Source organism: Staurois parvus, unplaced genomic scaffold (assembly GCF_062004578.1).
Source record: "Staurois parvus isolate SC_StPar_1 unplaced genomic scaffold, SC_StPar_1.0 ptg000487l, whole genome shotgun sequence".
NCBI lineage: Eukaryota > Metazoa > Chordata > Amphibia > Anura > Ranidae > Staurois > Staurois parvus.
Genome location: NW_028318283.1, coordinates 1,377,398 through 1,438,345, shown reverse-complemented (window position 1 = coordinate 1,438,345; position 60,948 = coordinate 1,377,398). Strand labels below are relative to the sequence as shown.

Here is a 60,948-nt window from a genome sequence, read left to right as displayed (position 1 = left end):
ATACATTATATTATACATTGTATCTCTTTCCTTTCAGAGAGAAAAAAAAAGTGTGTGTAAAAAATAAATAAATAAAACTCATAATAAAAACAAACAAAAATACCTAGATTAAGGTTTGATCTAGGTCTGTGCCAGGGTTAGTGTTTGGGTTAAGGGTCAGGGTCAGGTTTTTTTTTCTTTTTGGTCAGGATTTTTTTTTTTAATTTTTAAATTAGTATCAGTGTCAGGATAAAAAAAAAAGCAAATTACGCACTATTGTTTCTGGGCTGTACTACGGGTACAAACAACAACTAACATAAACACATGTGGTATCGCTGCGATCATCAGGAGCAGGAGAAATTATTTTGGGTTGATCTTTAGTGGTAGATTATGGTAGTAGCACGAAATATACAGCTACATTTAAAAAACTGTTTTGTTTTGTTTTTTACTATTGTGGGCCAGATTTCCTTTGTGAAAAAAAAAAAAAAACACAGGAGATATCCATTATCTTTTACCACCAAATGAAAGTCCAATTTGTCCTGAAAAAAAACAAGGTATAATCTTCCTGGATGCACAAAGCAGTTGTGATGATACGGACGGTTTTGCTAACACATGTCAAAGCTGCAAAATTGTGCTTAGGCATTAAGAATTGTTTCACCATTAGGCACGAAGGGGTTAATATTGGCTAATGTGGTGAAGGTTATAACTACAGTTGAGCTTTAAATATTATCTCTCTCTCCTTTAGCCCTGGTTCATTTCTGTGCGGTCGTGCGGGCCATGATTTGCGCAGGCACGAGAGCCCATTAATTTAAATGGCCTCCCATGCCCCAGGACATGCAGGGAAGAAGTCCATGAACTATTTTGGAAATCGTAGCCCGCACAGGAATTGTCCAGTGGGGGCGGCATACCTTTAGAATTAATGTCACCCGCTCACGAATCCCACATTCCTCTGTGTGGGTGGTGAGGCTGCAGGCATTTGTGCGGGTCCTGCAGTGCACCACCCGCACAGATGTGAACCGATGGTTAAGGAGATTTTCCCTCGCTTTCTATTCTGTCTGACAACTGTCACTCGGACAGGTCATGATGTCAAATCCCCCCAATTGGCTGCAGTAAAAGCTTCACAGAGTTTCTAACCTTTCTGCACTTTATCACTACTATCTGTGACCCCCATGGTGGACATTCCCCCTCACTTCCTGTTCTGTCTGACACCCTTTAAAAATGAAGGATGAGAGAAGAATTCCCCAGGGGAGAGAGACGGTAATAAAAAGCCAACAGAGGTTCCAGTCCGTCCGCACTGCAATTTAAAAATGAAAAAAAAAAAGTAGAAACCAAAAAGAATGAGGTTTAATTCAAGGAGGGGCTGCTGTCCTCTGCAGAATAGGGAGATTATAGTAAGATTCCCACATCCTAGAAATTCTAGGTGGGAGCTGGAAACCTTCCCACAGTCTACATGAAGTGGCACAAGCATGGTTAAAGTGATTGTAAATCCTCCCTTTGTGCTCCTTTGTTAGCAAAGACATGGAGCAGAATACATTTTGGCCTAAATTTATGACGAAATTTGATTTTTAACATTTTATTATTGGATATGTTTTATACCAAAAAGTAAAAAATGTTTTTTTTCTTCAAACTTTTTGGTCTTTTCTTGTTTATAGCAAAAAACAATAAAAACCACAGAATTCATCAAATACCACCAAAAAAAGCTCTATTTGTTGGAAAAAAGGACTTAAATTTAATTTATGTACTGCGTTGCATGGCCGCGCAATTGTCAGTTAAAGTAACGCAGCGCTGTATTGCAAAAAAAAATGGCCTGCTCAGGAAGGGGGGGAAATCTGGAGGGCGAGTGGTTAATAAACGCCTATGAACCATACTATAGAAGTTGCATTTCTCTGGACATCCGACGCTCCTTCCTTCCTATCCAAGTTTGATCATTTATAGAATTGTTTAGGGCATTAATTGATCTCACAATGTCTCCATGGTGACATCTTTTGTTAATGAAAGCGAGACCTTCAAACACAGAGGCATAAAGATCACTGTATTATGAGGAAATAAAGACACTGAATCATGGTTACTGCAACAAAATCACATACACTATGACATCGAAGAAGTGATTAACGTCAACGACCGTGAAGATCAATCATGTGTTGACAAAATTAGACATGTTTTAAAAGGTTCAATTGAAATAAACAAAAAAAATTCCTGAAAATACGAAAAAAATGGATTGGAATCATCCTGTGCTTAAAGCAGTATTAAACTAAAAAGCAAAAATGTTATATATTGCAGCTTAATAATCATTAGATGTGAAGTCTGCATTAGTGTTCTTTTTTTTAGGCTTTTTTTTAGTGGTGCACCTAAATGAGAATTCTGGTGCTGATACCGAAAATTCAGAATGCACGTGGTCGAAACGTCTACGTATGTGGGGAGGGTTCGTTTTTTTTTGTATTTTTTTCTACTTTTATATCTCTATCTATCTATCCATTCAGTCATATCCAACCCTTGGCGATTGCATGGACCGTCACTTGTAAGCAACTTTTTCCAACCCCTACCATGCAGGAGATCCTGCATGGCCAGGGATGAAACTAGGACAATTTAGACAGGAGCCAATTAACCTACCAGCATGTCTTTGGAGTGTGGAAGGAAACCGGAGTACCAGGAGGAATCCCAAGTGAACATGCAAACTCCATGCAGGAGGCACCATGGTTGGGAATCAAACCCATGACCCATTTACTGCAAGCCAAAAGTGCTAACCACTGTGCCGCCCACTTTTATATATATATATATATATATATTTTTTAAACTTATAATTTTATTGCTATCACATAGGGGCCCAATAGTCCCCTATGTGATAGTATATGAGTGACAGGTCATCTTTGTAGGGGGGGGGGGGCAGTGTGTGCAAGGAGGGGGCAGGAGAGGAGCAGTGTATACAGTGAGGGAGCAGTGTATACAGTGAGGGAGCAGTGTATACAGAGAGGGAGCAGTGTATACAGGGAGGGAGCAGTGTATACAGAGAGGGAGCAGTGTATACAGTGAGGGAGCAGTGTATACAGTGAGGGGGCAGTGTATACAGGGAGGGGGCAGTGTATACAGGGAGGGAGCAGTGTATACAGAGAGGGGGCAGTGTATACAGGGAGGGAGCAGTGTATACAGAGAGGGGGCAGTGTATACAGAGAGGGGGCAGTGTATACAGGGAGGGAGCAGTGTATACAGAGAGGAGCAGTGTATACAGAGAGGAGCAGTGTATACAGAGAGGGAGCAGTGTATACAGGGAGGGAGCAGTGTATACAGGGAGGGAGCAGTGTATACAGAGAGGAGCAGTGTATACAGAGAGGAGCAGTGTATACAGAGAGGGAGCAGTGTATACAGGGAGGGAGCAGTGTATACAGAGAGGCTCCCTCACTGGCTGTCACTATGGGGTTGATTTCCTAAAGCTGGAGAGTGGGTGGCCTATCCCACTGATTACATTTCAGAACTCCACCTGACTTCCTTCAACCAAAAAATCTAGAGCTCTCCTAGTCTTGTAGTGTATTTTTAACTCCATATTCTGAGCCACCCGTTGTCCTCCACCCAGAATGCAGGATGAAGGGGCTCAGTGAAGGTAGCAGTGAAGGTGTGGAGGTGTCTGATGGGGTCACTCAGTTCATAGAAGGACAACTGCCCAACCTCATAATCCAGATAGATTCCTAACCGGTTGCAGGACAGATTAGAAAGTGTATTGAAATCTTTACTATCATGTCTAATTGAATATTCGTTGTGCCACCTGCAGATGCACCATGATTTGTTATTATTTCCAATCCAAGACTCCGTGCTCTTGGGGTTCATACTTGGATAGGTCACCCCCATCATCCAGTATTCCAGTTCACTAGCTTCCACTTCCCAGTAATGCTGTCCAGCTGAAAATCCTCTTGTGTTCAACACTTGATACTGCTCAAATCTCTCCACTGTTTCTTTACGACGTTGGCCTAAGACTGACCAAGAAACGGACTTGAGATCACTGGAAACCAATACATTATTAGCAGCTGTATTCAGATCCAGCAGGATATCTTTAGCTTCAGGGATACAAAATACTTTCCTTGTCTCAGTCACAATATTATTCAAACCATTGTGTAAAGTCAGAGCGATCAGAAACTCATCCAGGTCCTCTGCAACATGCAACTTCTTATCTGCTTCCTTCAGGTCATCTTTCTTTTGATCTTCTGAATTATCATAAAAGTCGTCCTCACCATTTTGTAAGACAGTCAGAGGGTTGGTCTCATTGCACAGCTCCTCAATGTGACAAATCTTGCTGGACAGTTGGGTCATTTTCATTTGCAGCTGTGCCACCAGAATATTACATGATGCGATAATCACCGTTTCCTGTATGGAGATCTCATGTAGGACTCTCTTTTCTAGATCCTCCAGCCTTCTCCTGGTGTCTTGAAATAAAGCAGCAACTTTTTCTTTTAGGTTGGTTCCTTTCTTTGGAATTCTCATCATATTTTTAATAATATTCTGGCAGTTTTTCTCCATATCCTCTCTTTCTGAGACCAAGGTCTCCAGGAGGTCTTTTAATTTTTTCTTTCTCTTTGTGGTGGCTTCATCCAGGGGTTCCAGTTGATGGAGCCTGTGCTTCTCAGCTAGGCAGTAAACACATATACAGACTGCGTCTTCATAGCAGTAATACTGCAGGATCTTCTTGTGGTAGGAGCATTTCCTGTTCCCCGGGGATGTGTTGGGCTCTGTTAGGACATGGTCTGGTGACTTGTTGTGAGCCTTCAGGTGGTCATCACACAGAGAAGCTTCACAGTGCAGACATGATTTAATAGCAGGTACAGAGGAGTGAATACAATACGTACAGAAGGTCTTGGCTGCCTCCTGTTCCGCCTCTTCTCGAGCTGCGTCCTTTATTAAGGTTGGCCGTACCTGTAACTGCTCTCTGCACTCAGGACATACATACGGTCCAGATATTGTCCCTTGTTTATCCAGTTCTGGATCTGTACAGGTTTTCAAACATCTAGTGCAGTATTGTCCATCCTGTGAATCTGAAGACGCCATAACTGAAAGACAAGTCAAAGATAGTTCAGCAAGAGAAGCTCCACCGAATAATTGCTTGAAAACTCCTGGTATCAAAGTTTGTGAATTTGAGCAGAAAGATGATACCGTGTGTATGAACAGGTTGTCCGGACTCTAAGCTCAGTGTAACCAATCACGTAGCTTTTTTTTTTTTTAACCGACTGGGTCACTGTTGCGTAAGTATAAAAGGAAGAAACGAAACTTAAATCCTTTTCTTTCAAACAACGTGATCACCAAAGCGTGCTGCAAGTTTCCCCGCTAGAGGCGTGTGCAAAGGTCAGAGTGAATATTTTACATTCCATTCTCTTAGGCCCCATTCACACCTGAGTGTTTTGTAATGTGATGCTTGAAGTTTCAAAATGCTCAGGGAAAAAAAAAAATCAATATTACTCTGTGGAGATGATTCCCATCTTCACTCCAAGTCGCCTGAAGCAGAACGCCTGAAGCTCAAAAAACTTTTAGAGCTACTTTTTTAGCTCCATTGAGGCAGATTGATGTGTTTTTGGTGCGTTTTCATTCCCATAGAAATACATGAAATGCACAATTCATGCATCTTGTTGTGTGACCAAAAGCGTTTTTCTAGCATAGCTAAATATGGCAACAAATGATGTCACAGATTAAATTTTCCTCTATTGACTAATACAAAAATGCCAGAACTCAAAAAGCCCTAAAATGCCTGAACAAATCGAGTGCAAATGTTCGGAAAGCGTATAAAAAGGCATGAAAAAATGCACAAAAACACTACGCTCAGGTGAGAATGGGGCCTTAAAGTCATATCAAAGGCATGAAATAACAAACATATTATACTTACCTGCTGTGTGCAGAGGTTTTGCACACAGCAGTCCTGATCCTCCTCTTCTCTGGTCCCCCACCGACACTCCTGACCAGGGGCGGACTGACAACTCATGGGCCCCTGGGCAATAGGGGATCATGGGGCCCCTGTGTCCTTGCCCAAACTCAAAAAAGCCTATGAAAAAGGTACCAGGGGCATCTCATGGGGCCCCCTACCGACCCCAGGCCCTCGGGCAGTGCCCGAGTTTCCAAATGGTCAGTCCGCGCCTGCTCCTGACCCCTCTGGTTTGGTTCACACTGCTGAGACTTGGGATTCAACTTGTGAGACCCCATGACTCTCATTGACTGCCATGTGAAATCCCATGTTAGTCAATGAGAGTCATCTTAGCACTACTGAAGTCCTTCTGACTTTAGAAAAGGTTCCTCTACTACTTCAAGGCGACTTCTATCCGACTTGTGCCCATAGACTTCAATAGAAGTCGCCTCCAAGTCGGATCCTCATCGATATTGATGTGATTTGGATCCGACATTACAGGAAGATTACGCAGGCATTCCCTGAAAGTCACTTCAGAGTTGCTTCAAAGTAGTACTCAAGTTGCCTGGCAAAGTCACACTGCAAGTCGCACGACTTTCAGGTAGCAGTAGCGTGAACTGAAACTCCCTCCTGTTGAGTGCCCCTAGAGCTAGCAGCTTGCTATGGGGGGCACCCAAGCAGACTCGCTCCCGAGCCGCTGCTCCTGGTGTTCATTCAGACACAGAGTGTGGCTTGGCACCACTTCCTCTCTCTCCTCATTGGCTCACTAGCTGTGATTGACAGCCAATGTCTCAGCCAATGAGGAGGGAGAGTCCCTGGAGAGCCTAGGCTCTTTTGCACATCGCTGGATTGCGATGGGGCTCAGGTAAGTATTGAAGGCACTGCTCACAGAAGGTTTTTTACCTTCATCCACAGAATACATAAAAGGTAAAAACCTTTAGCCTTTACAACCACTTTGAAGTATGAAAGAAGGTAAAACGTTTTATGTTTTAGGGGGCACAGTTCCAGGGGCACAGAAACTAAATGGGGACATTGTTCCTAAAGTTAGTAGTGACCACTGCTGTTGCCCCTTTCCAAATCAAGGCTCCCAAGACTGCTGGCATCCAAGGGCCACACACAGTACTGGGACAAGTTCACCTAGTGCCCCCCACACTGTTAATGCTAGTTGTAGGATGGTTTTAATGCCCTGTGTCCATTCTCTGCCCTTTTGCTTTGCAGGGCCAAGGGCAGCTGCGCCTCGTGCCCACCCTTTGTCTTGACCCTGGCCACCCACCAAGTAGCAAAGGATTGCATGTGGTACTCAGGTTGGGCAGCAGGGTTATAGAGTCTTATAGATACTATGCTATGAAGTCGTATAGCTGCAGAGACATTGCTGTGAAGAGTCCATGTCAGTGCAGCCTTCATAATTGGTTTGGTATAATTCTGCAGTGTATGCATTCTCTTTGCTATTTTGACCCTGTTTTACATCATTGACTTAAAGTGGTTGTAAACCCTCCATATACCCAGTGAAGCGACTGGCCTCAGGTGATACAAAGAGATAAAACAATCCATCTACATAAGTTGTACTTATTTATCTGTAGTTTTCTCTTCTCTGCAATCCGTTCAAAGTGCTAAATCTATAAAACTAGTCTGAGAGTTCTGGGAAAATGGGGCGGAGAGCTAAAGTGAGCAGAGCTCTGAGAGCCGAATGGAAGGAAGAGACACACCCAGGGGCAGACTGACAACTCATGGGGCCCCCGGGCAATAGGGGATCATGGGGTCCCTGTGTCCTTGCTCACACTCAAACCACACCCAAAAAAGCCTATGAAAGGTAACAGGGGCATCTCATGGGGCCCCCTACTGACTCCAGGCCCACGGGCAGTGCCCAAGTGCCAGAATGGTCAGTCTGCCCTTGGACACACCCCCATCCACACAGCACACAGGAACAGAGCTGAGGCTGTCAATCTGCTGGAGGTCCCTCCCCTGTCACCATTTTTCTCTTGGTGTCAGGAAAACTTGCCAAAAGTGACTCATGCTGATAAGCAGAGGTTAAGTAGCAAAGAGAAATGACACGTAGTGCTCTGGATTCAGACAAGGTCACACTATAGAGGGATATGCTTTGTTCATATTTCATGTCTGAGGGTTACAACCACTTTAACTTTGCCTCTGATTATTAAACAGGAAGTTGCAGCTACTCTGACCATTCCGCCGATTACCATCGTGTGACACTGACAGTCATGTAGCTCCCCCTTCTCCAACCCCCCCCCGCATTCCTATTACCTTATGTGGCCTTATCATAGTACGAAACTAATGGGAACCATTCCGCCGATTACCATCGTGGGACACTGACAGTCATGTAGCTCCCCCTTCTCCAACCCCCCCCCGCATTCCTATTACCTTATGTGGCCTTATCATAGTACGAAACTAATGGGAACCCAGTGAGATCATCTACAGATTGAGGCATCCACTTCCTTGTCCTGCTCACCCCCCCCCTCTCGCTGGCTCCAGTCTGCGGTGTATTCAAGTAAGTTCCTGTTCTATACAATACTTGGACTTTAGCCACGAGTTCCATGACAGCAGGGAGGTGTTGTTTATCCTCGCTAGAGAGACAGCCATGTCGAAAAACTACGCCGTTTTCCTCACTCTAATTTTCAGTCTTCTCTTCCCTGAAGTTGCGTCATCTGAGCTTAACCCCTTAAGCTGGCCACACAATATACAATGTTCCTTTAGATCGGGGGGGTCAGCAACCAGTAGATCAGATCTACCAGTAGATGTTGGCCAGGTGACTGGTAGACCTCGGTCAGGCCTTGCTGACCCGCCATCCCGGAGTATCAGAGTGCAATGCAGAGGGACTACTTGTAAAGTTGGAGATGTAGTAGGGAGCAAGAGCCACATAAGTTGATGTCTCCTCCGTAGAGCCGGGTCCTACGCCCTGTCATGGTGGGTGTAGCACCAGCCAAGAATGACCCATTAAAGTGAATGAGGCCGCTCTGCAATTGCCCTGGAACCTTGTGCAGTACAGCAAACAAGGGGTTAAACAGGCAGCGGTGTGTTGCATTTCCCCAACCACTTTAAGCCCTTGGACCCCGCAGAAGCGTGCAGTTGCGGGGCGCTTGCGGAATGGCCCCATTTACTCGGTTGACAGGCAGTAGCACACACCACAAGCAACAAGCGGTGTAAATCCTGCTGCGGCATGTGTACACCTTTGGCTGCTGTCTCACCAGCTAAAGGGAGAGAGATCGGGGGGATGGTAAAACTGATTCAACCACAAGGTTTTACCACCGCCCCCCCAACTTTACATGTGAACAAGCCCTCAGGGTTCCAAGTAAGGGCTCATTCACAGGCACAGTAGGCACTGCTCCTCTGCAAAGTGATCCCAGTGCATTTGACAGGTGGTGAGGAGGCGATATGTTGCGTTCTCATCACCTGATTTAAAACCATGATTGCCGTGCAATGCACACGATTGTGACACGGTAATACAGGAATTAGATGGTTTAAATCAGGTGTGAGGAGGTGACACTGAGCCCGGTGATCTTTGACTTCTCCATGTTGTTCAGGTAGATCTCCACCTCTTTAACCACTTGGTAACCGCGTTATAGCCGAATGACATCTACAGTGCGATTACCCAGTTCTGGGAGGGCGTCATATGACGTCCTCCCAGAACGCGCCCTCCTGCGAACCCCCACACCAGGGGCGGAATGACAACTCATGGGGCCCCTGGGCAATAGGGGATCATGGGACCCCTGTGTCCTTGCCCAAACTCAAAATAGCCTATGAAAAAGGTACCAGGGGCATCTCATGGGGCCCCCTACTGACCCCGGGCTCTCGGGCAGTGCCAGAGTTTCCAAATGGTCAGTCCGCCCTACCCTACAGGCACACACCTGGCGATCTCCGTGATCTCTGTGTCCTCCTGATGATCAGCACCCTGCAGTGCCACCCAGCAGTGCCCAGCAGTGCCACCCAGCAGTGCCTCAACCTCAGTGCCCAGCGGTGCCACCCACCTGTGCCCATCAGTGCCACCCAGCAGCGCCTCCAGTCAGCGCCTCCAGTCAGTGCCACCAGTCAGAGCTGTCAGTCAGTGCCTCCCATCAGTGCCACCTATCAGTGCCCATCAGTGCCACCCATCAGTGCAGCATCATCAGTGCCTCCTCACCAATGCCCACCAGTGCCGCCTCATCAATGCAGCCTTTCAGTGCCCATCAGTGCTGCCTATCCATGCCACCTCATCAGTGCTGCCTCATCAACCCACATCAGTGAAGGAGAAAAATTACCTGTCTGCAAAATGTTATATTAGAAACAAAGAAAAACTTTTTTTTTTTCAAATTTTTTTGCTCTTTTTTTGTTTATAGCGCAAAAAAATAAAACACCCAGTGGCAATTAAATACCACCAAAAGAAAGCTCTATTTGTGTGAAAAAAATGATAAAAATTTAATATGAGTACAGTGTTGCATGACTGCACAATTGTTATTCAAAGTTCGACAGCACTGAAAGCTGAAAATTGGCCTGGATTGGAAGGGGTGAAAGTGTCCGGTAGGCAAGGGGTTAAGGTTTTCTACCCCTGCTTTAGATTTACCATCAGCTATGTGCAAGGTCCTGCGAGATTGCATACACATAGAAAATGTTTAGGTTTGACCTCATATTATATGGTTTTGGTAAATCTATAGTAAGAAAATTGTATACTGTATAATCCATGGACATCGTCCCAGAGCTGGACAACCGCGCTGTAGCCGTCTTTCGGCTATAGCGCGGTAGGGAAGTGGTTAAAGAGTAACTCCACTTTTGTTGAGATAAAACCCCTCCCCTCTGGGTGATCTATGCACATTGCAGGGATTTTAACAAACTTTGTTGCAGATTCCTACCTTGTTATTCTGAATAAAAAGCTGTTTGTCTGTGTCCATGTGCAGAGTGAATCTGTATGGGAGTGGTTTTATAATTGTCAATCAGCTGCTGCACCTGCAGGGCTCTGAGGAAAGTGGCAGGGTCTGCATCCCTTTAGAACTCACATTTTTGCTGCAGGGGATGCCTAACATCTGATTTGTATCTTAGGGCAGAAAATCAGTGGGCCAATCACACAAGCAGGCAATGACATTACATGTGTACAGAACGCCCCCTGTCTGCCATATTGCATTTTATAGAAAATTGCAGCGCTTCTGATTAAAAAAAGGAAAGGTCATTTTTTATAACATCCAATTACAATATGACTTGTCGACTATGTCGCAATTGTATATGCTATATTATTTTTTTGAATTTGCTACCTTTGCATGAAAGTGGAGTTACCCTTAAGTGACACTAGATAGGATAGGTCAGGACGGGTTTAGGATGATGAGACAAAATACAGATAATAAATGGAAATCAAAGTGTATCTCTAGGAAAATGTTTTTTGGACATTTTGGATTTATTGAGGAAGCATTAGACCCTCTGTCATGTTTTTATTACTGTCTGTGACCCAATTCATAAGATTCAATCCTCTAAATTGTACTGGTGACCACCGAGAAAGCTGATGATGGGGATCCAAAATGTCAAATTCTTGCAGTCATTTGCCTGTATTGCGCTACATATAACCTGTTACTAGGAGAGCAGACCTGTTCTACTTTCAGCTATAGGAGGTGTAAACTGAACGTGCTACTTATTGGTTTCATTTCATGTCATTTCCTCTTTCATCAGCTGAGGTTATAAAGAACAGGTATAGCAGGAAGTCCAGGTACAAGAAGAGCACAAAAAGGGACGGAGCTGAGAATCCCTGTAACCCACCAGCAGCAGAACGGGTATGTGGTAGCTTTTCCTTAATCTGTACCAACAGATTCATTACATCTCCAGGCTGAACATTGTAGACACATTTATGCCAACTACACATACTTCATACCCTCTCGATGTTAACACATTTAGTAATGCATGTACACTGCTCAAAAAAATTAAAGGAACAGTTTGAAAACCCATCAGATCTCAATGGGGAGAAATCTGCTGCTGGATCTCTATACTGACATGGACGGGGTGATGTGTTAGGAAGGTAAGGATGCCCCATCGTTTGATGGAAATGATCGACCTACAGAGGACTGAATTCAAAGACACCCCGAAAATCAAAGTGAAAAAATGATGCAGCAGGCGAGTCCATGTTGGTGAAATGTTATTGCAGCAACTCAGAATGGTCCTCAGTAGTTTGTGTGGCCCCCACGCGCTTGTATGCATGCCTGACAACGTCGGGGGAGGCTCCTAATGAGACGACAAATGGTGTCCTGGGGTATTTCCTCCCAGATCTGGACCAGGGCATCATTGAGCTCCTGGACAGTCTGAGGTGCAACCTGGCGGCGTCAGATGGACCGAAACATGACATCCCAGAGGTGTTCTATTGGAGTTAGGTCAGGCGAGTGTGGGGGCCACTCAGTGGTATCAATTCCTTCATCCTCCAGAAACTGCCTGCATACTCTCCCCACATGAGGCCGGGCATTGTTGTGCACCAGGAGGAACCCAGGACCCCCTGCACCAGGAGGAACCCAGGACCCACTGCACCAGGAGGAACCCAGGACCCACTGCACCAGGAGGAACCCAGGACCCACTGCACCAGGAGGAACCCTGAACCCACTGCACCAGCGTAGGGTCTGACAACAGGTCCAAGGATTTCATCCCGATACCTAATGGCAGTCAGGGTGCCATTGTCTAGCCTGTAGAGGTCTGTGCCTCCCTCCATGCATATGCTTCCCCAGACCATCACTGACCCACCACCAAAATGGTCATGTTGAATGATGTTACAGGCAGCAGAACGTTCTCCACGGCTTCTCCAGACCCTTTCACGTCTGTCACATGTGCTCAGGGTGAACCTGCTCTCATCTGTGAAAAGCACAGGGCGCCAGTGATGGACCTGACAATTCTGGGGTTCAATGGAAATTGCCAATCGAGCTCTATGGTGCTGGGCAGTGAGCACAGGGCCCACTAGAGGACGTCCCTCAGGCCACCCTCATGAGGTCTGTTTCCGATTATTTGGGCAGAGACATTCACACCAGTGGCCTGCTGGAGGTCATTTTGTAGGGCTCTGGCAGTGCTCAGTCTGTTCCTCCTTGTACAAAGGAGCAGATATCGGTCCTGCTGATGGGTTAAGGACCGTCTATGGCCCTGTCCAGCTCTCCTAGAATAACTGCTGTCTCCTTGAATCTCCTCCATGCTCTTGAGACTGTGCTGGGAGTTAGAAAACCTTCTGGCAATGGCACGTATTGATGTGCCATCCTGGAGGAGTTGGACTGCCTGTGCAACCACTGTAGGGTCCAGGTATGGCCTCATGCTACCAGTAGTGACACTGACCCTAGCCAAATGCAAAACTAGTGAAAAACAGTCAGAAAAAATGAGTAGGGAAAAAAATGTCAGTGGCTTCCACCTGTAAAACCATTCCTGTTTTGGGGGTCATCTCATTGTTGCCCATCTAGTGCACCTGTTGTTAATTTCATGAACACCAAAGCAACTGAAACTGATTGACAACCCCCTCTGCTACTTAACTGGCCAGATCAATATCCCAGGAGTTTCATTGACTCGATGCTATATTCTGATTAAAAAGTGTTCATTTAATTTTTTTGAGCAGTGTACTTTAAGTCCCTCCCACTAGCCCTACGCATTACGTAGCAGCAGGGCAGTGGTCCCTGTACTATGCTGCCAGATTAACACATACAACCGGTGCCGCTGTGTTGTGCTGGGAGCACGCTCAATCCACACCCCCATCATTGTGACTGCGCTGTCACTCACAGCTCTCATCTAGCATTGATCATCGATCACATTATCAGGAGCCCATCCTACTGGCCTCAGACGTTAAGATCCCCTTAAAGGCCCAGCTCCTGGTGAGAAAAATTGGGTGAAAATGTGAATTATGCAAGAAACCTGCAGCCTTGCTACAGGTCTTGTCTGAAAATGTGCACTAATACTGATGTGGTTTCCATGATTTGTTGCCAGAAACAGGTGTCTACTAGGACCTCCTCACCCAATCCCAACTAAGGTGGAGTCAGGCCCCCTCCCACAGTGTCCTAGGTGCTCCCCATGATTGTGGTACAGCTCCTATGGAGGGACAGGACAGTGCTCATACCTGTCTGTATCAATTGTTGAGAATTACAATTCTAGGATAACAGTAACTACAAAAGTCAGTGATTTTGGCTGGAGAGGGGTGCACTTTTTTGCAAGAGTAAAAACAACCAAATTTTAGCTGAGCAGAAATCTGTGGAAGTGGAATGTAACAAACAATGACTTCAAAACTGTGAGCTCCACAAAAAATGAACACACAAACTCAACCCAACATCTCATGTACAAGTTAACGGCTGAGCAACACGACTGAGCGTCTTCATTTGTAACATGCCGGAAAAGAGTCAGTGTTTGGTTATGCTCCAACGTAACGTTCTCGGCGCCAGTAGTCGCTTTCATTCACCCTTATGGGCCCATTTATGTCTCATTAACGTTGATCCCAGTGGACGCAAAAACATTAAGATCTGTAATTGATACAGGTGAGTTTAATTACAAATAACAAGAGCAACACAAAAACTTAAAATTCAATTATTTCTGACAATTTTCTGACAAGGTGACAATGTTTTGTCCAGTATATAGATAAATATCGTGCTGCGCTCCTCTATTATTATCATCAAAAACACATTGATTACGTGTAAAAAATAAACTAACATAAAATCTAATATAAATAAAGTGTGAAAAAAACAAAATGTGAAAAAAACAAATGTCCACTGTGCTTTTACAATCCCTTTATACTATGGAAATAAATGTATCATTGTATATCCAGAGACTGATACATAAGAGTCCTCTTTCTTTTTGAGAAATCTGTGCTAATTAGATGAATACACTCCAGATTCCAAAAACGTTTGCAGCATAAATACAGCTCTATCATGCGCTCACCTCCGTCTCCAGCCTCAACAGGCTAAATCACGCAGTTTATCCTATAAAAGGATGAAGCATGCTTGGCTGCTTATCACCTTCAAACAATCTCTCCAAACCGCAGTTTTCCTGGTTAACCTGGTGTCACTCCTCTCCTCATTATCTTGTATGGATCTATGGGTGTGTGGATGGATGGATGAATCTTCCCTCCTTCTCCCCTCCAGGGGAACAATCCTCCAGAATTACTCCAGCAAACTCCACATATATAATTGCAAAGAAAAACAGAAGATAGTGCTTTATTCTTATAAAACTCCTTTTATTGCCAAACTCTGTCTGTCACACTCACATTTTCATTAAAATAAACAAGCCTTTAACCTCCCTGGCGGTATTCCCGAGTGTAGCTCGGGGTAAAATGTCTGTACCAAAAGCGGTAACCCCGAGCTACACTCGGGCTTACCATGCAGCGCTGCATAGGGAGTCCCTCCAGCACTTACCTTGTCCTTCGCTCCCGCGATGTGTCCCCTGCAGTGTCCCCGGCCATCTCCTCCGGCTGATGCTGGCATCCGGCTCCTGTGTTCCGGTCCCTGTGACGTTGGGATGTACGCCGGCGGCGGGAAATTTGAAAATTTAAAAAAATTCTTTTTTTTTCAAAACAATTTTACATAGTAAAACATTGCTGTTTCAACCCATTTCACATACATTTTGTCCCGAGTGCTCTGTCCTGTCCCCTGCCTGCATTTTTACTGTTCTTTCTGCCTGGAAACTTAGAAAAGTCCATGGCGTCCAAAAAGTGTCCCTTTAGATCAAAAACGGGTTTAGACCAGCTAGAGAACAGCGATAGTAAATCAGAACCACTTGCAGAATTGAGTGATAATGATTCGTGGGGAAATTCGTCATCAAATACTGAAAACGATTCTGCGACTTTGCTCAGCGATGTGCGAACTTGGCGCTATATTTCAAATTTCAGTGTTTTTGGTTTGATTATATTATTGAATTAAATGTATTATTATTATATTATTATTTTTTATGATTATTTATTAAATTATAATTTATGATTTCGTGTTTCAAATTTTATCATACCCGGGATGTTTACTAGACTCTTGTTCGGACAGATTTCAGTGAGTTATTCCTAAATATTACAGCCTACAATAAAAAAACTACATATTTCCATGCAGAATAATGGTACCGCTTTCAGCACCAAAAATCTGAAATAATCATACCGCTAGGGAGGTTAAGAAGAAAAGGTAGCAGTGTGTTAACACACACTGTGTCTGTACTCGCCAGAAAAGCCGACTGCACGCGGTAACATCAGAGTCCCTCCCCTACGCGTTACGCCACCGGTCATGTGGCTTCATCAGGGGGAAATGAATGTTTTGTCCAGTAAATTTTTAGGGTTTTGCGTGGAATGTGTCAGATTTGGCTTTTTTTTTCTCCACTCTTTTGTATCCTACCAATACAAACAAAAGAAATAAACATGAGAATGCCTAAACCTTTGTAATTGGAACACATTGGATATTTTTCTGCCTGCTCCTGATCTTTTGACCTCCTGTTGCTGAACTTTGCCTGTGACCCGACTATCCTTTTGACTGCTGCTCTGACTCCGTTCTGCCTCCACGGTTACTAGCCTGTCTGACTCCGCTACTTGCTTCACGATGTGTCCGCATCCATCCATCCTGCATGGATCTATCCGTTTACCGCTCAGGTCTTCCCTGCCTCTTCACATCAGGCTCTTACCAAGCTACGTTCCACTAGCGGTTCTCTCTACCACGGTTGGGTGTACCCAGCTCTCAGCCTGCTCCAAGTCCATCCCCACCATCAGGGGCTCTGGTGAACAAGCAGACTGGGGCTTAGACCCCGCGCCTTGGGGAATACCAGACTGTGGACCCATAGGGATACCGTTAGAGAGTTTGTGACAACCATGCCCCCTGCAACATCTTCTCCTCCCACTGTAGTGCAAGCAGGCACAGCCTCCATGAGAGTGGCAACTCTGCTCTGAAATCAGGAGCAGTGCAGCATCATTACCACTCCACACACATCACGCTGCAGTAGGTGGGTTTCACTGGCAGGATGAACAGGTATTTGTGAGACTTTTCAGGGGGACAAATCTGTAATTGCACTTGGACACATAATTAAGTACTGCAGCAAGATTATTTTTCCAGTTGGATGCCGTATCTCTACTTTAATATTCTTGTATGATTATGGGAAATTATTATGTAAATACCACCTATAGATTTTTTTTTAATGTACCATAACTTACATTTTGGTTATGCCGGACCTGTACATTATCATGACACAAAAAAAAAATATCTATTGTAACTAGTATGTATTGAAGGTGTTGATTTTTTCCAATTCCCTTTTACAGAATGGAAGAAACAGGAGAATTCCTCCAAGAAGCAGATCCATATTTTTCTTTTGGGGTGATTGGAGACGTCCAATACAGCCCTAAACCCAATGGACTGAGTTCGTGGAGAGTCATGAGATACTTCCAGCAGAGTCTCCTCCACCTGCAGCAGGCCATAGAAGAGTGGAACAGGGAAGACCCTTCACCTAAATTTGTATTGCAGCTTGGAGATATCATAGATACCTCCAACCGTAAATTGGGTAGATCGGTGGAGGCACTTGAGACAGTTCTGAAGGAAATTGAACAAACAAGTATTCCTTTTCATCACATCTGGGGGAACCACGAGCTCTATAACTTTAATCGGGATTTCTTGAAATGGTCAAAGCTAAATACATCATGGATGCATGAACAGCAGAACGTCCACAGTGAAAGGCACGATGAAACCGGCAGTCATCCGGACTACTATGCATATCACTTCAGTCCTCACTCCAAATTCCGCATCATTGTAGTGGACACCTATGATTTAAGCATCTTTGGCAGAAAGAAGGACAGTCAGGGATATCAGGACTCTTTAGACTTTCTCGAAAAAGCTGAAGAAGGTGAACAGAATGGTATGTAGAAAAGACCAGAGTCACATGGGATAAAACTGGCAGTATATAGAGGTTTCCAGGGGCGGACTGACCATTTGGAAACTTGGGCACCGCTCGAGGGCCCGGGGTCAGTAGGGGCCCCATGAGATGCTCCTGGTACCTTTTTCATAGGCTTTTTTGAGTTTGGGCAAGGACACAGGGGCCCCATGATCCCTTATTGCCCGGGGGCCCCATGAGTTGTCAGCCCGCCCCTGGAGGGTTCTAATTGCTAAGCTGGACCACCTCCTTCAGTGTTCATACCTACAATGACATAGTGTAAGCTCCACGTCATAATGGTTAGAGCTCACAGGGGCCTAAGGACCACCCCTCAACCCCATATAGCAGCACTTGGGCTTTCTTTTGGCTGCTCAAACACCTAGTACTGAATCATGGAAGGAAAGAAAAAGACTAAAATTTCACTTGTACTCGGAAATATGGGGAATTTTACTTGCAGTGAACAGGAAAGTTGGGGGAATGCTTAATGCAGCTCTATCACTGTAATGTAATACAAGACCATTAATACTCTCCTGTCCCACCTCATGTCCTGATTTCACTCTCCACTTTTTGGAGTATTGAATGCCTGATCCCCCTCTGCACCCTGAGGTTTCTCCCATAGACCCCCTGTTATTACAGAACACAGTACCAAATAAAGCAGTGACAAACAGGTCAGCGGAGAGGACCACTTCATGTGCCAGGGGAGGTGGGCATCCAACACTCCTAGACAGGGGCGTCCCTAGGGTTGGTGTCACCCGGTGCGATAACACTTGGTGACACCCCCTCCGACGATCCCCGCAGAATAGATTGGATCTGCAGATTGAGCATAATGGATCAGAGTCCGATCCATTATACTCAATCCACAGATCCAATCCATCCTGCGGGGATTGTCGGCTTTGTTTACAACCTACCTTTTCGTGGAGCGGATCCGGTGTCACCTCATATAGGTTGCATGCCGACAATCCCGCGCAGGATGGATCGGATCTGCGGATTGAGCATAATGGATCGGAGTCCGATCCGATTAAAACTCTACCTCAACACCAATTCTTCCAATCTTCACTCTACTCAAGAGTTCCCGCTTCAAGCACTATCTTAAACATTCCACACTTCTAGGAGCAGTGGGGTCCCAAGGCAGGTGCGGGGGGTTGCGCTCTGCATCGTGTGACACCGACCACATGGGGTGACACCGGACGTGCTCCACAAAAAGGTAAGTTGTAAAGCAAGCCGACGATCCCCGCAGGATGGATCCAATCCATCCTGCAGGGATCGTTGCCTTTCTTTACAACTTACCTGTTTCGTTGAGCCGGTCTGGTGTCACCCCGTATAGGTTGCATGCCGACGATCCATTATGCTCCCCAATCCGCAGATCTGATCCATCCTGCGTGGATCGTCGGCATGCAACCTGTACGGGGTGACACTGGACCCGCTCCGCGAAAAGGTACGTTGTAAAGAAAACCAACGATCCCCGCAGGATGGATTGGATCCGTCCTGTGGGAATCGTCGGCTTGCTTTACAACTTACCATTTCGCGGAGCGGGTCCGGTGTCACCCCATGCGGTCGGTGTCACACGATGCGGAGCGCACCCATCGCACCTGCCTCGGGACGCCACTGCCTGTACCTACTGACTGCTTTTTTCTGTTTTATTTGTGCATTCCTATATAATGGTGACCCTTCAATGTTATGTTCAGGAAAGAGAATGGAAATGTATTCAAATAAAGCAGGCCATAGATTATACGGGTGGAAGGAATACAAATTGCTCAATTCCTTCATCAACATAGTCCTTTTTGTGGAGCGGGTCCGGTGTCACCCCAGGCGGTCGGTGTCACATGATGCGGAGCGCACCCCCCGTACCTGCCTTGGGACGCCACTGCTCCTAGAAGTGTGGAATGTTTAAGCTAGTGCTTGAAGCGGGAACTCTTGAGTAGAGTGAGGAAGAATTGGTGTTGGGGTAGAGTATTAATGGTCTTATAGGGTGCGTTTTGTGGAAAGTGTTTTTGGTGAGGTAAGTATGAATAGCAATGGGCCTGGACTGTTATATGGAGCTATTTGTTGCCCTTATATGCAAAGTACAGGTTCCATTACAGGAAACTACCTTACTTTAGAAGCAGACGATTGTTAGTGTATGCTGATGTTATATCTAAGGCCAGCCATACATGGGTGGATTTTTGAACGATTTTTAATTTGAAAATTGGACCTAAAAATAATTGGCCGATTTTCGCTTTGTTAGTGGGGCAATGGCACCGGCCGATTTTCGTGGTTCCTCCCCATTTTCGTTTATCAGGCATGCTGGAAAGTTTGTGTAAAATGACCAATTTTTTAAATCGGATTACAGAATGAACAATGTTTTCGATTTAAAAATCATTCGGAATTCGACCCATGTATGGCCTGCTTTAGATCTAATATTTCACATTTTAGCATGACAACCCTTAGGACCGTGTCCCACTGAGATGAAAGAATATGTAAACCCAACATTTCCTGATATGTGCTCGCTGTACCATGTATTTGTATGAAAAGTATCCTGTTCTCTTTGTATTGCCTCCTTTGTGTGAATCCCTGGTGTTCCTGCCAGTCCTTCTGCTTTCCTAATAAAAACTGAGCACACTAGGCATGACAGCATAGTGTGGTCAGTGTTCTAGCTCTTTAGAAAAATAGTGCAGCGCTAAGAAATAAAATATATAAAAAGAATGCATAATCAAAAATAATGCAAATACATTTTTTTTATTTTTTATTATACATTCTTTTTTTATTATTATTATTTTTGATTATACATTCTTTTTATATATTTAATTTCTTAGCACCGCACTATTTTCTAAATGACTTGTATGGCTTTAGGGTTCCTTTTGTCGGTGCATTTGCAGCTTGAGCGATTTTTTTTATTTTATTTTTTTTGTCCTGAGCGCTCGCTGATTTTTGTTTGATTCAAGTGTTCTAGCTCTGCTGAGAACTCAGCCTGTTCTCCTCCAATGATCGGACTTGTCCTGACAGCCCCCTTCCCGGGAAGTTCATTGTACTGCTGTTTCTCCCCCCTTCCCCGCCAGCTCTCTGTTCTTTGCTGCATAAGGAGCTTAGAAGGAATGTGATCACTTATAAAATATGGAAAAAAGGTGTTTATAATGTTTTTTATATCTATACACAAATGTTTTGCCTTTCATTTCTATTTTAAACTGAATGGGTTGTTTTTCAAGGGTGGGTTTATATATACATTAATGTTTTCTGTTTTCTTGGTCATCATTGTTACCGAAAATCATGGAAAATCCAAAATGTTTCATTAGTCACCAGATCAGTTGATTTTTTTTTCAATTGGGGAAATCTGCTCTGATTATCCTCACTCTAGAAGGAGTTCTGCTCACTTCCTGTTGTGTCTCTGGGGGCAGAAAGTAAAGGGGAAGTTTTTCCAATGGGACACAAATGGCAAACAAAACCTGACAGAGGTTCAAACTATTTCTTATTCCGTGCTACACAAAATAAAATGTTTTGCTTAGAGCAGGCATGTCCATAGTCCGGCCCGTGGGCCAATTGCGGCCCTTGTTCCGGTTTAATACGGCCCCACAGGTAATTTGGTAATATCTAAAAAGGAGAAAAACGCCTCTAAGTGCAATATGTGGTACATTTATTGAGGAACATAATGAGAAAAGCATGAAGAAAGAAAACGAAAGGCTTAGGCATATGTGGTGAAAGTGAAGGACATGGCGGCGTCCTCGATGTATACGTCGTAGTAAGCACTGGAGGAGACTCGGAGATGTTCACAGGGAGCCGGCCGGCATGTGTGAGATCCAAAGATGGCGTCCATAGTCCACCCTGGAGAGCAACGTCGACGTCAGCGTGATGACGTAGGGATGTCCAGTATGCGATGCAACGCGTTCGGAGCATGCGTGAGGCCGATGGAAGGCAAAGGTGCGCTCCCTTCTCAAGCATTGAAGGAAATCAGTGAGAGTCATTTAGATTTTCCTTTTTAGGGGGAGAAACAAGTACAGATTTCAAATATGTCATGACCTGTATGTCAAGGTCCTACCTTTTCCCTGAGGTTATGTTACTCCATGTGATGGCGTCCATCTTGGATTCTGATGTGCATGATGGGAATCCTTTTATGCCTTCAGGTCTCTGTGGTCCATCCCCCAGAGGGGTGTGGCTGATGACATATAAGCCTGTGGCCCGCACATGCTCTTTGCACTTGTGTCTTGTGTCTTGGTGTTGCTATTACTCTGTTCTGACTCTCGTGACTCTCCTGGTATCTGATTCGGCTTGTGACTTGACTATTCTTTGTATTCTCCCTTGATCTGACCCTCTGTTGCTGAACCCGGCTCGTGACCTGTGATTCTCGTCTGCTGTCCTGTACTGTTTTGTCCTGTTGTTGTTGACCCGGCTTGTCTGACTACTCTTTTGTCTCTTCCACCAGCTACACGCCATTGGCGGCGGCCATTACCGCAGCTGAGGTGTCTCGGGGGCCGCGACCTGGTTCCTGGCTGCGTCAAGTCCATCCCCACCATCAGGGGCCCTGGTGAAGGGCAGCCTGGGACTTAGACTCCATGCCCTGAGGGACTTCGGTCTGTGGGTAGTGGTTGTCGTCAGCCAGTGCGTTACATTGTTAGGCCTGCCTGTCCGTTCCTCGGGCCCTGCCCTGACACTGTATCAGTCGCTCCTTTATCCATTAATTTTTTTTTTGCCGCAAAATGGTCGGCCCTCACGCATGTTCACTTCATCAAATCTGGCCCTCTTTGAAAAAAGTTTGGACACCCCTGGCCAGGGGTGGACTGACCATTCGAGCACTTGGGCACTGCCCGAGGGCCTGGGGTCAGCAGGGGGCCCCATGATCCCCTATTGCCCAGGGACCCCATGAGTTGTCAGTCCACCCCTGCCCCTGGCTTAGAGGTACAATTTAACAAATAAAGTGATGAACAATGTAGCCATTTAATCTAAGTGCATTACAGGTGCTACAATTCCCAAGTGTAGTATCTGTTCTTATCAGTGTCCAGCAGGGGTGCTCCACGGTCATTCTAGCTTTGCAGGGATGACTGTTTGTATAGTACCCCTGCTGGTATGATGGGGGTCTGGACGGCTAGTACCGGGGGGACAGAAACCGGGACGTCCACATGTAGCTGGGGCTTGGGAGTAAGTCCCCCGAGGAGACCGGAAGGACCCAGTTCCTCCTGATTTGGATGGATCTACCTTGTCTGGCCAGGGTCGGGAAGGCAGAGAGTCCGCAAACCAGTGCCCCTTGAGTAGTCGCCTCAGGGGTGCCACTAGTAACACCTGGGTGTGGGACCCCACAGTGTGAAGATGGCACATGGTCACTGATTTACCACTTTTTCTGCACAGCGCCCTTAGGACCAGGCCTTATGGCTAGGATCAAGGCAATTTTTGCTACAGGCCTCAGGGCCTGGTCTGTGCACTATTTGGCACGACCACTTTTTTATTTTCTATTTATTTACTTTATTCACTCCCACGTATTGTCACTTTTTCTTTACTTATGTGTGTGTTTTTCTCACAGGATGGAGGGTGTGGGTCCTCGGGCCTGCCCTGAAGTCTAGGGGGAGGATGTGTGGCCTTTTGGTTCCTTCCTCCCCTGTCCCAAGGGGGTTTTCTCTTCGGGAGAGCCCCCTGACCAAGTACTGAGTGGCTGGCTTCGGCTGGACACAAGGAACGGTGGTCCACCAGGCCTTTTGGCCAGGAGGACCAAATGGGAACCTTGTCCCTGTCAGGAGCTTCGTGCCCCGGGGGATCAGGGTAGTGGTCCATCCCCTTCGGGGGAAGGACAAAGCAAACCCCTAAGTGCACTTTTCGTGTGGTGTTTTGCACTTGCACTTTTTTTGTGAACACTTACGGGTTTTTCGTTATAGTTGCACGTTTGCGGACTTAAAAAAAAAAAAAAAAAAAACAGGTGCTACAATTCCTGTGATGATGGAAGTCTTTTAACATCCACATGGTGATGCTGGAAATCTGTTACATTCATTTTTTTTGCTATGGTGGAATTTACCTGTGACCCCCTTTCACAATGGGATCCCTTTAAAGGTTGCATGGAAGCTTCTGGTGTAGACAGTGTTGCAGCTCCAGGTTATACGTTTGTCAATTTCTATAATTTATTTTTTTTTTTTTCTTATAATTTTCACGTAGGGTCCAATAGACACCTGGTAGAATTTAATGGTGGACTCGGCTCTAAGCAGCTCTCTTGGTTGGATGAGGTCCTCACATATTGTGACCAACAAAACGAGAGGGTCATCATTGCTGGTAAGTCCTCTCGCTAATAACAATTTAAGTGCACTACAGTCTATGACAGTGGTTCTCAACCTTTCTAATGCCGCGACCCCTTAATACAGTTCCTCATGTTGTGGTGACCCCCAACCATAAAATTATTTTCGTTGCTACTTCATAACTGTAATTTTGCAGTGGGAGGAGTAGTGCCACGTCATTGGTGTCAGTGGGAGGAATAGTGTCCCATCACTGATGTCAATGGGAGGAATAGTGCCCCATCATTGGTGTCAGTGGTAGGAATAGTGCCCCATCATTGGTGTCAGTGGGAGGAATAGTGCCCCATCGTTGCTGTCAGTGGGAAGTATAGTGCCCCATCGTTGGTGTCAGTGGGAGGAATAGTGCCCCATCGTTGGTATCAGTGGGAGGAATAGTGCCCCATCGTTGGTATCAGTGGGAGGAATAGTGCCCCATCAGTGGTATCAGTGGGAGGAATAGTGCCCCATCGTTGGTGTCAGTGGGGGGAGGAATAGTGCCCCATCATAGGTGTCAGTGGGGGGAATAGTGCCCCATCATTGGTGTCAGTGGGGGGAATAGTGCCCCATCATTGGTGTCAGTGGGGGGAATAGTGCCCCATCATTGGTGTCAGTGGGGGGAATAGTGCCCCATCACTGGTGTCAGTGGGAGGAATAGTGCCCCATCACTGGTGTCAATGGGAGGAATAGTGTCCCATCACTGATGTCAGTGGGAGGAAAAGTGTCCCATCACTGGTATCAGTGGGAGGAATAGTGCCCCATCATTGGTATCAGTGGGAGGAATAGTGCCCCATCATTGGTATCAGTGGGAGGAATAGTGCCCCCATCATTGGTGTCAGTGGGAGGAATAGTGCCCCATCATTGGTATCAGGGGGAGCAATAGTGCCCCAACATTGGTGTCAGTGGGAGGAATAGTGCCCCATCGTTGGTATCAGTGGGAAGTATAGTGCCCCATCGTTGGTGTCAGTGGGAGGAATAGTGCCCCATCGTTGGTATCAGGAGGAGCAATAGTGCCCCAACATTGGTGTCAGTGGGAGGAATAGTGCCCCATCGTTGGTATCAGTGGGAGGAATAGTGCCCCATCGTTGGTGTCAGTGGGAGGAATAGTGCCCCATCGTTGGTATCAGTGGGAGGAATAGTGCCCCATCGTTGGTATCAGTGGGAGGAATAGTGCCCCATCGTTGGTGTCAGTGGGAGGAATAGTGCCCCATCGTTGGTGTCAGTGGGGGGAGGAATAGTGCCCCATCGTTGGTGTCAGTGGGGGGAGGAATAGTGCCCCATCATTGGTATTAGTGACACCAATGATTGGGCACTATTCCTCCCACTGACACCAATGATACTTACCTTGCTGACCCCTGCTCCAGCCTGGGCTCGCTCGCTCCCTCCCTCTCCCATGGTACAGACACTTACCAGTCAGATGTCTTCCTTCTCCGGCCGCTCTCCTCCTCTTCACTCGCTCGATCTTCGCGGTGCTGCTCGGCTCCTCCTTTCCAAGCTCCACCTCCTCGCCGGTGATTGGCCGCCTGTGTGCCTCTCCTGAGCTACAGTTCCGGCGGCCAATCACCGACAAGGATTGATCCCGGGGGTGTGTCCAGATGACAGGGACGGCATGTCATCCCGCCCACACCTGGAGACGGATAGAGGAGCGGTGTCTCGGTTCCTAAGGCCATCGGAAATATGTGTTTTCCGATGGTCTTTGGCGACCCCTGGGAAAGTGTCGTTCGACCCCCAAAGGGGTCGCGACCCCCAGGTTGAGAACCGCTGCTCTATGAGTTATGCCTAATACACATGCTGAGAATCACTGGAAGCGATCGTCCGATAATCTGATCAATTAATACACAGCTTTCGAGAGCTGATCACGATAGTTCAAGCGGAAATATCTGAAGGGACAAGCATGAAAGTTTTTCTCGTAAGATAACAGAATTAACAATTTTCGTGTAATTAGTATAGTGTTTGCACAAAAATACCAAGACGTGCATGCTCAGAAATGAAAGAATACAATACATTACATCATTTCCAAAGTTGGATTTTGTCTTACGAACATTTTGCTAACTTTAGTAACCTATTAGTTTTCAGTATGAGACTAGCATGCAAAAAATCAGATGATCATTCGTCCGATATTCTCATCGTCTGTAGTAGGCATTAGTCCACCCATAAATGACTCTATAAAGTGGAGAATGTTTGTGTCTCTGCCCCTCCCACAATGGGAAGATTTCCTGCAGTAGTATGTGATTCTATCCCTCCTACACTGGAGAGATTTCCCAGGAACAGTTTGTGTCTCTGCCCCTCCCAAAATGGTAAGATTTCCCTTCAGTAGTTTGCGTCTCTGCCCCTCCCACAATAGTGAAAAATCCTCCCAGTAGTTTGTGTCTCTGCCCCTCCCACAATGGGGAGATTTCCCTGCAGTAGTTTGTGTCTCTGCCCCTCCCACAATGATGAGATTTCCCTGCAGTAGTTTGTGTCTCTGCCCCTCCCACAATGGGGAGATTTCCCTGCAGTAGTTTGTTTCTCTGCCCCTCCCACAATGGGGACATATCCTGCTGTAGTTTGCGTCTCTGCCCCTCCCACAATAGTGAAAAATCCTCCCAGTAGTTTGTGTCTCTGCCCCTCCCACAATGGGGAGATTTCCCTGCAGTAGTTTGTGTCTCTGCCCCTCCCACAATGATGAGATTTCCCTGCAGTAGTTTGTGTCTCTGCCCCTCCCACAATGGGGAGATTTCCCTGCAGTAGTTTGTTTCTCTGCCCCTCCCACAATGGGGACATATCCTGCTGTAGTTTGTGTCTCTGCCCCTCCCACAATGGGGAGATTTCCTCCAGTAGTTTGTGTCTCTGCCCCTCCCACAATGGGGAGATTTCCCTGCAGCAGTCAGTGTCTCTGCCCCTCCCACAATGGGGAGATTTTCCTGCAGCAGTCAGTGTCTATGCCCCTCCCACAATGGGGAGATTTCCCTGCAGCAGTCAGTGTCTCTGCCCCTCCCACATTGGGAAGGTTTCCCTGCAGTAGTTTGTGTCTCTGCCCCTCCCACAATGGGGAGATTTTCCTGCAGTAGTTTGTGTCTCTGCCCCTCCCACAATGATGAGATTTCCTGCTGTAGTTTGTGTCTCTGCCCCTCCCACAATGGGGAGATTTCCTCCAGTAGTTTGTATCTCTGCCCCTCCCACAATGGGGAGATTTCCCTGCAGCAGTCAGTGTCTCTGCCCCTCCCACAATGGGGAGATTTTCCTGCAGCAGTCAGTGTCTCTGCCCCTCCCACAATGGGAAGGTTTCCCTGCAGTAGTTTGTGTCTCTGCCCCCCCCCCCCCCCACAATGATGAGATTTCCCTGCAGTAGTTTGTGTCTCTGCCCCTCCCACAATGCGGAGATTTCCTGCAGTAGTTTTGTGTCTCTGCCCCTCCCACAATGGGGAGATTTCCTGCAGTAGTTTGTGTCTCTGCCCCTCCCACAATGGGGAGATTTCCTGCAGTAGTTTGTGTCTCTGCCCCTCCCACAATGGGAAGGTTTCCCTGCAGTAGTTTGTGTCTCTGCCCCTCCCACAATGGGGAGATTTCCTGCAGTAGTTTGTGTCTCTGCCCCTCCCACAATGGGGAGATTTCCTGCAGTAGTTTGTGTCTCTGCCCCTCCCACAATGGGAAGGTTTCCCTGCAGTAGTTTGTGTCTCTGCCCCTCCCACAATGGGGAGATTTCCTGTAGTAGTTTGTGTCTCTGCCCCTCCCACAATGGGGAGATTTCCTGTAGTAGTTTGTGTCTCTGCCCCTCCCACAATGGGGAGATTTCCTGCAGTAATTTGTGTCTCTGCCCCTCCCACAATAGTAAGTTTGTGTCTGTAGCCCAGTGGTTCTTAATCTTTTTTCAGTCAAGGCACCCTTTAAATTCTGCACAATCTCAAGGCACCCAATCTAAATTGTAAAAAAACTGTTCTACACAAATCGCTTACTCCCAACGTTAGAGGGGATTTATTCTTCCACAGCAAACACACCTTTGCACACTGGTACTGACTAGTATTCCAGTCATTTTCTCTCCCTCGCTCTGCTAATGTGACCCCAGTGCTGATGGAGAGGGGCAGGAGAGGGCCAAGCAAGGATGATGTGCATGCACCCAACGTCCTCCTTATCAACCGATGATGTCATTGGTTGTTAGGATGCTGGCGACTAGAAGGTCATAAAGGTGCGCAATGAAAATCTACGGCTTAGTGTACTAAAAGGAAGGATTGATCCACCTGCTGGCTTGTATACAATTTTTGGGCATTTGCCAAGGCACCCCTGAAGAAGCGTGAAGGCACCCTGGTTAAGAAAGGCTGCTGTAGCCAACAGTAGTGACATTTCCCCCCATTATTTTGTGTTTCCACCCCTTCCATATTGGTGAGATTTCCCCAGGGTGGTTTGTGTCTCCATCCCTTCAACAAGGCCATAGTGTGGGTGTCACATCTCACAGCTGGCCTCCCTGATTTTTGGTTTATAATGACTTGATTAGGGGGGGGGGGGTAGAGTCTGGTGTTTGGTGTACACCAGTAATTGGGTTTTTCAGATTTCACAATAGAACAAAAAAAAAAAAAACCTGAAAACCTGAGAAATGTGAAACAAGGTTTTCCTTATGAAATTGATATTTTCCATTAACAATTCAGCAAAGAACCATCTCTGTATATCAAAATCTTACTTTGTTCCCATTATTACAGGTCACGTTCCTATCCACCCTGAGGCCAAACGCACCCCTTGCCTGGCATGGAACTACAAAGACATCCTCCAAGTCATCCAGTCACATCAGAGTGTGGTGTGTTACTTTGCTGGACATGATCACAGTGGGGGGTATCACCAGGACTCGCACGGTATACATCATGTCACTATGGAAGGGGTTATTGAGTCCCCTCCTGACTCTAATGCATTTGGGACAGTGGATATATATGAAGACAGGATGGTCCTACGGGGAAGAGGAAGAGTGAAGAACAGAGTCCTCATCTATCGGGAGATGCACCCATCCTTCTGCTGCTGCCTTCCCGGCCTTACATGTGAGAAAAATACAAACTTGAAATGAGTGCATTGGCTGGTGGCTCACTGCAAATTGGCCAAATCACCCATTGAATGGTCATTGCGGAAAGCACTCTCAGGGTTCATTATGCAGCACTTACAGAACCCAGCTTTGGAGGAACCATGGTTGGGAGAGAATGGTGTACACATTGTACTGCAACCCAATTAAGCAGTTTGCTATTTATATTTATTGTCTGCAAAAAGAAATAGTATTGGTGATCTGTTATTACTATATATAGATGCTGCTGACATTTATAATGCAAATTGAAATGACTCCTGTGGTGCTTGGAAATCTGACGGCACTGGAACATTTACACCAAAGGACACCCAAGGAACTTTAGAAATTGAGGACGAACTTCTTAGCAACTATGTACAAAAAATGTGGAATAGCAGGAACAAAAAAAAAATTCAGCACTGCCCCTTTTTCTTGGTGGCGTACTTCCTCAGACCCCGGATGAATCCTCCTTCTCATCCAGCTGTATTGAAGGTATCCCTGAGCAAGTGAGGTCCAAGACCATGGCATTAAGCAGTCCCAGATGAAGAATAGTTGTGTATTACACCTGACCGCCCCCTCCCCTTATCTGGCCTAGGGGGTGTAGGAGCTTCTCGGCCTTTTGGCTAAGATCAAGTGTAGTATCTGTTCTTATCAGTGTCCAGTGGGGGTGCTCCCGACCACTCTGTCTTTGTGGGGTTGGTTGGATAGTACCCTCACTGGTATGATGGGGGTCCGGAAGGCTGGACCGGAGGGACAGAAACCGGGGAGCGCCATGATTCGTTCTGGGGCCTCGGGAGTAATTCCTCTGGGAAGGCTGGAAAGACCCAGTACCTCCTGATTTGAGCAAGCTACCTTGGTCTGGCCAGGGGCTGGGGACGCAAAAAGTCCGCAAACTCAGTGCCCCCTGGGGAGACGCGCTCAGGGGTGTCACTAGTAACACTTGGGTGTGGGACCCCACGGTGTGAAAATGACACTTGGTCACTGTTTTTACACATCTTTTTGCACAGCGCCCTAAGGACCAGGCCTTTTGGCTAAGTCCAGGGCAATTTTTTGCTACGGGCCTCAGGGCCTGGTATGTGCACAATTCGGCACGGTACCACTTTTTTATTTTTTCTTTACTTTATCTTCTATTTATTTATTATGCACTTCCCACGTTTTGTCACTTTTTACTTTACTTATGTGTGTGTTTTCACGGATGGAGGGTGTGGGTCCTCGGGCCTACCCTGAAGTCTAGGGGGAGGATGTGTGGCCATACGGTTCCTTCCTCCCCTGATCCCTAGGGGACTCTTCTTCGAGAGAGTCCCCTTGCCTAGTACTGGATGTCCGGCTTCGGCTGGGCATAGGGAACGGTGGTCCACCAGGCCTTTTGGCCAGGAGGACCAATTGGGAACCTTGTCCCCGTCAGGAGCTTCGTGCCCCGGGGGATCAGGGTAAGCGGTCCAAGCCCCTTTAGGGGTAGGACACAGCACACCCCTAAGTGCACTTTTTCGTGTGGTGTTTTGCACTTGCACTTTTTTTGTGAACACTTACGGGTTTTTTTCGTTACAGTTGCACGTTTGCGGACTTAAAAAAAAAAAAAAAAAGGGGGTGTAGGAGTACTCACACTGTCCTCGCCTTCTAGCATGGTGGGTTAGAGGCTGCCTTCAGGCCTTACGCTGGACTGGCTCCTTACCTGCTAACAGGTTGTCCTCCCAAAGAGACATTGAGGCAGTAGAAATCTCTTGACAAGCAACCAGCCTGGTTCTAGGCTCCCCTCTCTGGGGCCCCCGCCCAGGCTCCACACTCCAGTCTTCCTCTCAGTCCATCTTCCACCCAACTCCCCTGCTAGCATGGCTGTCTCATATGTATAGGCTAGTTTACCACACTACCAGTGCCTCTTAGCCTGGGGTTGGTCAGACTCCATGAATATGCAGAAGCAGGTCTCCACCGACTGGCTTCTGGAAGCTTCCATGGACCTCCAGAACCAGGTGGAAGTGATAGAGTCCCAACCTGCTGAGTCATCCAGCCTGACCTCACACTGAACCCAAAGTAAATCAGGCTCACTCACTACCATGAGCTAAAAATAAATTTACCTTACACTAGCTCCACCTAGTGATCGCTACACATTCATCAGGTTAAACGCATTTCTAAGGCCAGACCAAGTTAGAACCTCAAAATGTTAATCTGAAGTTCACTAAAGCTGGCCATGCATGGATCAAAATTCATCTGGTTCACCAGCGATCATCTGAATTTAGATCCATATATGGGCTAGCTGGTTGTATAACTGGCCAGTCAGGTTTTTCCTGGATGATCAGTGCAGCCGGCTATAGCCAGCGACACTGATCATTGTATCCCCACTGGCAGAACACAATAGTGCTGTGGTAAGGATTGCCCTGATCAGCACATAGTGTGTTGGTGGGGGAATCGGCACATATTTTTTTCTTTCCACACGCTTTAAAATGTATGGCCTGCCTTACTCTATGCATTTAGATTATCCAGAAATGGTTGTTTTTAACCATTAGTTCCACCAACAGAACCTGTCATTTTTTGAAAGGATGTGGGCCAGCAGAGTCTTGATGTTTGCAAGTATACTGTATTTAAAGCAATGCTGTTATCTAGATTAAACTTCCAAAAAAAGTTTCCTTGCAAAGAATAAAGTAAACACTTCTGCTGATCTGTACTACGAGGGGCGTTCAAGTCAAATCGGGACTTTTCATTTTCCAGGAGCTAGCATGGAGGTGCTACACGCAGTAATAAGTGGCAAGTGTGTCCTATTGCCAATAGGCGGCGCACATATCGAGGGCCAGTCCAGAGACCGTTAATCAAGATGGCATACAACAGTGTTAATGCGTGGTGCATGGAACAGCGTGTGGTTTCTTGTCAACTAAGGCATAAAACCCGCGGATATCTACAGAAGACTTCAAGCACAGTACGGTGGTGAGACGCTCAGCTGCACTAAGACATTTGAATGTTGTAAACATTTCAAAGATGCCGCACATCCATCAGTGATGATCCCGGCCATTGTGGTTCCACCAGACGCGATTTCTCCTGCGCTCTAGGACCCAGGCGGGTGGCATGTGGATGGAACCAGAACTGGAAAAAGCGACCACCAGTGTATATAAGGTTGTGCAGCTCCAAACAAGGCTGGGGAAGCCCGACCAATACTGCAAAGTGAAACAAAAACGGAAAGCGCACCAACCATTACCTCAGTAGCCAAAATGTATTAATTAAAAAATGGTACTCACAAAAGCGAATAAAATCAGGCATGTAAGTCCTCAGAGGGTCTTCAAAGATAAGGAGCCAGCACGAATCCCATCATGGGGGTAGACACTCAGTACAGCTGATGCGTTTCGAAGGCCATGCCTTCTTCCTCAAAGACATGGCCTTCGAAATGCATCAGTTGTACTGAGCGTCTACCCCCATGATGGGATTCGCGCTGGCTCCTTATCTTTGAAGACCCTTTGAGGACTACATGCCTGATTTTATTCGCTGTTTGTGAGTGCCATTTTCTAATTAATACATTTTGGCTACTGAGGTAATGCGCAAGGTTAGTGCGCTTCTCGTTTTTGTTTCACTTTGCAGCATTGTGGTTCCACAGCAGTCATTCCTGTGAACATATAGCACGTGGAATGTCTGATCTCGGATAATGCGGGCTCACCACCACCCAAAAATACTTTGAACAATTGCGTCTGCAGGTAAAGTGATGGCAAGTGTTTTCTGGAACAAACAAGGAGTCATTCATGTGAATTTTCTAAATGAGGAAAGAACAAACAGAGGGCGCACAGGCCTAGTGCATTACCATAAAAAATGTTTAATAAGAAATAAAGTATGTGTTGTACTCACAAATGACAATAAAGTCAAGGCACGTCATAAAAGAACAGCTGGATCAACACCATGCTGAGCTACAGTCTGCAATAGGGAGTGTAGACATCCAATAGGCTGACGCATTTCGAGGACTTGCCTCTTCCTCATATTGACAGTTACAAGCATGACTCCCAAAGGCAGGGGCATGATGGGACTTGTAGTTTCGCAACAGCTGGAGGGCCGCCAGTTTGACACCCCTTGTCAGGTGACCAGAAGTGTGTGGACTGACACAGGGAAACGCAGGTTTCAGATATAGTAAATAATATAATTTATTGACTAACAATACAAACGCAGTGCAAACAAACTGAACCAAACCTCCAACAGATAACAAACATACGATACAAGAGTAGTCAGGCAGGCCGGGTCATAGCAAATGGGCAAACAGAGTACCAGGAGCAGGCGGGAGAGTGGTCAGGACTAGCCGAGGTCAGTACAGGCAGAGTTCAGGCAGCGTCAGGACAGCAGAAACAGGATCAGGAAACCAGGGCCAAGCAAACAGTACAACAAGGCACTGACTGCAGGTCTGGCCATCCCTTAAATACACCACCTGCAATCAGCCCCAGGTGATGGCTAATTGCCAAAGTGAGCCTCTGGTTGTTGAGAGCACCCGCTGGCCAGCCCTGGTACTGCAGCCCACAAGGCAGGTGAGTCCCACCACTATTGGCAAGTCCATTCCTGACACCCCTGCTATAAACTATATTCTGTCATATTACTCAGTTGCTCATTTCGACACATCTTACTGGACAAAGAAGAAAGGAGGATGGAACACCGCACTCAGGTGTAAGGAAGAATGAAAGCAGCTTCAGTCCGACTCCTGGCAGATCACATTCCAACGCATTTCGCCCCATTGACAGGGCTCAGTCGTAGGGCCTCTTTGAATGCAAAGTGCCTTCCTCCTTTCTTCTATGTATATACGCCAGCACCTGCATGTAACGTGAGCCACTGTTGTAGGATGGGACCAACGCGTTTTGCCCCATTGACAGGGCTCAGTCGTAGGGCCTCTTTGAAAGCAAAGTGCCTTCCTCCCTTCTTCTGTGTATATACGCCAGCACCTGCACTTAATGTGAGCCACTGTTGTAGGATGGTACCAACGCGTTTCGCCCCATCGACAGGGCTTAGTCGTAGGGCCTCTTTGAATGCGGAAAGCCTTCCTCCCTTCTTCTGTGTATATACGCCAGCACCTGCACGTAATGGGAGCCACTGTTGTAGGATGGGACCAACGCGTTTCGCCCCATCGACAGGGCTCAGTCATAGGGCCTCTTTGAATGCGGAGTACCTTCATCCCTTCTTCTATGTATATACGCCAGCACCTGCACGTAATGTGAGCCACTGTTGTAGGATGGGACCAACGCGTTTCGCCCCATCGACAGGGCTCAGTCATAAGGCCTCTTTGAATGCGGAGTGCCTTCCTCCCTTCTTCTGTGTATATACGCCAGCACCTGCACGTAATGTGAGCCACTGTTGTAGGATGGGACCAACGCGTTTCGCCCCATCGACAGGGCTCAGTCGTAGGGCCTCTTTGAATGCGGAGTACCTTCCTCCCTTCTTCTGTGTATATACGCCAGCACCTGCACTTAATGTGAGCCACTGTTGTAGGATGGTACCAACGCGTTTCGCCCCATCGACAGGGCTTAGTCGTAGGGCCTCTTTGAATGCGGAAAGCCTTCCTCCCTTCTTCTGTGTATATACGCCAGCACCTGCACTTAATGTGAGCCACTGTTGTAGGATGGGACCAACGCGTTTCGCCCCATCGACAGGGCTCAGTCATAAGGCCTCTTTGAATGCGGAGTGCCTTCCTCCCTTCTTCTGTGTATATACGCCAGAACCTGCACTTAATGTGAGCCACTGTTGTAGGATGGGACCAACGCGTTTCGCCCCATCGACAGGGCTCAGTCATAAGGCCTCTTTGAATGCGGAGTACCTTCCTCCCTTCTTCTGTGTATATACGCCAGAACCTGCACTTAATGTGAGCCACTGTTGTAGGATGGGACCAACGCGTTTCGCCCCATCGACAGGGCTCAGTCGTAGGGCCTCTTTGAATGCGGAAAGCCTTCCTCCCTTCTTCTGTGTATATACGCCACCACCTGCACGTAATGGGAGCCACTGTTGTAGGACGGGACCAACGCGTTTCGCCCCATCGACAGGGCTCAGTCATAAGGCCTCTTTGAATGCGGAGTGCCTTCCTCCCTTCTTCTGTGTATATACGCCAGCACCTGCACTTAATGTGAGCCACTGTTGTAGGATGGGACCAACGCGTTTCGCCCCATCGACAGGGCTCAGTCGTAGGGCCTCTTTGAATGCGGAGTACCTTCCTCCCTTCTTCTATGTATATACGTCAGCACCTGCACTTAATGTGAGCCACTGTTGTAGGATGGGACCAATGCGTTTCGCCCCATCGACAGGGCTCAGTCGTAGGGCCTCTTTGAATGCGGAGTACCTTCCTCCCTTCTTCTGTGTATATACGCCAGCACCTGCACTTAATGTGAGCCACTGTTGTAGGATGGTACCAACGCGTTTCGCCCCATCGACAGGGCTTAGTCGTAGGGCCTCTTTGAATGCGGAAAGCCTTCCTCCCTTCTTCTGTGTATATACGCCAGCACCTGCACGTAATGGGAGCCACTGTTGTAGGACGGGACCAACGCGTTTCGCCCCATCGACAGGGCTCAGTCATAGGGCCTCTTTGAATGCGGAGTACCTTCATCCCTTCTTCTATGTATATACGCCAGCACCTGCACGTAATGTGAGCCACTGTTGTAGGATGGGACCAACGCGTTTCGCCCCATCGACAGGGCTCAGTCATAAGGCCTCTTTGAATGCGGAGTGCCTTCCTCCCTTCTTCTGTGTATATACGCCAGCACCTGCACGTAATGTGAGCCACTGTTGTAGGATGGGACCAACGCGTTTCGCCCCATCGACAGGGCTCAGTCGTAGGGCCTCTTTGAATGCGGAGTGCCTTCCTCCCTTCTTCTGTGTATATACGCCAGAACCTGCACGTAATGGGAGCCACTGTTGTAGGACGGGACCAACGCGTTTCGCCCCATCGACAGGGCTCAGTCATAAGGCCTCTTTGAATGCGGAGTGCCTTCCTCCCTTCTTCTGTGTATATACGCCAGCACCTGCACTTAATGTGAGCCACTGTTGTAGGATGGGCCCAACGCGTTTCGCCCCATCGACAGGGCTCAGTCGTAGGGCCTCTTTGAATGCGGAGTACCTTCCTCCCTTCTTCTATGTATATACGTCAGCACCTGCACTTAATGTGAGCCACTGTTGTAGGATGGGACCAACGCGTTTCGCCCCATCGACAGGGCTCAGTCGTAGGGCCTCTTTGAATGCGGAGTACCTTCCTCCCTTCTTCTATGTATATATGCCAGCACCTGCACGTAATGTGAGCCACTGTTGTAGGATGGGACCGATGTTTGGAGTGACACATTCAGAATGAGTGCCACCCAAACATACATTTTGCTGCTCAATTTGGAAACGTGGGCAGGATCGTAGCGATTCTGCCTACAATTCCAAATATCTACTGATATTTACTGCAAAAATAAAATGTGGGCTTTCCCCTTAATATTCATACCAGACCCTCATCCAGTATAAGCCCGCTTTAACACTGATGCGGTGCGGAACTCACAGCGTTTTCAGTGCGAATTCCGAACCGCATCAGAATCACACCACATTTATGCTAACTGCTGCGGGTGTGTATGTTAACAACACCCCTAAAGCGGTCCGCAAAACGCGGTGCGATGTGCAGAATTGGATCACATAGGTGTGAATACCTATGCAATCCAATTTTATTATGGATCCAAAAAAGGGTCCTGCACGTTTCTGGTGCGGGTTCAGTGCGATTAGAGCCATACAAAATGTACAGCTCCAATCGCACCACACACAAATCGCATGTGATTTGCACAGGAATGCGGTGTGTTTCTTCTGCGAATCACATGCGATATACTTCACCGGATATATGTGAACTCAGATTTAGGGCTCATGTACACTGCAGCTGATAAACTGACGTTCAGGAGCTGTTCAGCGTTTTTTTCAGCAGCCCCTGAACTCTCCCTAATGTTTCCCTATGTGTCCATATACACATCTTCGTTTACAGGCAGTTGAGTCTACAGTAGTTTTTTTGAACGCACCAAACTTGCGTTCAGGAGTAGATTTTATCAGCGTTTCAAAGGCCAAATGCTTGTAAACACAGCTAACCGTGTTTATAAGCGTTTGCATTTAGAAGCGTTTTTTAACTGTTCCATATCCAGATGCTGTCCGGAGCCTTTTTACATCATCATAGATGCATGCAAAGCGTTTTCCATGTATTCAAATGGACCCGGTACACCAGCGCAGTCAGTTCCAGGTTTCGCGTGAAGGAAACAATGGTTGAACGTGCCGCATTATACTCACGATGGGATCCATAGTGAATACAACCAGAAAAGACAGGTCATCTCCACACATACTGCTCTCTATTTCTCTCAAAATGTCTGAAATTGTTAATTTTTTACCATTTTTCAGTGCATTCTGGGCATTTTTTAAGGTCTCCTGAGGTTATCTTTAAAAAACACTTCTAAAGGCAAACGCGCTTAAACGCGGTATGCTAACGCGGTTAAACAGATGTTTTTTAACCTACGTTTTGCAGCAGTCAGTTTCCATTGTTCATCATTCCAAACGTCCCGTGTACATGGAGCCTTAGGGTCTGCTATGATTATAAAGGGTAACTCCGCCACAAAACTAAAGTTTGGTGTTCTCCCCCAATATCCATACTGCTGCATTACTACTCCACTTAAATTTCCCAAACACACCCCAGGTCTTTTACAATTCTAGCAACACCGCAACCTCAAAAAAAAACCATTCACGCTCTTGGTCGCAGTGCACTAAGCACACCACTTTTTTTTTTTTTGTGTTATCAAGCAACAGGGCCCAGCGTATGATCTTTTACACAGGCCCACTGATTTCAATGAATGCCCCTGGTGGAGCCAGGTCCATAATAATTAGCATACAGTAGTCAGAAAGGGGTGCTGATTGCAGTCTGACCCCACTGTGTGTCCGTGACAGGTACTCATTACAAATGTTGGAAAAATGATTATCGATTCAAAATATAATTTATTTTTACAATAACAATTTACCCATCACCTCTGATATAACATGACAGAAACACATTCGTTGTATAGCCCCTTTCAGATGGGGCGGACTTCATCTAGTGGATCTGCCTGTTCAGCGGGGGGATCTCTCCGCTGATCCCCTCTAAGCAAGCGGATGACAGGTCTGTGTTCACTTTGCTATACAGACAGTGGTGTATTTAGGTGTTGTGCTGCCCTAGGCAACACAAAAATCATCTGCACCCACAGGCACCGACCAACACCCCTGCTCCCCACCTGGGAGAGCCTTCCACTACCCCCCTGGCGATAGAGAGAAAGACACACATCTTCACATCCCCGGGAATGAGAGTCAGTCTCTACATACACCATCAAGCAGCTCGCAGCCTCTCTCGGATCCCACCTGGTTCCCATGGCGCGCGTGTTCCTTCTTTCATCCCTTCTTCTGGGAGGAGGTGCTGCCCCCCTGAAAAATGCCACCCTAGGCAAGTGCCTTGTTTGCCTTGTGGTAAATACGCCCGTCTACAGAACAGACACGGACACAGCCTGCTGTTTTCTACTGGGTGGTCAGATGGAAACGGACCACCTGTCTGTTGCCATCCAACTGTCATCCAATGGATGGGGAACGGATCCCCATCCGTCTGTTTTTAGAGGACAGGATCAGATCAGATGCCAGTGAGCGTCAGCAGATACATGTCCGCTGACATCCGCTGCTCCATAGAGCTGTGGATGGTCTGATCAGGTCCGCTTAGATTTTCAGGCGGACCTGATCGGTCTGTTAGTGTGAAAGGGGCCTAAAATGGAAACAGTAAGCTCTCACCACATAAAGATACACAACCAACATTTTCAATGTACTAATAATGTTTAAAGCATCACAACCTCTATCCATCAATCAATCATACAGTATCTCACCTCTTACCATGTCATAGCCTGTCAGTACAAGAAGAGGTAAATGATGATTGGTTGCTGAGGGCTACAGCACTTTGCATACTGCAAACCAAAGTTGGACTCACATATGCTATTTATAATTTATTGAAAATTACTTTGAATTTTATATTGTTTATGGATAAAGTCCGTTGAGTATATTTCACATTTATTAGTGGAGCGCGACACGTTTGCATTTGTTTTTGATTATAGTGACTTTACATACTGCTCAGTCATTTCCTTTACTTTAAAGCCCAACTCCGGGCAAAAAAAAAATGTTCCCATGCAGTGGGGTTGTGCCCAACTCCGGGCAAAAAAAAAAATGTTCCCATGCAGTTGGGTTGTGCCCACAGTGCACGGGTTAACTGGTCATTTACCTAATCCTTTGGTCCTCCCAGCACAAGACCGGTCTGACCCCCCCCCCCCCCCGCGCTCCAGCCATCTTGAGTTGTGGACTGTTCTTGATGTCATCAAGCCCACAGCAGGCTCTACAGACCAGGTACAAACTACCACCGGACCGTGGGGGAGCGCCGTTTTCCAAAGGAACAAATTATCGGGTGAGTATTAGCTTTCTCCTCACAAAATGAGCAGTTGACCTGTGCAGTGCAGGCACAGCCCCACCACTGCAAGGGAAAACTTTTTTTTTCTCCCCCCGGAGTTGGGCTTTAAACTGAAAGCATGAAATACAAAAAGGTTCATGGAATGGAAATGACGCCATCTTGATGAAAAAAAGTTGTTTTGAGCTTCATATTAAAGTTACTCTAAATGCAAAAAACAAAATATTTATATATATATATATATATATATATATATAAAAACTGCCTGCCCCAACCCATCAGATTGTCACCTACTCTCCTCTCCTTTAGGCGCATCCTGAAAACCCACCTCTTCAGGGAAGCCTACCCCACCCCCTGCTAACTTGCCGACCTCCTCCACTCTTCCTACCACTCCATCCCCCACAGCTATCTCCTCCTGTGCCACCATCCCCTCCCTCCTAGATTGTAAGCTCCAAGGAGCAGGGCCCTCAATCCCCTCATGTTTTGCATTGTATTGGTATTGTTCTGTCACATGTTCTGTCCCCCTTTGTAATGTACAGCGCTGAGCGAACTATTGGCGCTTTATAAATACTGTATAATAATAATAATAATATATACACCTTCCTGATTACATTTGTTAACTATTTGTGCTCTTACATTTTAATATAATGGTCACCTGTAACAAACAGTACCTGGTGATCCAGCCGATATGAATCCCTCCTCCTTCTATGTGAATAATAAGGAAGGAGCGCCTGATGTCCAAAAGAATGCAAATTTGATAGTAGATTAAGAGGCATTTATTTAGAATGTCGACAAGTACATAAATCCAACGCATTTTGAGAGAAAATACTTTTCTTTCTTGGCTTGATGTTCTTGTCGTTATTCCTAACGAATGCCTCTTAAGCTACCATCAAACCTGCGTTCTTTTGGACATTGGCTGTGAAAGGATTAAATGGAATATAACTGAATCCATTTTGTATACACTAATACAAGATGCTAGTTTAACATACATATATGAGATATGTACACACTAACAAAACTGTCTATGCCAGCTTCATGTAGAAATGAGTGTTTTTGCAAACTTTACAAAAAAGCAGATAAGGTTTACTCTCACTTCTGAAAAGTTTTAACCACAACTTGGGTGTTGGGTCAGATTACAGCCATGGTCTTGGGTGTTGGGTCAGATTACAGCCATGGTCTGGGCGATAGACCAGATATGACATGATAGATAAAGCAGAAGAGTGAAAATGCAAACCTCATACAAATAATTGTTGAGTTAAGGTAAAAAAATGTACATATATCTGATTGGATGCTCTGAAGGTGTGTCTGCCCAAAGACTACAGTATAATAACCCTGATGTTATGCCAATAAAACTGAAGTGTTTGCAATCGCAACTGAGGTGACTTGAGTGCATTCACTTTCCGAGATCTCGTAGCTGTGTCCAGGTGTGACCGTTGGTATTGAGGGGGCCCCCCAAGGAACAGGAAAAAGACCACCTACCTACTTTCAGGGTGCTACATCTTTCCTAATATTCTACGACTACAAGTGTAAATGACCTTAAGCCCATACCAGAAAGGCAGCAGTCCAAACCTTAAGAGGGTTTACCGCCAGTATTCACCATTGGAAACAAACAGATTGGGAACAACCATTGGGAACAACCGACTGGAGGCACATCTCCCTACCCACCCTCACAACCACCCACCTACAACCAGTGACTGATCCAGTCCATCCAGTGGTGATCCGGCCGATATGACTCCCTCCTCCTTCCATGTGAATAATAGGAAGGAAGGACGCCAAATGTCCAAAGAATGCAAGTTTGATGGTAAATTAAGAGGCATTTATTAAGAATAACAACAAGTACTCAGGCCAACATGTTTCGGGAGAAAATACTTTTCCTTCTTTGCTTGATGTACTTGTTGTTACTCCTAATAAATGCCTCTTAAGCTACCATCAAACTTGCATTCTTTTGGACATTGGTTGCTTCATCTTTCCTATTATTCCAAGACTACATGTGGAAATGACCTTAAGGCCGTAGCAGAAAGGCAGCAGCCCAAACCTTAAAGAGGGTTTACCGCCTGACAAGTACTCAGGCCAACGTGTTTCGGGAGAAAATACTTTTCCTTCTTGGCTTGATGTACTTGTCGCTATTGCTAATAAATGCCTCTTAAGCTACCATCAAACTTGCATTCTTTTGGACATCGGGCTCTACATCTTTCCTATTATTCCAAGGCTACATGTGGAAATGACCTTAAGGCTGTACCAGAAAGGCAGCAGCCCAAACCTTAAGAGGGTTTACTGCCAGTATGCACCGTTGGGATCAACCGACTGGAGGCACATCTCCCAACCCACCCTCACAACCACCCACCTACAACCAGTGACTGATCCAGTCCATCCAGTGGTGATCTAGCCGATATGACTCCTTCCTCCTATGTGAATAATAGGAAGGAAGGAGCGCCCGATGTCCAAAAGAATGCAAATTTGATGGTAGATTAAGAGGCATTTATTGAGAATAATGACAAGTACTCAGGCCAATGTGTTTCGGGAGAAAATACTTTTCCTTCCTGCCTTGATGTACTTGTTGTTATTCCTAATAAATGCCTCTTAAGCTACCATCAAACTTGCATTCTTTTGGACATCGGGCACTACATCTTTCCTATTATTCCAAGACTACATGTGGAAATGACCTTAAGGCCATACCAGAAAGGCAGCAGCCCAAACCTTAAAGAGGGTTTACTGCCAGTATCCACCATTCGGAACAACTGGAGGCACATCTCCCTACCCACTCTCATAACCACCCACCTACAACCAGTGACTGATCCAGTCAGTCCAGCATGGTCTTCAGCACATGTGGCAACGATGTGCAGGCTCATAGAACCTGCACATCGTTGCCACCACAGTAGGCATGCTCCCCTTTCTACTAAGCAAGCTGTGTATTACTATATATGGCTTAATTACTAGGTCACGGGATCTCCGTTTTCATTCTCTGCAGCACGGCCCAGGTTGGGACTAAACAACAGCACGTCAGGTGACATCACTTTAGCTAATCCACGCCTTCCCCTCAAGGCCATTCAGAAAGGAGTACACTTCCAGTCAGACATGTGCTTCGCCCCCTAAACGAATCAGATGCTTGACTGACAGCAGACTACGCTTTAAATGATATGGAAGGGGAGGGAGTACAATAACAATAGGATTGTGTGTCCTAGAGATAGACCTTTTATATATGCCCTTTCCAAATGCTCTTTTAATCCTGCTGTGATCATAGTTTTTACACTCCTCCACCTTCCATACTATTCATAGCAGAGTCTTCCAACACTCAAGCATCTATCTGACTAGGGGGCGGAGCACATACCTGACTTCCAGTGTATTCATTCTGAATGGAATGGAAGAGAGGGTGTGGATTGGCTAAAGTGATGTCAGAGGACATGTGACTTCTTGGATCATGCTTTGGATCACCATATATAGGAATATATTTTTTTTTAATCTATATTTTTTTAATCTATAATATATTCTTATATATTTTTTCATGTTTACATTGATATAAAGCAGAACTCAGAGTTTATTGATTTTCCCCATAGGTCCCTCTTCCTTCATATAACAAAATATTATTGGCAAGTCGTACTAACCCTCTCTAGGCTCCAGGACTGTCCCTGACTTCCTCCTTGATCTAGAAATTAATAATGTAGAAGACCCCTATACAAACAGAAAATTATAATGTATTTCCGTGATACATAGCCCGTTTTACCAATAAGGTGATTTCACTTACAGGTGGAGTCTGGTGGGCTGAGGAACCTTCTGGCTTTTTATATCTCTCAAGGACTCCAGTTACATAGTTAGTTTGGCTCAAAAAAAGACAAAAGTCCATCCAGTTCAATTATTTAAAAAAAAAAAAAAAAAGTTATCATACACCCACAGTTGATCCAGAGGAAGGCAAAAAAAAAAACACAGCAAAGCATGATCCAATTTGCTCCTGCAGAGGAATAAATTCCTTCCTGATCCCCTGAGAGGCAATCAGATATTCCCTGGATCAACTTTACCTATAACTGTTAGTATCCAGTTATATTCTGTGTACCCAAGAAAGAATCCAAGACTTTTTTTAAAGCAATCCACTGAGCTGGCCAGAACAAACTCTTGAGGGAGTCTATTCCACATTTTCACAGCTCTCACTGTGAAGAAACCTTTCCTTGTTTGGAGATTAAATCTCTTTTCCTCCAGACGTAAAGAGTGCCCCCTTGTCCCCTATAATGACCTCAGGGTGAATAGCTCTACACCGAGCTCACTATATGAACCACTGATGTAACAGTTCTGTCATATTTACATAATAGTTAATTATAATCCTCACAAATTTTACAGAAAAAAGGAGCCCCTTTTAAGATTTCACCTTCTGAAGTCCCTGAGAAAGACAAGAAACCAACGTGGGCTTTAATGCCCCAGCATCCACCAAACACTGATTTGGGTCTACCATAAAACTGCCATTGACTACACAGAATGCAACACAGCAAAATATATTACTAGCTGGTAATTTGAATTGATCCATTCCAAACAGCAATCACAAAATAGAGGGGTTCGGTGAAGGTGGCGGTGAAGGAGTGGATGTGTCTGATTGGGTCACACAGCTCAGAAAAACATATCCGCCCAGCCTCATAATTCAGGTAGATCCTGAATTTATGGCTGGTTGGCTTGTGAAGAAATGGTAGAAATTTATAACCATGTATTTTACTATAGTTAGCACCCTCCCTTCGCAAACACCAGGAATTCATATTGTTTCCAATGAGTGATTCCCTGTCCATACTGAGACAACACAAACCGATTCTCCATCCAGCAGAATTAGTCGTGTCCACCTCCCAGGAATGCCGCCCTGAAGAATAACTTCTCCTGCTTAGAACCTGATAGTTCTTAAATCTTTTGGGAGTTTCTGGGCGATTTAAATTTACCGATGACCAAGATGCAATTTTCAAATCTCCTGAAATCTGTATATCATTACCAGCTGTTTCCTCGTCAAGTAAAACACCTTTTGGTTGCTGAATACAGATGGTAATATCTTTCATTAGATCAGATAATTGGTGTAATTTGTCTGTGATGAGATCCTCGTTGAAATCACCTTCACTCGGAATCATTGTGTCCATGTTATCCTCCTGCTCGGTATGACAGATGTCCTCTCTGTCTGAGTTCTGCTCCTTCAGGACGGCCATTGGGTCGGTGGTTTTACACAATTCCTCAGTGTGACTCATCTTCATGGACAGCTCGTCCTTCTGTTTCTCCAGATGCTGGATCAAATTGGACAAAGACAGTAAAATTTTCTCCTCCTGCATGGAAATCTCACTCAGGACTCTCTTCTCAAGTTCTTCCAGCTCTCTCCTGACATCTCTGAACAGGGCAGTGGCTCTCTCTATTACACCGGCTGCTTTTCCTTCTACATCTCTCCTATGTTCCTGTAGACTCCGGACCTGTTTTTCAGCCCATGCTTTCTTTAAGATCATCATCTCCAGATCTTTCCTCAGCTTCTCCTTCTTCTTCTCGGAGGCCTCATCCAGTTTCTCCACTTGGTGTCCTTTGTGTTCTCCAACAGCAATGCAGTAAACACAGACACAAACCCTTTCCTTGGGGCAGTAAAACTCCACAATCTTTTTATGGATGGGGCATTTTCTGTTCCCCGGGGAGTTGGTAGGATCAGATAGGATGTGTTCTGGTGACTTGACATGGATGCTCAAATGTTTCACACACAGAGAACTTTCACAGAGCAGGCAGGATTTTATAGCTGGTACAGGAGAGTCCATACAGTACGTACAATAGATTCCTGTATCTTCCTGATTTGGCTGAGAAATAAAAAGCATCTCCGCGATGTTACGTAGAGCTCTAGCATTATACAGTACAGGTCGCTCCCGGAACTCCTCTCTGCACTCCGGACAGGTATAAAGTCCAGACGCCTCCTGAGAATCCAGCACACGGTCAATACATTCCCGGCAGAAGTTGTGTCCACATCTCAGTGTTACCGGATCCGTATAAATGTTCAGACAGATGGAGCAGCTCAGCTCGTCTCTCAGGTCAGCAGATGCCATTGTAGCCGGCAGGAGGAGAAATGAAACTGAAAGTTTGTTCAATATCTGGTAAACAAGACAGATGGAATAATATACAGGAAGAGTCTCCGAAGCTCTGCTTGTCCAGATCACCTTTCAAAGAACCAGTCCATGCACAACTCCAAGATCTCAGATGTTCTAAGATTTCCAACACAGTTTGCAGACCTCTGATCTCTGTCACCTTGGTAGAAGCTCTGGGTGGACTGAACACATTCCGAGGTTCTGAACACGTCTGCAAGTCCTAATCTCACCGCACTTCTGGTTATTTATTGTCTTCTTCAGAAATCTCTTCTTGCTCAGAGACTCTGCAGAGCTGAATCATCAACTTCAGTTGCTTCCAATAATGATCCAACTTTTCTCTTTGCAGTCGGTAATAATTTGACTTCCTAGTCATGTGACCACAGCCCCACCCACAGAGGGAATTAAAGCTACAGGTAGTTATGATGAAAGCCCTGGGCTGCCTTATTTATTTCAGGTACTTATATAGCGCCATCAATGTACTCCGCGCTTTACATATATATTGTACATTCACATCAGTCCGTAACCCTCAAGGGGCGTACAATCTAAGGTCCCTAACCCTCAAGGGGCGTACAATCTAAGGTCCCTAACCCTCAAGGGGTGTACAATCTAAGGTCCCTAACCCTCAAGGGGTGTACAATCTAAGGTCCCTAACCATCAAGGGGTGTACAATCTAAGGTCCCTAACTCACATTCATACATACACATACTCTTTTGTCACAGTTAGACTTTATGGGGTGATGTCCCCCTTTGTGGGTGCGCATTGTCCGTAACAGTATGATCGTTATGGTTACATTCGGTCAGCTTGGGTCTTAAAGTGTTACTAAACCCCCCACAGTACAATCAGTCTGTAGATGCAGTAAAGCATGCTTGTTATACTCACTGTGGAACCTAAGGGGTTAATCCTCTGCATTGTGTAAAACCGCTGTTTGATCCTTGATTCTCTGATCCTCCCCTTCTTCCAGTGCCCCCCTCTTGTCTCCTGATAAGATATATCCTGTGGAGATACTCTGAACATGCTCAGTTAGATGTGTATTGCTAGAGAGGTTTTTTTTGTCTCTGGAGAGTGCATGTGATCAGCACAGGGCCAATCAGCACTGTCCAGACAGCAGTCTGGGTCCTGCATCCTCCTAGAGCAAAATGAAACCTCTTCCTACACGCTTTAACCAGTACTCTGCTGGACACTGATAGAAGTCACAAGACTGCTCTAACTGCTGATGAGAAAAGGTATTTAGCGGTTTATATTTACTAAAATAATTACCCTTCCATGTTCTGTGTACTGTGGGAGAGCAGATATAGTGAATGCAGGGTCCGGGGAGACCAGATATAGTGAATGCAGGGTCCAGGGAGAGACCGGATATGGTGAATGCAGGGACCGGGGAGACCAGATATAATGAATTCAGGGTCTGGGGAGACCAGATATAGTGAATGCAGGGTCCAGGGCGAGACCGGATATGGTGAATGCAGGGACCGGTGAGACCAGATATAATGAATTCAGGGTCCGGGGAGACCAGATATAATGAATTCAGGGTCTGGGGAGAGAGGATATAGTGAATGCAGGGTCCGGGGAGACCAGATATAGTGAATGCTGGGTCTGGGGAGAGCGGATATAATGAATGCAGGGTCTGGGGAGACCAGATATAATGAATTCAGGGTCTGGGGAGACCAGATATAGTGAATGCAGGGTCCAGGAAGAGACCGGATATGGTGAATGCAGGGACCGGTGAGACCAGATATAATGAATTCAGGGTCCGGGGAGACCAGATATAATGAATTCAGGGTCTGGGGAGAGAGGATATAGTGAATGCAGGGTCCGGGGAGACCAGATATAGTGAATGCTGGGTCTGGGGAGAGCGGATATAATGAATGCGGGGTCCGGGGAGACCAGATATAGTAAATGCAGGGTCCGGGGAGAGCGGATATAGTGAATGCAGGGTGCAGGGAGACCAGGTATAGTGAAATCGGGGTCTGGGGAGACCAGATATAGTGAATGCGGGGTTCGGGGAGAGCGGATATAGAGAATGCGGGGTCCGGGGAGAGCGGATATAGTGAATGCAGAGTCCGGGGAGAGTAGATATAGTGAATGCAGGGTCTGGCGAGACCGGACATAGTGAATGCAGGGTCCAGGGAGAGCGGATATAGTGAATGCAGGGTTTGGCGAGACTGGACATAGTGAATGCAGGGTCCGGGGAGACCAGATATAGTGAATGCAGGGTCTAGGGAGAGCAGATATAGTGAATGAAGGGTCCAGGGAGAGCGGATATAGTGAATGCGGGGTCCGGGGAGACTGGATATAGTGAATGAAGGGTCCAGGGAGAGCGGATATAGAGAATGCGGGGTCCGGGGAGAGCGGATATAGTGAATGCGGGGTCTGGCGAGACCGGATATAGTGAATGCAGGGTCCGGGGAGAGCGGATATAGAGAATGCGGGCTCCGGGGAGAGCGGATACAGTGAATGCGGGGTCTGGGGAGAGTGGATATAGTGAATGCGGGGTCTGGGGAGAGCGGATATAGTGAATGCAGGGTCCAGGGAGACCAGACAGAGTGAATGCAGGGTCCGGGAAGAGCGGATATAGTGAATGCAGAGTCCAGGGAGACCGGATATAGTGAATGCAGGGTCCGGGGTTTAGTAACACTTTAAAAACAAAACGGTTTGGTGTTATGGGTTGAACTTTCTGTTTGGTTGTTTTTAAATTTTAGGTCTAAATTAAATTTGTAAACCTCATGCATGAAATATGAACAAAGCATATCCCTTTATAGTGTGTACTTGTCTCAATCCAGAGCACTAAGTGTAATTTCTGTCTGTTGCCTCCTTCCTCTGCTATCAGCATGATTCACTTCTGACATGTTTTCCTGACACCAAGAGAAAAATGGTGACAGAGGAGGGCACAGCTTATGATTGATAGCTTCATCTCTGTTCCTGTGGGGGATGTGTCCCTTCCCTCCAATCAGCTCTCAGAGCTCTCCTCACTGGTGTAACTTCAGCTCTCCACCTCCAGCTTTTCAGAGCTGACCACTCTGAACAGCAATCCACTGTGGATCATATTTCAGAGGGGCAGTAGAGCCTGCCGCCCATGTGAAAGTAGCCTTAGACATCTGTCATCAGAATTAGCACCCCCATTGGAAGATTTCCCATCTCGATTCCTGTTTTGGTGAAAATCCACAATAGAGGATTTTTTTTCAATTTCACTTCCGGTGATAATTGGTCATCAAGATAAAGAGCGAGGGTGAATCTCCCTAAGTGGGGGGTCACAGACAGCAATAAAAACCAGACAGGGGTTCTAGTCCCTCTACATTCTCCAAAACCAAAAAAAAAAGTTTGGGTTTTTATTGTTCAGATTTTTGATGGGCATAGAAATTAAATGGCATGCCAATGAACCGCTTGTTGAATTAACGCCTCATTCACATTGGGCGACTTTACCGGCATGGGATGCACTGGAGCTCCTTGCAGCCTGTTCAGATTAGTAACAGACAGATGGCTGCACAGATCTTCAATCACATCCTAGACTGTACGATCGTGCAATCTGATCCATGCATCGGTCCTGTGGGGATGTACAGTTGGGGATGCACATGGAGATCCATACAGGTCCCTGCAGCTGCCCACCTGTCATTGATTTGGACAGGCTGTGAACACATGTGCATCCTACCCAGGTAAGGACAGCCCTTGCACAGGTGTATGGATCAGTCTGCTCGTGTGAATGAGGCCTTACAATTACATGAACCTGGCCCTAAAAGGGGCAATTTCCAGTCAATTCCAGCCACCTTGAGTCCCAGGGAATCAAAATACGATAGCAAGTAAACTCCAGAAAGGAAGAAATCTGCCACCCACGGGTTCGATCCAAAATCAAAATTCGGTTGATTATCCAAACTCAGATAAGGAATCAATAGCTCTAATATTGCTTATTGAAAGATCAAATTAAAATGGAATTGAAACTGGAAAAAACAACACCAATGTTGCTGGAAGTGATGAGATTTTTTTTCGCCATTTTAAATTGGGACAGTTTTGATCCCAAGTCTTTTTAGTTGATTAAAGTGGTTGTAAAGGCTCGAGGTTTTTACATGTATGCATTCTATGCATGAAGGTAAAAAACATTCTGTGTCTGCAGCCCCCTCCCCCCCAATACTTACCTGAGCCCCATTGTGATCCAACAATGTGCACGAGAGCCTTGGCTTTCCAAGGACTCTCCCTGCTCATTGGCTGAGACAACAGCGGGAGCTATTGTGAGCCAATGAGGAGAGAGAAGCAGTGCGGGCGAGCCATGGCTCTGTGCGTGAACACAGAGCATTGGCTCGGTAGTGAGCCTGCTTGGGTGCACCCATAGCAAGCTTTGGCAGGAGGAAGGGGCCACGAATGCCGGCTGGGGACCCAAGATGAGGAGGATTGGGGCTGCTCTGTGCAAAACCATTACACAGAGCTGGTAAGTATAATATTTTGTTATTTTTTTAATTGCCTTTAATATCACTTTAAAACCACCATTCTACTGCTTTGCAATTTTGACAAGAAATTATATTGAAAGTGTGATAGTAGCAGCACAGTGGCTAAGTGGGTAGCACTTCTGTCTGGCAGTACTAGGGACGTTGGTTTGAATCCCAACCATGGCACCAACTGCCTGGAGTTTGCATGTCCTCCCTGTGCCTACGTGGGTTTCCTCCGGGTACTCCGGTTTTCTCCCACACTCCAAAGACATGCTGGTAGGTGAATTGGCTCCTGTCTAAATTGTCCCTAGTATGTGTATGTATGAATGTGAGTTAGGGACCTTAGATTGTACGCCCCTTGAGGGTTAGGGACCTTAGATTGTACGCCCCTTGAGGGTTAGGGACTGATGTGAATGTACAATATATATGTAAAGTGCTGTGTACATTGATGGTGCTATATAAGTACCTGAAATAAATAAATAAATGTATTCATGAACTCCACCTATATGGCCAGATTTAGATGGTCAGTGGAATGCTGCTCCCTTGTTCAAAGACAAATGTGGTCAGACTGTGCAGTAATGTCAATTAAAAAAAAAACCTGTGATAAGAACATACTGACCCATACAACCAGCAGAAAATATATATACATATTAAATAATAGCTTTTTTCCTGAAGGTCCTCTAGTAGGTCCAATCACATCACGGGGTTTATTTACCAAAACGGGAGAGTGCAAAATCAGGCTCACTTTTGTATAGAAACCAATCAGCTTCCAGGTTTTATTGTCAATGCTTAAAGCAGAACTCCAGTTATATTTTTTTATTTTCCCATGCAGTGGAGCTGTGCCAGCACTGCATGGGTTAACTGCTCATTTTATCCAGGGGCTCAGGGAAAAGCTATACTTACCCTGTTTTCCAATCTTCCGGAAAATCACATTTCCCCATGTCCAGCAGTGGACTGTTTCTGCCGTCCTCACGTTCGGAGCTGGTCTGTGGCGTGATGACGTCAGGAACAGGCCATTCACAAGACGGGACTGGTCTTGCGCTCGGAGGATCGGCAGATTAGGCAAGCATACCTCAGCTTTACGATCCTCTAGACAAAAATGGGCATTTAACTCATGTAGTGTGGGCACAGCCCCACTGCATAGGAAAATAACGGATTTCATCTTTAATTAAACAAGCTGAGGTTAGAAGCGGATTGGTTTCTATGCAGAAGTGAGCCTGATTTTAGACTTTCCAGTTTTGGTAAATAAACCCCCAAGGGTCATCATACTCACATAAGTGCCATTTGGGTCAGTAGTACAGTGAGCCCAGGGGACACCCCCGTCACTTCTTCTTCAATCATAGCCAATGCCAGGATCCCCAATGTCAATGGGTTTTAACACTACAGGGAGTTGCACCCTCTGTCATTTGACAGTGCTTGGGCCTAGCGATTGGTGGTTAGACCCAAACATGGTCATATAGGAGGTCACATGCTCCCCTGTACCTGGAGGCACCTAGTATTTTTGCTGGTCATAGAAACAAGAGAAGTGGTGGTAGACCACTGGCAAAATAAGTATCTTGGGGTTAGTGGGGTGGGGTCTTTAAATGTCACCCTTGAGGTTACAATCTGACCATACGATCGTTGTACAATCTGCTTTAGATTTACCAAAACATTGTAATATGAGGACCTAGCAAAATGAACCAATCAATCTGTATCCAATCAGGCAGGCCCTTGCACTACAACGTTTTGGTAGATCTAAAGAAGATGGTAATGTGTGCGGCAGTGGTGTATTTAGGTTTTTTGCTGCCCTAGGCAACACAAAAATTGGATGCCCCCTCCCCCCCCCCACAGAGAGCCTGATACCAATCAACACCACCACCCCCCTACCCAAGGAAGCCTTCCACTACCACTACCCTCTATGCACCAGCCAACCCAACCCCCATCCCACCCCCTATAGAGAGAGAGAAAGACACTCACCTTCACAGCTCAAGACATTCCCTAGAATAAGAGTCAGGCTCTGCATACACCGTCAAGGACCCCGCAGCCTCATGCCATGTGTGTCCCTTCTTCTGTCTCTTCTTCCAGGGGACAGTGCTGCCCCCCTGAAAAGTGCTGCCCTAGGCAAATGCCTTGTTTGCCTTGTGGTAAATACACCCCTGGTGTGCGGTGAGCTTAACAGGAGCACTGCCATTTGCCTTGAATAGGATGTCAGAGCTAATGGGATCCCCATGGACTGTCAGGCTGGCCATAGATCAAATCTCAGCTGGTTTAGGGACTTGCCGAAGTTCAATCCGTCTATGGGCAGGATGGTTGCACTGAAGTCAATCCATCGATTGACTTCAGTACAACCAGCCTGTCGGATTTTCAGCCTGTGATTACTGCCTGTGTCTAAGCCAGCCAGCAGTGACCATTGGGTTCTGCCGGCAGGGAAGGCTCCTCTCTGGAGGAGAGATTCCCCCATCAACACTGACTGTGTTGATGGGGAATCAAGCAATTTTCTTTTCTTGCACCTGTGGTGGAATGAAATTGGAATTCTCTTTCCTGAAAAGTACATTGAAGGGTCACCATTTTAAGGAATGCAGAAATAAAACAGAAGAGAACAGTGAGCAGATACTGGACACTGCGGTACATACTGGCCACAGTCATTACCATCTGGTTTAAATAATAAATGTGTTTTATCTTCTTACTGACACGATTGTACTTAGAATCTGAAGCCAAAGTCATATTAACTAGAATACAGCAGTTGGGAAAGTGTACTGATTGCATCCATTATTTTCCTATATCCTGCTGACTGCTACTGGCCAAGCTGGCCCAGTCCCCTATACGTCTGACCTCACTGTGTGTACATGACAGGTACTCATTGCATCCAAAAGATGAAAAAACAGTAATCACAGAATGTTACATTTTATTTTTACGACAGCTCACCCATCACCTCTGTAATAACATGACAGAAATATGTTAATTGTAAAAATGGAAATTTTTGTTAATATTAAAGTAAACTTTCAACATATTAAGATTTTCATTGTAATAACAATGTTTAGTGTCACAACCTCTATCAATCAATCATCCTCTTTCCAGGTCAGAAGCTTTCAGTATAATAAGAAACAAATGATTAGTTTCTGTGGGTTACAGCGCTGTACATACTGCTCAGTCATTTCCTTTACTTTAAACTGAAAAACATACAAATACAAAAAAGATACATGGAAGGGAAATGACACCATGTTGATTGAGGGCCAATTCACACCAGTGCGTTGTTCTGCGTTTTTCTAGCGCAGCTGTAAAATCAACAGAAGGACATCTGAAAAACAATAATTTCGAATGTGTCCTATTCACACCATACCGCTGCGCTGACCTGCGTTGTGCTAAAATGTAACATGTATGCATTTTAACACAATGAAAAGGATGTAAATGGATGTAAGTAGATGCCAACACAATGCACAGGATATCCTGTGAAAATGCAGTACGAACACTAAAATGCATATCAGCTGACATCAAAATGTATGTCAACGGATGGCAAAATGTACGCCAATGGTGTGAAAATGTGAAAATGCAGTGCACTTTAAGGCACACTAAAATGCATGTCAATAGACATCAAAATGCATGTCAATGGATGCCAGCATGTGACTAGAATGGATGGAAATGTACATCCACTTTACATGCATTTTAGAGCAAGTCGGTGTTGATGGTCCCTGAATAAAGTTGTTTGGAGTTTCTACAAGGACTTGATATCTGGAAGATTTACCTCCCTTTATGATCAAGCCATTTTTTGCTATACGGCACTGCATTACTTTAACTGACAATTGCGCAGTCATGCAACATTTTACAGAAATTACATTTCTGTAATTTTTCCCCCCACAAATAGAGCTTTCTTTTTGTGCTATTTGATCACCACTGTTTTTTTTTATTTTTTGCACTATAAACTAAAAAAAAAAAATATATACTGCTACAAGACATATCCAATAAGAAAATCTAATTTTTTCATAAACTGAGGCCAATATGTATTCTGCTACATATTTTTGGTAAAAAAATCCAAATAAGACTATACTGTTTGGTTTGTGAAAAAGTTATAGTGTAACATTTTTATGCATTTTTTAATACTAGTAATGGTGGCAATAAGCGTCTCATAGCGGGACTGCGATATTGCAGCGGACAGTCTAACACTCAGAGGCGTCCCTAGGGTTGGTGTCACCCGGTGCGGTAACACTTGGTGACACCCCCTCCGACGATCCCCGCAGAATGGATCAGATCTGCTGATCTAATGGCCAGAATGTGTACTTTCTGCATTCACACATTTGAGTTGCCAAGATTAAAGCCTGTGGACACGCAGTGTACATTCAATGGAGGCAGAGCCCTCCCACATACTAACCCACTGCATGCCCAGCACTGTCCATGATGTTCTCCTTGATCCAGAAATAAAATAGGTAGAATACCCCTATACAGTCAGAACATGATGTCTTTCCTCAATATATGGTCCCTATTACAAACTAAAGTCTACTGGTCTAAACTGCAATCTACATTAAAGTGATACTAAAGTCTTGATTTTTTTTTTTCTTTTAAATAACAAACATGTCATACTTCCCTTCTCTGTGTAATGGTTTTACACAGAGCAGCCCCATACTCCTTATCTGGGGTCCCCCGTCAGCACTCCTGGCCCCTCCCTCCTGTTGGGTTCCCCCCCGCAGCAAGTAGCTTGCTATGGGTTCACCTGAGCAGGTGCTCCCGAGCCATGGCCCCTGATTGGCTCACTGGCTGTATTTGACAGTAGCAGGAGACCATGGCTGCTGCCCAGGTGCGCACCTGCTCACGTGCCCCCATAGCAAGCTGCTTGCTCAGGGGGCACCCGACAGGAGGAACAGGCCAGAACCGAAGCTCTCGTGGACATCGTTGGATCGGGATGGGGCTCAGGTATGTGTTAGGGGGTCTGGAGGGGCTGCTACACACAGCAGGTGCATAGAATACATGAATGTAAAAAACCTTCAGGCTTTATAACCACTTTAAGGTTGTGTACCCAGCCTCTTATCTACAGAAGCCCAGTCCTATTCTGCCATATATAGAAAACAATCACACCCATTTTTGCTAAATTTCTCCCATTTTCAAAAAAAGTACTCTTTTATTCTAAACAAGATAAGTATGTGGTATAAACAGTGGAGCTAGACCTTGCATGCACTTATTAAGCTACTAGAACTCTCCCTGGAGCTTTGGCCAAATGATGATATTCCATTCACAGGTGGAGTCTGGTAGGCTGAGGCACCTTCTGGTTTTATATATCTTTCAGAGAATCAAGTGTGGTGGTCCTTACACCACAATTCATTTTAATCAATACATTAAACATTTAACACAAGAATGGGAGCCCCTTGTAAAGATTTCAACACTGAAATCCCTCAGAAAGATAAGAAACCAACATGAGCTGTAAAACTCAAGCATTCGCTAAACACTGAATCTGGGTCTACCAATAAAACTGCCACTGAATGCACAGAATGATACATAGCAAAATATTTTCCTAACAGATAATTGTCAGTGATCCACTCCAAGTACAGATCACTGGATGGAGGAGCTCAGTGAAGGTGGTGGTGAAGGTGTGGATGTGTCTGATCGGGTCACACAGCTCATAAAAGGAGATCTGCCCGGCCTCATAATCCAAACAGATCCTGAATTTATGGCTGGTAGGCTGGTGGAGACATGGTATGCGTTTAGTTTCATGTATATTAGTATAGTTATTATTATCCCTTCGCAAACACCAGGAATCCTTATTGTCCCCAATAAATAAGTCCTTGTTCATACTCGAATAACACAACCCAATTCTCCATCCAGCAGAATTACTCGTGTCCACCTCCCAGCAATGCCGCCCTGAAGAAAAACTTCTCCTGCTTAGAACCTGATAGTTCTTAAATCTTTTGAGATTTACTGAACGAATTATTGTTCGTGCTGACCAAGATGCAGTTTTCAAATCCCCTGAAATCTGTATATTATCAGCAGCTGTTTCTTCATCAAGCAAAACTCCTTCTGGTTGTTGTATACAGATGTGAGTATCTTTTATTAAATCAGATAATTTGTGTAATCTGTCTGTCATGAGATCCTCATAAAAATCGCCTTCACTCTGAATAATTGAGTCCATATTGTCCTCCTGCTCAGTATGACAGATGTCCTCTCTGTCTGAATTCTGATCCTTCAGGATGGTCATTGGGTCGGTGGTCTTACATAATTCCTCAATGTGACTCATCTTCATGGACAGTTTGTCCTTCTGTTTCTCCAGCTGCTGGATCAGATTGGACGCATAAAGTGAAATCTTCTCTGACTTCACATAAATCTCACTCAAGATTCTCTTTTCAAGTTCTTCCAGTTCTCTCCTGACATCTCTGAACAGGGCAGTGACTCTTTCTGTTACATCGGCTGCTTTTTCTTGTACGTCTGTATTGCGTTGCTGCAGACTCCGGACCTGGTTCTCAGCCCATGCTTTCTTTGAGGTCATCATCTCCAGATCTTTCCTCAACTTCTCCTTTTTCTTCTCAGAGGCTTCATCTAATGATTCCACCTGGTGTCCTTTGTGTTCTCCAACGGCTATACAGTAAACACAGATACAAACCCTTTCCTTGGTGCAGTAATACTCCACAATCTTCTTATGGGTGGAGCATTTTCTGTTCCCTGGGGAGTTGGTGGGATCAGATAACACGTGTTCTGGTGACTCCGTGTGGACACTCAAATGTTTTCCACACAGAGAATTTTCACAGTGCAGGCAGGATTTTATAGCTGGTACAGGACAGTCCACACAGTACGTACAATAGATTCCTGTATCTTCCTGATTTGGCTGAGAAATAAAAAGCATCTCCGCGATGTTACGTAGAGCTCTAGCATTATACAGTACAGGTCGCTCCCGGAACTCCTCTCTGCACTCCGGACAGGTATAAAGTCCAGACGCCTCCTGAGAATCCAGCACACGGTCAATACATTCCCGGCAGAAGTTGTGTCCACATCTCAGTGTTACCGGATCTGTATAAATGTTCAGACAGATGGAGCAGCTCAGCTCGTCTCTCAGGTCAGCAGATGCCATTGTAGCCGGCAGGAGGAGAAATTAAAGAAAGTTTGTTCAATTTCTGTTAAACAAGACAGATGGAATAATATACAGGAAGAGTCACCGGAGCTTCACTTGTCCAGCTCACCTTTCAAAGAACCAGTCCATGCACAACTCCAAGATCTTAGATGTTCTAAGATTCCAAACACAGTTTGCAGACCTCTGATCTCTATCACCTTTTTAGCAGCTCTGGGTGGATTGAACACATTCCGAGGTTGTGAATACGTCTGCAAGTCTCCTAATCATTTCCTTTGTATCAGTTCAAATAATGATCTCACCCACTCTTTGGGTTATTCATTGTCTTCTTCAGATCTTCAGTTGCTTCCAATAGTGATCCAGCTTTCCTCCTTGCAGTGGGAAATAGTTTAACTTCTTAGTCATGTGACGTCCCACCCACAGAGGACATTAACCACTTCCAGTCCGGACACTTTCCCCCCCTTCCTGCCCAGGCCAATTTTCAGCTTTCAGCGCTATCACACTTTGAATGACAATTGCGCGGTCATGCAACACTGTACCCATATTAATTTTTTTTTTTTTTAGACAGATAAAGCTTTATTTTGGTGATATTTATTCACTACTGGGATTTTTTTTGCTATGTAAATGAAAAAGTCCAAACATTTTGAAAAAAAGGGTTTTTCTTATAAAATTTTGCAAATAAATAATATTTCATCATAAATCTTGGCCAAAATTTATTCAGTAATATTTTTAGTAAAAAAAAATAACCCAAATTAGTTTATAACCAAAAATTATAATTTTTTTAAAGTTTGTTTTTACATTTTAATTTTTTTTTTATATTATTATTTATGCTTTTTTTCTGCATACTGTCACCCCAGCAGTACATTGTCACCATGGTGACACTGTACTACTTGTGGGGGGTGATGAAGATTTTTTTTTTTTACACTGATTGCTTTTACACCCATAAATTCTGTAAAAGCAATTATTTCTCCTTCTCTCTGGCTGCATTCTTGCAGCCAGTGAGAACTACTGTGTGAGCTGTGATTGGTAACAGCTTGTCACATGGTACAAGGCTGTTGTGAATAGCCCTGTACCATGTGATCTCTGTGATCATTCACAGATTTCACACGCAGTAAGCAATGATGTCAGAAGCGACACCTTGCTTACTACTCTGCATGTGATCACTGATTGGCCAATCAGTGATCACATGATCGGGATCTCGCACAGAGGTCCCGTCCGCCGATCGGTGTTCCACTGTGTCCGGAGGACACAGAAGGTACCGGATGGGTCTCTCCATGGGGGGAGCCAATTTTTGTGTTGCCTAGGGCAGCATGAAATCACTGGGTCAGGGGGGTCTGAACCCCTCCCCCCAGAGGAGAGTTGTCATCCATCGCTGGCTGCATGCTGCATCCCTTGAAATTTGGGCTGGGCAGTGAGAAGAACACAGCGCTGGGAAGTCCGGGAAAACAGCGGCAGTGGGAGGGAGGGCAGAAAAAAAAAAGTTCTGTGCAGCGGTGGAGGCGGCGAGCAGTGACTAGGGGTGTGTGGGAGGGGCAGCAGTAGTTGTGGTGACAGGCAGTGATTTCCTGTATGGCTTTCAATTAAGCAGCTGAAAGCCGCGGGAGGGAGAGGAAGAGAAGCAACTTTGTTGGAAGCCATAAAGGAGATCGCTCCCTGTCACCACAAACACCGCCGCCCCTCCCACACACCCCCAGCCCTGGCGCTGCTCGCCGCCTCCACCGCTGTACAAAACTGTTTTCGTTCGCCTCCCACCGCTCCTCCCCTCACCGCTGTGTTCTTCTCACTGTCCAGCCCCTCCCTCCATCCTCCACACCAATAGGAGAAGAGGGGAGAGAGGCTGGATCTGCTCTGCCTCCTCCCTGTGTCCACCCACACTCCAGTCCGTGCAGCTTCAGAGGAGGTTTGGGATGGGAGCCGCGGGAAAATGAACACAGCCGCGGACAGTCATAGGAGGAGTCATGACTGAAGGAGTCATAGAGAGTTTGACATAACCTTCCTTCCAACCCCCCATCCTTTCACCCCCCTCCCTCACTGCCATCCTTCCACCCCCCCTCCTTCTCTTCCACCTCCCCCTCCCTTCCACCCTTCCACCCCCCTATATCTTCACCCCCCTCTCTCACGGTCATCCTTCCACCTCCTCCCTTCCAGTCTTCCACCTCCCCCCTCCCTTCCTTCCATTCTTCCACCCCCCATCCCTTCACCCCCCTCCCTCACTGCCATCCTTCCACCTCCTCCCTTCCTTCCAACCCCCTCCCTCACTGTCATCCTTCCAACTCCTCCCTCCCTTCCACCTCCTCCCTTTCTTCCACCCGCCCTCCTTCCCTTCCACCTCCCCCTCTCTCCCTCCCTTCCACCTCCTCCCCCTTCCTTCCAACTCCCCTCCTTTCCTTCCACCCACCCCTCCATTCCTCCCACCCCTCACTTCCTTCCACCTACACCTTCCTTTCTTGCTTTCTTCCTTCCACCCCTCCCTTCCTTTCACCCACCCCTCCCTTCCGTCCACCTACCCCTCCCTTCCTTCCTTCCACCTCTTCTTTCCTTCCTTCCACTCACCCCTCCCTTCCTTCCACCCATCCCCCCTCTCCCATCCACCCTTCTTTCCTTCCACCTCTTCTTTCCTTGCACCTCTTCTTTCCTTCCTTCCATCCACCCACCCTTTCCTTCCACTAACCCCTTCCTTCCTTCCATTTACCCATTCATTCATTCATTCCTTCCTTCCTTCCACTCACCCCTTCCTTCCTTCCACTCACCCCTTCCTTCCTTCCTTCCATTCACCCCTTCCTTCCTTCCACTCACCCCTTCTTTCCTTCCACCCCTCCCTTCCTTCAAGGGAGAGAAGTTTTGGGGGGGGGCATCAAAAATGCAAGCTGAACCCCCCACCCCCCAGAAGAAAAGATTATCTACAGCTCTGCTCTTGCCAATACAATAAATACATTTATTTCTAAGCAGATGTGTGTTCATTCTTTGATTTTAAATATAGCCAGGAAGAAGGTATTTTGTATTGGTGTCTTTGTACATACCTGCGGTGTTTTACCTTCAATCCAGGTGTGTCAGTGGGGCCGAAGTTGTTCTTGGAGTGGAGGCTCAGAACAGGGGACCCAAACGCATCAAGCCGAGGGGGGTGGTGGCATTACACAATTTTGGTGCCATCAGCTTCAGATTTACCAAAACCATGTAAAATGAGGGACAACGAAAAAGAAAAATTCCCAGCTCTAACTTGCCAGCCAAAACCGGTTTGTTTGCAGTCTGGCCGGCAAGTTAGAGCTGGGAATTATTCTCTTTTGTTGTTTGACATGCGTTGCTCTTCCATGTGCTCCTTGCTGTGAAGGCCAGTTATAGACTGGGGCAGTGGCCATTTTTTGTACTGTTGAATTGTTGGTCGAGGGGGCGCACTGGACACCTTGGCTGCCATTGTGCTACATGCTGGGTGTCCGGCGCGCTCCTGTACCTTTAAGGAGGGGTGGGCTCCCTCAGGTCCACCTGCCCTGGGTCTATCCATTAAATACATGTGCCTCTACTATGGGGGCTCTCAAAATTGGAGAGTTATGACCTACAGAATGCTGGGGTGCCGTGACGTGTCTCTGTAGCTTACGCATGTATTTGCAAATGTGTGCTAACTAAACCGCATACTGTTAGAAAAGTTAATTCGGGTTGTTTGCAGGCTGGCTGGCAAGTTAGAGCTGGGAATTTTTCTTTTTCGTTGTTTGACATGCGTCGCCCTTCCATGTGCTCCTTGCTGTCAAGGTCAGTTATAGACTGGGGCAGTGACCGTATTTTGTACATGTAATATGAGGACCTACTTCGTCTAACCAATACATTTGTATCCAGTCAGGCAGGTCCTTGCGCCTCATAGATTTTGATAGATCTAAAGGAGATTGTAATGTGTGTGGTGAGCTTAAGTTGTTGCCAAACCCCGGAACCTGCATTCACTATATCCGGTCTCCCCGGACCCCGCATTCACTATATCCGCTCTCCCCAGACCCTGCATTCACTATATCCGGTCTCCCCGGACCCCGCATTCACTATATCCGGTCTCACCGGACCCCGCATTCACTATATCCGGTCTCCCCGGACCCCGCATTCACTATATCCGGTCTCCCCAGACCCCGCATTCACTATATCCGCTCTCCCCAGACCCTGCATTC

The 60,948-nt window shown here is 46.1% G+C and overlaps 4 protein-coding genes, 1 long non-coding RNA gene and 1 pseudogene across 6 annotated transcripts; 2 read left to right on the top strand and 4 right to left on the bottom strand.

The window, feature by feature from the left end:
• Positions 1 to 1,994: 1,994 nt before the first annotated feature.
• On the bottom strand, positions 1,995 to 5,125 carry LOC149452234 (E3 ubiquitin/ISG15 ligase TRIM25-like). Its single transcript, XM_089689611.1, has one exon. It carries the CDS (start codon positions 5,008 to 5,010, stop codon positions 3,508 to 3,510), a length of 1,503 nt encoding a protein of 500 aa, XP_089545737.1. The 5' UTR covers positions 5,011 to 5,125; the 3' UTR covers positions 1,995 to 3,507.
• Positions 5,126 to 8,238: 3,113 nt separating this feature from the next.
• LOC149452231 (manganese-dependent ADP-ribose/CDP-alcohol diphosphatase-like) lies at positions 8,239 to 31,547 on the top strand. Of its 2 annotated transcripts, XM_089689609.1 has the most exons (5): positions 8,239 to 8,357; positions 11,498 to 11,598; positions 17,049 to 17,638; positions 23,762 to 23,875; positions 28,545 to 31,547. In XM_089689609.1, the coding sequence occupies exons 3-5, from the start codon at positions 17,050 to 17,052 to the stop codon at positions 28,898 to 28,900; spliced, it is 1,059 nt and encodes a 352-aa protein (XP_089545735.1). In that variant the 5' UTR covers positions 8,239 to 8,357; positions 11,498 to 11,598; position 17,049; the 3' UTR covers positions 28,901 to 31,547. The 2 variants fall into 2 exon arrangements, with proteins under 2 accessions (XP_089545735.1, XP_089545736.1); XM_089689610.1 differs by lacking the exon at positions 8,239 to 8,357 and having other exon boundaries at positions 11,479 to 11,598.
• Positions 10,237 to 15,634, bottom strand: LOC149452233 (uncharacterized). The gene is made up of 2 exons (XR_016314901.1): positions 14,708 to 15,634; positions 10,237 to 14,292 (listed from the first exon to the last, which is right to left on the bottom strand). It is a non-coding gene; the product is annotated as an uncharacterized LOC149452233 (long non-coding RNA).
• On the top strand, positions 29,492 to 29,648 carry LOC149452232 (U2 spliceosomal RNA; annotated as a pseudogene).
• Positions 31,548 to 42,810: 11,263 nt separating the features above from the next.
• On the bottom strand, positions 42,811 to 45,739 carry LOC149452230 (E3 ubiquitin/ISG15 ligase TRIM25-like). The gene has a single exon (XM_089689608.1). It carries the CDS (start codon positions 45,326 to 45,328, stop codon positions 43,781 to 43,783), a length of 1,548 nt encoding a protein of 515 aa, XP_089545734.1. The 5' UTR covers positions 45,329 to 45,739; the 3' UTR covers positions 42,811 to 43,780.
• Positions 45,740 to 52,646: 6,907 nt separating this feature from the next.
• On the bottom strand, positions 52,647 to 57,154 carry LOC149452229 (E3 ubiquitin-protein ligase TRIM39-like). The gene has a single exon (XM_089689607.1). The coding sequence runs from the start codon at positions 56,804 to 56,806 to the stop codon at positions 55,259 to 55,261; it is 1,548 nt and encodes a 515-aa protein (XP_089545733.1). The 5' UTR covers positions 56,807 to 57,154; the 3' UTR covers positions 52,647 to 55,258.
• Positions 57,155 to 60,948: the final 3,794 nt, after the last annotated feature.

What these genes read in the sequence shown, in the direction of transcription:
- LOC149452229 (XM_089689607.1), bottom strand. Translation starts at nt 56,806, where the DNA reads ATGGCATCTGCTGACCTGAGAGACGAGCTGAGCTGCTCCATCTGTCTG.
- LOC149452234 (XM_089689611.1), bottom strand. Translation starts at nt 5,010, where the DNA reads ATGGCGTCTTCAGATTCACAGGATGGACAATACTGCACTAGATGTTTG.
- LOC149452231 (XM_089689609.1), top strand. Translation starts at nt 17,050, where the DNA reads ATGGAAGAAACAGGAGAATTCCTCCAAGAAGCAGATCCATATTTTTCT. An exon ending in TGAAGAAGGTGAACAGAATG is followed by an intron (nt 17,639 to 23,761) that starts GTATGTAGAAAA and finishes ATTTTCACGTAG; the next exon opens with GGTCCAATAGACACCTGGTA. An exon ending in CGAGAGGGTCATCATTGCTG is followed by an intron (nt 23,876 to 28,544) that starts GTAAGTCCTCTC and finishes CCATTATTACAG; the next exon opens with GTCACGTTCCTATCCACCCT.
- LOC149452230 (XM_089689608.1), bottom strand. Translation starts at nt 45,328, where the DNA reads ATGGCATCTGCTGACCTGAGAGACGAGCTGAGCTGCTCCATCTGTCTG.